Source organism: Sceloporus occidentalis, unplaced genomic scaffold (assembly GCF_023333645.1).
Source record: "Sceloporus occidentalis isolate IW3139 unplaced genomic scaffold, rSceOcc1.0.p SCAF_51, whole genome shotgun sequence".
Lineage (NCBI taxonomy): Eukaryota > Metazoa > Chordata > Lepidosauria > Squamata > Phrynosomatidae > Sceloporus > Sceloporus occidentalis.
Window position 1 is genome coordinate 6,001,934 of NW_028317031.1, and position 61,230 is coordinate 6,063,163.

At 39.7% G+C, this 61,230-nt stretch overlaps 3 protein-coding genes across 3 annotated transcripts; all 3 read right to left on the reverse strand.

Annotated features, from left to right (window-relative positions):
* Window positions 1–12,315: 12,315 nt before the first annotated feature.
* LOC149288529 (fatty-acid amide hydrolase 1-like) lies at window positions 12,316–23,196 on the reverse strand. The gene is made up of 13 exons (XM_089491686.1): window positions 23,002–23,196; window positions 21,089–21,202; window positions 20,036–20,179; window positions 18,000–18,133; window positions 17,718–17,924; window positions 17,189–17,229; window positions 16,376–16,500; window positions 16,089–16,214; window positions 15,686–15,783; window positions 14,591–14,630; window positions 13,974–14,082; window positions 12,785–12,930; window positions 12,316–12,441 (listed from the first exon to the last, which is right to left on the reverse strand). Exons 1-13 carry the CDS (start codon window positions 23,194–23,196, stop codon window positions 12,316–12,318), a joined length of 1,605 nt encoding a protein of 534 aa, XP_089347812.1.
* A 3,282-nt stretch (window positions 23,197–26,478) lies between these two features.
* Window positions 26,479–38,321, reverse strand: LOC149288530 (vitamin D3 hydroxylase-associated protein-like). Its single transcript, XM_089491688.1, has 15 exons — window positions 38,112–38,321; window positions 36,917–37,030; window positions 36,593–36,736; window positions 35,627–35,760; window positions 35,143–35,349; window positions 34,579–34,619; window positions 34,130–34,254; window positions 33,598–33,723; window positions 33,159–33,256; window positions 31,450–31,549; window positions 30,726–30,769; window positions 28,222–28,261; window positions 27,717–27,825; window positions 27,490–27,635; window positions 26,479–26,607 (listed from the first exon to the last, which is right to left on the reverse strand). The coding sequence occupies exons 1-15, from the start codon at window positions 38,319–38,321 to the stop codon at window positions 26,479–26,481; spliced, it is 1,767 nt and encodes a 588-aa protein (XP_089347814.1).
* Window positions 38,322–47,429: 9,108 nt separating this feature from the next.
* On the reverse strand, window positions 47,430–60,742 carry LOC149288531 (vitamin D3 hydroxylase-associated protein-like). The gene is made up of 16 exons (XM_089491689.1): window positions 60,662–60,742; window positions 57,976–58,200; window positions 55,315–55,428; window positions 54,598–54,741; window positions 53,906–54,039; window positions 53,380–53,586; window positions 52,956–52,996; window positions 52,490–52,614; window positions 52,010–52,135; window positions 51,315–51,412; window positions 50,482–50,581; window positions 50,205–50,248; window positions 49,042–49,081; window positions 48,484–48,592; window positions 47,877–48,022; window positions 47,430–47,555 (listed from the first exon to the last, which is right to left on the reverse strand). The coding sequence occupies exons 1-16, from the start codon at window positions 60,740–60,742 to the stop codon at window positions 47,430–47,432; spliced, it is 1,860 nt and encodes a 619-aa protein (XP_089347815.1).
* Between the last annotated feature and the right edge of the window lie 488 nt (window positions 60,743–61,230).

A 61,230-nucleotide genomic window follows, 5' to 3' on the forward strand; every position in this document is an offset into this window, starting at 1 on the left:
CCATACCATGTAATTTAAGACCTAATGTAATTAATGGCAGCACAAAAAGCTCTGAAAAGCCTTTAATTACTCCCTTCTCCTGTGGCGCCTCAAATGCTAATTTCCCTAAATCTTACTAGAGTTGATTTGATTATAACACAGTGTGTGACTTGTTTGTTGGGATGAAATAAAAACGATTAGGTCGTATCCCGCTGGGATATTACAGAACAAGAGTACACACTATAAATTCTATGTACCAGAACTGTTTGTTTAAAAGTACACATTTATACTATGGAAAATATACTGTGGATCCCACACTGGGCATAGCAACAATACTTTAAACAATACTTTAAATAAAAGTGGCTTTTTTATTTTAAAGAATTTTAAAAACAAACCCCTTCAAATATTATTTATATTCTAACCACAAAGTTATAAAATGTTATGCATGAAAGTAGCTCAGTAATCAAGATAGCAATTGTAACAGTACATAATCTACTTTTAACTGCCCCAATGTGTTTTGTCAGCAGTGCTATCAGTGACGCTTAGATTTTGTAGTTGGATATATGTTATGAAGCTCCTTTTCACAGTTGTCGTGAGACACGTTAACTCCTTTTTGTCAGAAGAGTCACTGATGATATTTTCTTAATTCTTCCTCTAAACTTTTGTGACTTCCATAAATTTAGAGCATGTGACAAAAGTTAAAACAAATTCATTTTTGTGGTGTTTTAATTGGTTTAAGTAGTGAAAATGAACACATTGTTTGCAGAACCCATCCAGAACGTGCAGCTTTGTAACGAAAGGCTGATTGGATGTATTATGTTGTTTGCTTACAGCGTGGTGGTTTCACTATGGGGGTAGTAGAAGCATTGTTAAACACTCATCTACAGACACCAGACAAGCCAGAAGGCTTGTTTTTCCCTCAGAAAAAAATCTCACGGTGCTGCCACAAGGGATTCTGGTTAGGCACATGCAAATAAGGTCTACAATTATCACCTTTTGCCTATATAAAGTGGATATAGAGGCAAGCCTCAAGTATTAAGCCAGTATCACAACCTCATGCTGATGAGTCCTATTAAGGACGAAACAGCTGTCCACGAGTGGTGATCTGGCTACTGCACTTCTTACCCGAGTTTTGTACAGCGGGCAATTACTTTCAAGGGTTCCATGTATAAAGTGGATATAATGGCAAAAGGTAATCATTGTTGACCTTATTTGCATGTGCCTACCCAGAATCCCTTGTGGTTGTGGCAGTACCATGAGATTTCTGAGAAAAAAACAAGCCTTCTGGCTTGTCTGGTGTCTGTAGATGAGTGTTTAATAATACTTCTACTACCCCCTTAATTTTAAGTGGAAGGGTTTTCCCATCAACCTTACTCACTATAACTTATGTAATGTTATTTTTCGTCCTTCCCCAAGCCTGAAGTATTACGCCAGTATCACAACCTGTGAGTGGTGATCTGGTTATTGCACGGAGCTTTGTCTAAAAGTTTTCTTGTACAGTGGGCACTTTCTTTCAAGGGCTCAATGTATAAGGCTTCTATTGTTCTCTTCGTTTTAAGTGGAAGGGTTTTCTATCACCTTTAACCATCATAATTTATGTAATGGTATTTCTTAGTTATCCCACGCCTCAAGTATTAATCTGGTATCACAGCTTCATGCTGACGAGTCCTATTAAGGATGAAACAGCTGTCCATGAGTGGTGATCTGGCTACTGCACCTCTTACCCGAGTTTTGTCTAAAGGCCGTCTTGTACAGCGGGCAATTACTTTCAAGGGATCCATGTATAAAGTGGATACAAAGGCAGAAGGTGATCATTGTTGACCTTATTTGCATGCACCTACCCAGAATCCCTTGTGGTTGTGGCAGCACCATGAGATTTCTGAGGAAAAAACAAGTTGTCTGGTGTCTGTAGATGAGTGTTTAATAATGCTTCTACTACCCCCTTAATTTTTTTAAGTGGAAGGGTTTCCATCACCTTTACTCACCATAATTATGTAATGGTATTTCTCATGCTACCCCAAGCCTCAAGTGTTAAGCCAGTGTCATGACCGCCTGTTGATGAGTCCTGTAGCCCACCATAACTTATGTAATGGCTTCACTATGGGACGGTCTCCCAGCCAAGTTGTACACAACGCTGTGGGGCCTCCTCGACCTGTACGAGGAGGAGATGGTGGTGGAGGGCAGGATGCCCCCCACGCTGAGAGAGGGAATGATCTAGATCCTGCACAAGCGGAAGGGGGAGAGATGCGACCTGAAAAATTGGCGTCCCATCTCTCTCCTGAACGTGGACTACAAGATCCTCGCCAAGGTACTAGCCACCAGGTTGAAGAAAGTCATCGGGCAGATCGTCTGCCCCGACCAGACCTGCGGCATCCCAGGACGCCGGATCGCGGACAGCCTGGCCCTCATCAGGGACACGATCTACTACATCAAGGACCGCAACGTCCGTGCCGCTCTGGTCACCCTAGACCAAGAGAAGGCATTTGATCGACTGTCTCATGGTTTTATGGGTCAGGTACTGCGGAAGTTTGGGCTGGGGGAGATGTTCTGCTCTTACGCTAACCTGATGTACCTTGATATCCGCAGCTCGGTGCTGGTGAACGGCTGGAAGACTGACCCCTTCCCGGTCCTCTCTGGGGTCAGGCAAGGCTGCCCTCTCTCACCTCTTCTTTTTGTCTGTTGTATAGAGCTCTTCGCCGAGTGCATCAGACGGAATCCAGAGATCAGAGGGATCACTGCGCCGGGCAGAGACAAGAAGGAGATAAAGTGCTCGCTCTACATGGACGACGTGACCATCTTCTGCGCGGATCGCCGGTCGGTGAGAGCGCTCGTCCAGACGTGCGAGGACTTCAGCCGAGCTTCAGGCGCAAAGGTCAACTGCGGGAAGTCGGAGACCATGCTGTTCGGGCAGCGGGACCTGACTTCTGAGCCGATCCCGTTTCCCGTCCAAACCGACTTCCTAAAGATCCTGGGAGTCTGGTTCGGCAGAGACGGCGCGGCCCTGAAAAGCTGGGAGGAGAGACTCAACAAAGTAAAGCAGAAATTTGGGCTGTGGAGCCTCAGAGACCTCACCATCGAAGGGAAAGTGCTGGTGCTGCGCAACGAGATTCTTCCCGTGCTGCAGTACGTGGCTCAGGCCTGGCCCTTGCTGGTCACCATTCACCGAGCCATCAACCGAGCAGTTTTCCACTTCATCTGGGGCTCCAAAATGGACAGAGTAAAGCGCGCAGTGATGTACAAGGAACCCGGCAAGGGAGGCAAAGGAGTGCCTGACATCCCTACCATGCTGAGGACCTTCTTTGTGTGCAACTGCGTGCGCAGGACTCTCAGAGACGTAGCGAAAGGATCTGCTGGAAACTCCATGTCTCGCTTCTTCCTGCTGCCCCTGTGGAGGCAGCTCAAGTGGGAAAAGTGGGACAGCTCCGTCCCTTACAATTGGACCATGCCCTGGTTCTACTCGGACGTGGGCAAATTGGTAAGGGAGCACCAACTGGAGGGAGTTAAACCAGACTTGTGGTTACCCTGTGTGATCCACAAGTTCATCAGAGCCAAAGACACTATCGAGAACATCCCAGGGCTCCCCGACGCCACAGCCAAGACTGTCTGGGCTAACGTGTCGTCGAGCAGGCTAACCAACAGGCATAAAGACATGGCATGGATGGCCATTCAGGGAGGCCTCCCCCTAAGGACATTTATGCATGCCAGGGGGCTGTGCAGATATAGACACTGCCCACAGTGCATTGTGGAGGAGGAGACTTCTCTTCACTTGTTCTGGCAGTGCCCGTTTGCACAGGCTTTGTTCAGAGCCCTGGAGCTGGATCTCAAGGACTCTATCGAGAGAAAGTACCTGTCTTACCATTCGGTACTTTACGGACTTTTTCCAGGAACACACACGGAGAGCGCCATTGAGGACGCTTGGCGTCTCATGTGCTGTGTAAAGGACGCTCTATGGTTTGCCAGGAACCGCCTGGTGCTGAGGAGGGAGCAGGTCACAGTCCGTGACTGCCGCAGGCTTATCCACAGCCTGCTGAGAGACTACTCTCTCAAGGACAGTCTAGAGGCTGAAGACTAGCCCCATTCTCCTCGGCCCCCTCCCCCCCCCCCCATTTCCCCAGGTTATGTTCCACCAAGTGCTAACCATATGCGCCACGTCTGGAAATGTAATTGTACACTGCTTCTACTGAGCTTTCCGTAACTGAAGTCGTACTGTAACGTGTATTGCCCTGCGCTGCGTCGCAGTACTGCTTATCGTCTACCTGTACCGATAATACCGATTTATGTACCCCTGCTAAAACAGGTTGATGTCTGTTTTATCATAATCAGTTTGTATAATAAACTTAAATACAAAAAAAAAAAAAAAAATGGCTTCACTATGGGAGATACTCTGAAACAAGTACTTTCTGTCTCAATGGCTGGCAGCCATTTTGTGTTGAGGTTGATATGGCTCAGTGCTGGATATATGAAATTATTTTCTGGTCCTGTCTTCCCTATTAATTGTTCAGTTAAAGAATGCAACATTAGATGTTTAGGAAATGTTCCAATAAGGAAAATCTACTGAACTGTGATTATATTTTTAACAATTTTTATTTTTACTATACAGAGTATCTGCCACTTTCAGCACCATGGACAGCAGGACAAACCAAGCCAATTGCTTTGACCACTGGAAGTGGCCTATTATTCTATCTATTATTCTTATATCCTGCGATACAGTATAATAGCATCTACCTCACTTTTCTTACATACAGTAAGTAGTAGAAGGCAAAAATAAACTTATGTATTTATATATTCTTTGTTTATGGTTAGATATGTGTTAAGGGGGTAGATGCAAAGGGATTTGTTAAGTAAAGAAAGAGATGGGCTAATCTCATCATGATGGGCTACCATTGGTGGGTTTCTCTGGTAAGAATGACTAAGCTGGACTTCTATAATGCATAAATCAATGGGCGAGGAGACTTTGAAACACTTGGTCCTCTGACCTCAAGACCAGGGAGGCTGTGAGGCCTGAAGTATGGTTAGAGTATCCGGTTAGGTCCACTGGTGATTGTGGGCATGCCCAATACACTCGCTGTTTTGCAGCTATGAGCATGATGGTGGAATTTCAATAGCATTTTTCTCACTGAGTGGAGCCGGATGCCTCGAAATTCGACTGGGGAGGAGTGGGCTGTGTTTTTTGGTTGCTCCCACCCATGGAACTCGGTGGGGTCCTAAAATGTTGGCTCCCCCCAAGAGGAAGGTTGGCTAGCTGGTTTCTACTGTGGACCTACAGCACTGGAGCGAGCACGATGAGGTTCTTTGTATAATGAGAAGAAGCATGAAAACCTTTGGCCTCTGGAAAAAAAAAGTCCTAAAGAACTTATTTAGGTGCCATTAAATTTTCTTATGAAGATGCTAATTTTTACTTACATTTGTAAATCTTAGGGCCATTTACAAAAGCCACATAATTCAATTTTTCCTCCCTGTAGCTGCTGTGAAAAATGATGTTGCTGTTCATATTATTTTCTGCCAGCGAGACAACAGCGCTAATGGGGTAATGTGAAATGATGTCTGTCCCTATTGACAGGTTTACGAGAATTTAATAAAGCATATCACGGATAAAATGAGATATTATATCCCAGTACAAAGCGATGAAGTCTCCCCTACATCAGCACTTTCCTACTATTAAACTGCCAGCTTCAGACAAAGTCCGTTTAGATAAGCGTGCTGTGCGGGTGAGACGTATTAAAGTGTCAGGACCCCACCGAGTTTTAAAGGGGTACTGTCGTATATGAGAAAGTTATTCCCTGACATCCAAAAAAAGCATAGTGGGGGCATTTCATGCAAATGCTCCTTCCCTCCCATGGTCGCTCGTTACAGATAGTATTTGAACCTTCCCAGGCAGGAAACTGTAACACTTTCAGGGCTCTACCTGTATTTGTTTCCTTCCTTGAAGCCCGGGTATCTCGCGCGTCCTCTCATCGTGTAAAGGGCCAGATCTTTTAGGTCCAAACTCACTGAAGAAGGGGACCATTGATCTACGCAAGTGAGAATGGGGACCAAATACCAAGTCCTCAGGGACCCAGCTCATTTCCAGTGCATAGATGTGGGTCCCTATCATGTTTACAGTTCCTCTGTTAATCTATTATGACAAATATCCTAGGGAGACGGACAAGTTAAAACCTTGATGCAGGAGCAACATGGCAGCTTTAACATCCATTACCACACAAAGTGCCAGAAATATATTTCATTTGTATTGCACAGTATTTCTTGACGTATTTTTAGAGTGTGATATTTTCTTTATTGGTTATGGTAAGAGTATAAAAACAGACACAAATGCTTCTATACTAACTATTTTGTTTTAGCAATTGCAGAACAAATAATTCCAAATGTTAATGGGATCAAATACATTTCTTAAATTGTGAATTAATTTTAAGTACTGCAGTGCCCTCTAGTGGCAGGATGGTGGAATGAATTCTAGATTAGATAAAGTTTTCTTAGGTAAATGTTTTTTTATAATGAAAATAAAGACATTAAAAATCTAAATAGAAATTTCCAGAACCCCTTGTATAAGAAAAATAATTTCACAATAATTACAGATGGCTTTTGTTGGACCTCAATGTTCACGCTTTTAATATAACAATATAAAAGTGAGACAGGGACAGAGATACACGTTTATAGAAAGCCTTTATAGAGAGAGTGTTTGCTTATTTATTTACTTAGGACTTCCTTAAGTCTAAGCCTACAAGATTTCTTGAGTTAATTTATTGTTTGCCTCTACTACTTTCACTGGAAGGCTATTCCACATATGTACTACTGTTTCCATAGTAGAATTTTCTCTACTTATGCCTCAGCCTTCCACATTCTAACATCAAATCATGCTCTCTTGTTCTTGCTCTCTTCTGTGAAACTTTGTAGTTGATGTGTGATTGCACATTTGCAGAAACTTGGTCTTCTGCTCCTGATAGAACCTCATCCGAAGTACCAACAACTCACACTATCTACAGAAGAAAAGAAAATGTTCTTTTCTTAGCCTAAAATAATGGCTTAAAGAAGCCAGACCCCAAAACATACAAAGTGCTAGGTATCACAGTCATCCTGTGAAGGGGAAAGATGGATGAAACAGATAATAAAACACATTTACACATTATACACATTTTCAAGTGATCCATTCACGAATAAAGCTATTTTGAAAATATTGGAAAAGATCAATGATAATATTTATCTTTCGGAATTGAAATATATATCTAATTTCTAATATAATTTCATGTAACGTTCCGAGGCAGCTCTGCTAACATCTGACATGCAATGAGTGACCCATCATGTGAAAATATGTATAAAAATATAAAAAATTACTATAAAAAACATCTAAAAATATTAAAAATAACTATAAAAAACAACTAATAAAATAATACGTATTATACGCAAAGCAAGGTTGTTTGTTCACCCAATAGAAGACCTCATTTATAAAATCTATTGATCAATAAAAGCTTTGATTACTAATTTTGGTTGCATTAGTTCTCCAAGTTACAAATGAGGATTGCATAAGTGTATCGGGCTTCAGGCAAAAACCAGGGAGTCCTAATGTGAATGTATTATACATTGTGTCAGCACTAAGCACTCTCGGTGGTTACTGAAAGTTCACAAATTAAAAATGCAGATAGTTATTAAGAGTGTTACCAATATAAAGGAAGGTAATTAGAACATGAAAAGCTTGATCTATCTCCTTATTATAGCGTGTTTGGCAATGGCGCTCGTATTTATCCACAAAAAGACCTAATAAATCTCTGACGACAGATCTCCGATGGTACATTTTGTCAAAGTGTGGAGCTTGTCACTTGTGATCTTATTGTTTATACCAATAACAAGTTTAAGCTGAAAAAATAGAGATCCTTATTGTATCCAGAGCTGGAAATTTTAGCTTTTGGATTTGTGAATTTTGGGTTTTTACACCCAATGACCATGATCGTTTATTGGGCACACTATATGGATCACACAATTGCAAAGGTACAAGCCTCATACTTGAGCAACAGTGCCACAAATGGAAAAGGGCAAAGACTCCTTTTCCTCACAAAGTTACTTGATTTTCGATCGGCCAGGATCTATTAGGCCTTATGCCCAATTTCTTTATATGTCTTTTTTCATTGGTTTATATTGCTTTTTATTCTGTACAATGCTACCAAATAAATATTTTTTCTGTTTTGCTGTACTGCTTCCTTGTCCCTCCCCCTCTTTTTGTTTTGTGTCCTTCCCTAAATTTAAAATAAACAACTCTGATTTACCCTAAAATGTTGGAAGCTTTTGTGGGTGTGATTTAGCATTAGTGAGATTCAGAAAGCTCCCGGCTATTATTACATTCACATTATTCAGGGTAAATTGTTTTATCTGTACTACATAGTAGCATTTACATTACTACAAATTGCAAATTTGCAGAATTTTGAAAATTCAGCGATTCATAGGAAGCCATGAAAACGAGGCCAGATCAAGCAGACAAAAATGAAGCAAAAAGCTCAACATTTTCATCTGAAATCCATGGGACCTTTCACTCACACTCTCTCATACTGTAATTTTATCTCTCTTCATCTTCTCTGTTTTATCTTATTCCGCATCTCTGTGAACATAACCTGGAGCGAACTTGGAGGATCAGGGGAGAGGACGTCACCCAAAGCACAAACATGTTGGTGGATGCTTGCACCTGGTTATGCGTGCAGAGATGCGGGCGAAGATAAAAGAGAGATGAGAGACAAAGAACAAGTAGGATGTGGAAGCAGAAGCGGGAATTGTAGACAGAGAGTGAACTAGAATAGGAGTGTAAGAGAGTGAGTGAATGTGGGCACTAGGCAACAAATGTAATTTCTGAATTAAAAATGCCCCTCGAATGGGTCAAAAACGAACTGAAAAATTAGTCAGAAACGTTTTTAGAGGCATAGCCAGGGGCAGCTCTGTGTGACGTACAGAAAAGAGCTACAAAAACACCTGCAAGAGATATGGACCTTCTGTATGGCATACATTATTTTTTTAAGAAAAGTGAATGCATGGGCTTCTCGTAAAGGGATAATTCATATGCTTATGCTACTTCTTTGATATTTCATTGTTTAGCATTAATCAGGTAATTAACTGACCCCAAGAGCTAAGTAATTTGATAGACCCTGTGCAGATCGTGATAAAATAATAATAAGAAAAATAATGAAAACTGGGTGGCGTTGTTGAAAATTGGCCATTTACCTGTGAATTCTGCTTCTTTCCCACTTAGCAATTAACATTGTTTGATTTAAGTATTAACTGAATGTCATTTACCATCTTCAGAATTCATAGAAAATAAAATGGCGGTGTAGGCATCGCGCATGTTTTCAAAAACATTGGCTTTGGCTTGTCGCAAGTAAAGAGCAGCGCCTCTTGGATGTAAATATATGCAAATATGTGTTCGGTGCACATACCTTAGACGTATGCAAGTATCTTGGAGTAATCGGAAACTGCCAGCGCTGGTAAAAGAGTCTTGCTGATGGATGCAACCAATATGAAAATAGGTTTATGTGTCATTAATTCCCTTAGCATTTAAAAATAACTTTCTATGACTGGAGATAATGCAGTAATCACTCACAATTGCCAATACAATTATCTCCATTCAGCTGTAGAAAGCAACTTGTGTCATGCTTTATTTTTTTTATTAAATTGTTTTCATCAGAGGAGTACTGGCTCCTTCTGGCCCTGAGGGCAAGAAAGGCTTAGTAGTCCTGATGGCCCCTTGCCCAAAGCCACCCACCAGTAACATAACACTAGCACAAACACTTACACACACACTCTCTTACACACACTAACACGTACATCACACTTTTACTTTGCCCAATGCCAGCAGCTGTGTTATTACCGTGGGGTCACATAACGCTGCATTACGTGACCCTACCTCAGATTGGGCTGAACCTGTTTGAAGAATTTGGACCGGCCCTGGTTTTCATTCATTCAGAGAAATTGGGCAAGAAACGGTGAAGTAATTGTAAAGTAAAAAAACTAGCAATGTGTGGATGTAGAAGTTATCACACCACAGACTGCGTGGAAGCAGAACACCAACAATAGTGTAACAAATGGGGGTTAGAGGGGTGCAGCTCCAAACAATTGCCTGGCTCTGATGCCCAGTAGGATGCACCACAGAAGGGCCTGGAGTTCCCAGTTTTAGAGGAAACTTCTGAGCGGGATAACTTGGAAAATATATTGTCAAACTCCTAAAAATGGGACATTATCCCAAGTGACATTATCGTATGTGTATTGGTCCCACAGAAAAGGATGGTGCACATACAGGGCGGCTTCTCCAAGCCAACGAGGGAATCCAGCACAGCCGATGCCAGAAAGCACCCTATAATTCCACAGACCTATAAAGGGATCTCCCCAAAATGCAGCAAGGACTCAAAGGAGGAAGTCTCACAACAGCCAGAGACAGTTGATAATAATTATAGTGTTTATCTGCTATAGAAGTGAGGCTTTTTTCTCATCCTCACCTAAATTTGTCATAAGAAATAACTGTCCATACATGTCGATTGTACGCACAGCTCATTTAGGTGGCCTTTCAAAACCCAATGCAATTTAGGCGTACATTAAAAAAAATGATATAGCGGTAACAGTAAATATGCGACTTTAGTCTTCAACAGAAGTCCACTTCCACCCGGAGAAGGTAAGACGGCTGCCAGACCGCTCAGTCTCCGGAAGTAGGGGGCACCGTGATTTGCCACCACATAGGAGGTAAGTTCCGCCATTAAATTCTGCATTATAAATTCTGTGCATTATATAAGGAATGAGCTTCTGGCCCAGGTGTTTTTAAGGGTATTAAAAAGATTGCTCTCCTTCCAGCCAACATGTATCACAGGATTTAATTATACAGTCAGGATATGTTACAATGTGTTTTCTGTAATGTTTCGGTTAAAGGGCGTAGACGTTGAATTTCTGCCTATTATTAAGTTCTTGGGTACTGCACCCACAAAATTCAGTAAGCAAAGCCTTCTTCTGCAGCTTTAACCATCCCCTTTTAACCCTTTAATGTGCTTTTTTTTTTTTAGGGAGAAATGGTCGTCGCAAGGTTCAGTAGAGATTCCGAGCTGTGTGCAAACCCTGGATAAATATAACATTTCTGAAGCACTGCTAATGGACTGTGTAACCATACAGGTACAGGCTAAATAACCCATGCACCGCAGATAAATGCTGGCTTCTTCTTGTATCTCCCTTAACCTCGCTTGTCTTTAAATTACTTCCATTGCAGGCTATCGAAGGAGTCAGTGATGTTTTGCAGCAGGATCACAAATTGAACATTGGAAATCCTAGGTAACAAGAATCATGTAAATGTGGATATCATTAGAGAGACGATATTATCGTCATTACAATATAGAGTGAAGGGGAATAGGTTTGTTTTAGGTCATAGGTGCGGAACAGTTTGGTGATTGTATCGTACGATCGAGGCACAGAAGTCATTTAAACAATTGTCAAGCGAAACAGTCTCGGTAAAGAAACGTCTTAAAAATTCCATCTCCGCTGCCCAATTCCTTCCGAAACGCATCTAATCAGATTGTGCATGTAAAGTAAAAAGTCTGAGTGATGAAATGACTGCCTAATTTTCCATATAAAAAAAAAGAGAAAGACATTCAAAATTACTTATGTTAATGTAATGTTTTTATAATAAAAAAATATAAGGTTAACTTGTTTGGAGATGACCAGCTTTTACAGATGGGATTCTGATTCCTGCAATAGTATACCTCCCATGATCCAAAATCCCCGTCTCTATTTCCTTCTCAGATGCCGATTTTGTTCTAGGAACTCAAAATGTTTTCTGTGTATGAGTGCTTTAGCGTTCTAGAGCCATAAAATCACAATGAATGTAAAATCGAAGTATATACATTAAATGCTTTAGTGTTCTAGAGCCATAAAATCACAATGAATGTAAAATCGGAGTATATACATTAAATTCTTTAGTGTTCTAGAGCCATAAAATCCCAATGTACGTAAAATAGTATATACATTAAATGAAACTGTTACTTTTTAGCCACATTGTAATAACTCGAAAATCTCTATCAATTTAAGAATGCAGATACTCTGAGACAAAATTTAGATTTGGCTGAAAAACTAAAAAGTGATGTTTCATTTGCCCAAATAAATCAGCTTACCCAACATGGAATTTGGGTAGAAAACAAAGCACATGGACACAGATATATTTAATACATCTTTTAGCACATTTCATCATTTCCCAGAGCAGATATAGATAGGAAATGTAGTCTTAGCTGTGTTCGGAAGCGAGCACTGAAGTGGAAAATCCAGAAGGACTTTTTGGTGGTCTCTCCAGAGCCGTCTTTAGATGAAGAAGTAAAAGTATAAATGGCTTCACTACTTTTTCTTGTTCTGTCTGTGGACAGTCTCTACCTCCTTCATGAAGCGCAGGCAGAGTTCATCCTGATGGGGTAAAGCCACACACTGAACAGACAGAGGGAGTCCCACAGCATCTTCTACAGCCTGCGGGGATACAGAACGGAGATGTAACCGCCATGTTGATATGGAATCACACCGGGCACATTCATAACTCCCAACTGTCCTGTTTTAAAAGGAACTATCCCCCTTTTTCAGTGTTGGTCTGCTCTTCTACCTCAAATCACAGCTTTACCATCAGAAGTGTCCAGCTTGTAAAGCCATAAGGGTTGTAGCATATGATGGAATTATGTAAATCAATACAAAAATTATAACTATGATCAAAACTGATCTTTCATGTAAAGCAAATATTACCCGAAAAGGAATCTGACGCATACACGATCACAGAAATTAGTAAGGATCTTCTAATGTGTCTCCGTGCGAAACATACCTTCTTAAAGAGTTTGTCCCAAGGATCATTATAGTATCCTTCGTAACCCTTCAGTTCCTCTTCATCTTTCTCGGAGACAGAAGACACGGTTACAGCGCCAGCTGGGAACTGTAAGACGTTGAACAGCATTGTGTAGGAAATAGTGACTAAAGTAGACAAAAAAAAGGTTGTTTAGTTTTTACCCTGATTGATTATTATTATTATTGTTATTATTTATTGTTTTATGTAGCGCCATCCAATTCCGTAGCGCTGTACAATGATTGATAATCCAAAGTGATGGTTGAATTTGTTTATTCCAGTCCTCAGGGCATCCTAGCAGATGTGGATTTTTAGTAATAAAAATATGTTCTCTTACCAACACGCGTGGGAGTGAAGACACATGTTGGAACAAACCTTATTGGCATTGACATCTTGCTTGCATTTTTTGTTCAGCTGCCAAATGTAACCATATTTACAGTATATTCAAGGGGATGCAAGATGAATCGTGAACTTCCACGCACACTTACACATTTAATATAGATATATATCATTTTAAAAACCCCAGTTTAATCCCCTACCCATCATGGAAGGCGCAGGTTTTCATTCATTAATATACGTTTGGGTCTAAGTTGCGATGCTGACAAGTCTCAGCGGTGTTCTTGCCTAAATTCTTTTTATAGGTGGGCTGCACCGGAATTTCTGCTCCAAACCTCTGGTTTATCACGATTTTTAGGGTTAGAACGTGTCATAAGAGTAAATTCCTGTTGCTTTCATGGGACTTTGGCTCACGACGCATTATAAATCACCACTTTTTACGTTGCCGTAGCCCCACATATACACATGATTGTTTTTTGATTAGCCTCTACTGTCACTGTATTCAGACATGCCATATACTGAATATCATTAAGAAAGCAGGTTAGCTAACTTAGTGGACTGGATATATCATAAATCTATGTAGCATAAGGAAGTTTTACTTTGCTGAGAGGGTGGTAGATAAATGGAACAGCTTCCCATTAGAAGTGGTAAAGGCTAATACAGCGAGGGAACTTAAACATGCATGGGATAGACATAAAACCATACAGAATCTAAGACATGGCCAAAGACTGATTAAGGTTTGAGTTTTTAATATCTGGGGAAAAATAGGCAGACTAGACGGGCCGAATGGTTCTCATCAACTGTCCATGATTCTTTGTTATTAAAGAATAAATACCTAAGAGTTTTCCAGCATAGCCTATGTTATAAGCCGGCCCCAACATTGGACACAGTAACACATCAAAATTCATCTTTCTCCACTCCGCAATGAATTCTCTCTGGTATTCCTGAAATTATAGACATGTTAGTCTCACAATGATTTAAAAGCCTCTTAAAAACAAATCAGGAGATATTCAATTGGGACATGTAAAAAAATTTTCATACGTCCTATGACCAGGTATATTATTCCCAGGTGTAACCCCTTCAAAGACACCTTTGTGCTGTATATCTAATCAACAAAAGATATAAATCACTATAGAATCGCGTTTATTTATACAATGTCATGGATGATGCCGGACTATAGAACCAAATATAATAAGTATACCAACACAATGACATGAAATAGACTGTTCTGGAGAAAAAGTGCTGTTGGCGTCAAGCGTAACATCGGGCAATGTTTTCTTACAGGTTCTAGTGCTGGGTGGGAAGTACTTGATCATTCAATTTTTTTTACAGAATATTGTATAATGTGAAGAATGTATATATTGTGTCTCTCCGATGTAAATCTATAATAAATGGCAGTCTCTTTTTGTAGTAAAATTTCTGTGAATGTAGCAATATTTGAGAGCATTGCACCTGCATTGCTGTGTGATGTTTCCAGTGCTCCTTCACCGAGCTGAACAATTAAAGAGAAGAAGTTAGTGGGACGGTAACAACAATGAAAGAAAATACAGAAATAAACCGAGATCTGATATAGCGATATAATATTAGTATCATATATTAATAATAAAATAATAATAACAATAATAATAGTAATAATTTTAGTATACTTTTTCTGTCTTGAAAGGACGCACATTCAGTAACTGCTCATATTCTGGACTCCCAAGTACAAGTATGTATCCAGGGTCCGGAACGGGAAACATTTCTATATTCTTAACATCTTGAAATGTTTTAGTAGATTGTTGAACCTTTTTACTCCATGATCATTAGGGGTTAGAGTTTATGCTCAATCCAAACAATGCCTACAGGGTTAATAGTTGGTAAAGTCCTGACTATTAGAGTAACAAAGAGTCTTCATTAGGAAGACCTAATTCAACATCTTAAAATTGGATGGCAATCAGAGCAGATTTTTTGAGACAGCTGAAAATAAGGCAAACTCTTTCTATAACAAATATCGAGACGTCACCTCTGAGCAATCGGTGATTAATTTGTGTGTGCTTCTTTGCCGTTAAATCGGTATGCAAGAGTTACTTTTTCTTTTTCCATTAAAGTGTTCTTTTTTACATGGTGCCAGACTAAATAATGTTTACCAGAGGCCTCAGAACAAAGGAGAGAATCTTCTTCCAGACTGAAGAAGTGTTGACATTCATCTTTAAGTCTTTAAGGTTTGGGTCACCGATGTTATTTTTGCTGTATAGGGGAAAAACAAACTAGAAACAGTCATAGAGTTGATTAAAAAAATCACTACCCTCTTTATCACACAGGGTGGGGATGGTTGGAGAGCCGCGAGACACTTTGCCCGTCACATGCGGTTTAATGCAAATTCTAGTTAAGGGGTCCCTTTACATTTTCTCATAGTACTTCTAGATGCTTTTCTCAACAGTTGGGCTGTCTAGGGCAGTAAACTGGCCCATTAAATACCAGACATTGACAATAAGTTGTACGTTTCTATTAATGCATATTTATAATAATATATATGAGTGTGATTTACAGATAGATTGTTCTACTTACAATTTCTCTTGTAATGTTTTTCCCCCATCACCTAACACGGCGTTGCAATAGAGTTCAAGTTTTGCATACTCTATCCGGGGAGGAGTGAACGGAACCAGCTGAAAAGTAATGGAATAATCAAATAAATCTGGTTTGGAAGGCTTAAACAAGACCCTTAAATTGAAGATATGTATATATGTATAAAACAGACACACTGATAAAAATAGAATTTTCTGCCATTTTAACCCCATGTAAAAAAAAAAATTTAAATAGTGTATTGAATGTATATCATGATTTTTCTTTTGTGATTTTGTAGTGGACCCCGGAATATCACTGGGTCCCAGCACTTAGCACCTACTACAAAAATTTTATTTTTTGGTACAGATGTATTTTGGCCAGTATTATTTCCTTTTGGTATTCTTACCGTGTGACCTGCTTTCTCAAGGAGTTTTTTGGTCTCCAGCAACGCCTTTCTCATTCCAGGGTTTGGCATTGTAAAACCATCACTTTCATAATATCCCACACGAAGAGGTTTGGAAGTTGAATATACCTGCAAATGAGGTTTATAGAGATTAGTCGACGCTAATGCAAATACTATAATACTATAATAAGAGAGGCAATATGATTCCAAATGTAGGAAGAAGTATGAACAACATGTTTAAAGGCTGCTGATAGGGTCTTAATGCAGCATGGGACCAAGTATCTCATTACCTCATCATTGAAAGGAATAGGTGGCACATTTGGGTCAAGCTTGAACATCTCATCACACAGCAGGGCCTTCATACAGAGGACCAGGCTATCCACGTCTCTTGCCATTGGTCCAACGCATAGTTGCACTGAAAAAAGAGAATAAACACCAATATGCATATCCATGGACTCTTAGACAGTTCCCATAGAGGAGCAACCCTTAGGTACACTCCTAGGCTGTCTAGTGGGAAGGCTTGGTATTGTGAGCAGCAAACAAAGTGTGTTCCTTTTTAAATGATGCCCTTAACTAGACACCAGCTCTTGGGATTACACTTTAATGTTTGATGCTTCACACGACCATTTATGAGAAAATTTGGCATAAAGGGGAACTTCTGCCATAGTATAAGCATTACTTAAACAATTTTAAAAATAGAGTTGTTTTATGTGTCAACAACCAGTTTCCACAAATTCAATGTTCGTGGTATATGCATTGTGGACATTGCATTTTTTTAGGTCTACTATCTTGGCCAATACTACAAACATGTTGAGTTCTTATCATACTGCCTTGTGGTAAGCAATAGATGAGCTCTGTTTTTATCACTCGGAGTGGCTCCTGACTTTTGAAAGTCCATTGAGAAAGGGTTGGATGAAGGCAGGCGGTGGCATCACAGGAGACAAAATAGGTCCAGGAAATCACAAAGACCTACAATGAGGGTACTAAAATGACTGTATTCATCGCATGAAGTCACCATCTTAAAATTGTATTACCAGTGTTTAGTGTTGTAAAAATGTCACAACTGGCATTTATCTCATTAACCACAAGTTACTTAAATTCACCTGATAGTAGTCCATCAATGCAGGGACGCACTCCATGAATGCTATAACAAAAATGAAAACAGCTGCTTTATTTTTAAAAAAAAGTGCCAACAACAGATAATCAAAGAAGTGGTTTATTACATATCAACACTTCAGTCTCAACAGAGACATTTATCAAGAACATGTTGATAAATGTCTCTGTTGAGACTGAAACATTATTTGGAGAAATCCCTATGAGCGCTTATGTATATAACTATTACAGACATATTTGGGAGTATAACATTTGTGAGTTTCAGGTGAGGATATGCAAGTTCACAAACTCACCACTCCACTAGACCCAAATAAAATATTTAAAGCTGCTATGTAGTTTGTAGTTGAATAGTTTAATACATGTTGGAGTCCATCTTGGAATGTTTTATGACAACTAGAATAAATATAATATAAAATAGTATCTAAAACATGCATACATCAAAAAGCGAGAGAGGCTAGAGTGCATGAGGAATATACAGAGACGGTCCCTTTAAATATAATCACATAAACCTTTGTTTACCTCAGTCTGTTTGGAGTAGGTTTGAATCCTGATATTCCACAGAAGCTGGCAGGAAGACGAATACTTCCTCCAATGTCTGTTCCAAAACCTAAAACTGAGCCTCCTCCACCAATAAGTGCTCCCTCTCCACCAGAAGAGCCAGATGCTCCTTTGGATTGATTGTGTGGATTACGAGTTAACCCATATATTGGGTTGCTGGTCTCACAGCTGTGGAAGAAGATGTTGATTTAATATATAAGCACAGTCTCCCGGTTTGCAATCCCTATATAGGATAATATTCACCATATCAAAGACTGTGGGACATTAGTTTTTGCAAACACAACAGCTCCTTGCTTCTTCAGGACTTTAACAATGACGCTGTCCTCGGTCTCAAACTCATCAAGATACTGAACGAGGCCACACGTGGAAGGATGTCCCTAAAGTCCCCAAAACAAAGCAGGCTGTTAGTACGTCGTTTCTTTCATGTTTCAGTAAAAAAAAAAAACGATTCTTCCCATTATAAAACTTTTTTTAACGTTGAAGAACCAGTTGCTAGTTGGATGTTGCAATATCATTTGTCATAATTCCAATTATTCTATTTTGAATGAAAAATAACCCCTTGATGATATAAAGGTGGTATATATATATATATATATATATATATATATATATATATATATATATATATATATATATATATTTAAGCCAAAAATATACACAATCTGCATAAACAAAATAATTTTCTTTATTAGCTGTTGAATAATGGGGATGAAGACATCCATAAAGAAATAAATTGTTTCCGATTTTAACATATCTGTCCCAAAAAACACCCCCTTTCCTAATTACAAATGCTGCACATTAAGTCTGTTAGTGGGAAAAGAAACATTTTGTCCCATGGTACAATCCCAAACAGTCACACCGGGAAATTAAATTTGCAACTAGTGAACTTGTGCTTCCAATTTCGTAACACATGTGGAAGCAGATGACCAGCATTGACCTTAAAATAATAATAATAATAATATTATAATAATAATAATATGTGGAGCCACAAAAGGGTAAATTACTTTCAACAAACTCTTTTGGGGAAGCACCAGCTTTGCATTACGTTACTGATCCTGTAACTAAAACATAATAAGCCCTGTGCAAAGATCAGAATTAAATAACACTGAACTGTGAATTCCCTGTGTAATAAATGAATTATTGGATAGACCCTGTGATAATGTCTACACATTTAAATGTTCTTATTGGCAATAGACTGCAGCTGTGCACAACCTCAAGCAGCTGTTACTAAGGCAAGCAAGATGTTGGTATGTATTAATAGGGGGATAGGTTTAAGAGAGCAAAACATAATTTTCCCTCTATAGAAGCCATTAGTAGGTCTGCATCTAGAACATGTTGTGCCGTTTTGTGCACCAGTACAAAAAGCACGACATACTGGAAATAGAATGGGTTCAAAGAAGGGCTACAGGATGATTAAAGGAATGGGATATTTCAGCTATGAATAAAGGTTGTCAAATTGGGATTGTTTTTTCTGAAGAAAAGATCTGTGTGTGGGGGTATATTCAAGGTCAATACCGTTATCTCTTTGGAGATCTCTTTTTAAATCATTCTTTCCAGACAACACGTGGGTATTTGAAGAAAGGAGCTTTTGTCTGAAACACAGACAAGGTTTATTTACTGTTAGTGCGGTTAAATTGTGGATTATTCAAAATAATCAAAACATGTTTGGATGTTTTTCTAGATATGAAATGCATACAGGGTTATCACCAGTAAATGTAGAAAAGGGAATGTTGATCCAGGGTGAGTAAGTCAGACTCACCCTGGATCAACATTCCCTTTGAAGTGAAGAAGGAATCAATGTGTCGGGCATAAAGTTGCATGGCAATGACTCAGTTAATAAATAAAATTGGCTGTGGCCTTTTCAACCCAAGTTTCTTGTGTCTGTCGTTATTGGGTTAAGGTAACTTGGGTGGGGGTCCTCGCCTGAAGATCGAGGGTAATTCAGTCATGGTTGAACTTGATGGACTAATTATGTAATATAACAAACTTTCCTCTCAAACCTTGGCCTTGCCGACCACCAAACAAATTATGGATTATCATAAGGGAATTTAAACATGCATGGGATAGCCATATGGCTCCTAAATTTGAAGATGAGACCAAGAATTTATTACATCGAAAGAAAACAGGCACCCTAGATAGGCAGATGGTTCTTATCTGCTGTCAAATTCTATGTTTTAAAGGAATTATATGGAAAATTCTGTTTATTTCAGACTCTCGTGTCTTTCCTGAAATTCAGAAATGTTAAGCAAAATATTTAATCTTGTTATTCTCAATCATACCTTGTAACCAATGTGCTCCTTTATGGAAACCGGGATACCGTACAAAACACCTTTATTTTCTTGCTTTGTATGTTCCCGGAGCTGAGCTTCACAATCAGATATAAAGACCGTCACACAATTTAGCTCCTCGTTCACTTCTAGAGCCTGTGAAGGGTGAAGTAGTTAATTCAAATGGTATTTTGAATACATGTCTAGACAAAGCACCTCTTTGTGCTTTTAAAATATGTGTTTGCTGTCCTTAACAGTTATGTACCGTAACATAAACATAGTTGTTTGGTATGTGAAATATTCGATAATTCTCATGAGTTTAGTAAGAATTTAAATGCAACCCAAGAGAGAATCTCTGAATAACAAATAATCCCAATTAGTGTTAAACTGGATGTGTTTAAGGGCAAAATTTAACAGTATTTCTCCGTAGCACTGACAAATTTAACAACATAATCATTAATCCAGCATCCCTGTGTCCTTCTTCCAGTAGCAGATGTGGCATCATTGTGGCATCACACGGCCATGCTTCATGTACCAAGATGGCAGCGCCATGAGATTTCTGAGGGAAAAACAAGCATTCTGGCTTGTCTGTAGATGAGTGTTTAATAATGCTTATATTACCCCCTTCATTTTAAGTGGAAGGGTTTTCCATCACCTTTACCCACAATAACGTATGCTAAAGTTTTTGGGCCACTGTCACAAGCTTGGACATTTGGATATCTAGAACGAACGTCTACATTTCCATCTTGATCAGGTCCTTCCTGTGTTAATTTTGCAGGTATGTATTAGAATAACTAGTTATTGTGTATATAGCAGGTAGTCTGTTTTTCAGCCACTATATTACATGGCCATGTTGTTGGGCTTGCAAGTCCTCCCCTGGACCAGCCACAAAAAAACTGTACATTAAAGTTTGCTAAGAAAGAAAGCATGTAATTTCCCTATATTCTGTTGTAATTTACCTCATTGAAAATGCCTACAACCGAAAATCTTAACTGAAATATATTAAAATGATTGAAACAGGAACAAAAAATTATACAGAACAGATAAGTTATGTGTTTGCTGCACCTTTTCAGCATAGGAGTACAGGGCGCCTTCTGGAGAAATGGATCCATCTTTGATTTTTTCACAAAGTTCTGGCAATGATAAACTTAGGATCTGTCTGCGATCTACTTCTGGATTCTGAAATATAAAACATATACATTCTAGAGATTAGACATAGTTAGAGGTTATTGTGTACATAACTGCCACAACACCACTTTCCAGCAGGCAACAAACCAGGACCTGATGATCGGGAGGATTTACAGATTTGCACCGCAAACAGACCACTTGCTGTAGATATACTGCTGATATACTTGCTGTAGGGAATATATTACATTGTTTTGTTTGTTTTTGGTGGTTAAGCAGGTAGAGCTAGTTTTGATTCTTATGCTAACAATCTATGTACTAACGTCTCATCCATTCGGAAGCTGAGGGGTGAGTCTAAAGTTTCAGTGTTACAAGGCACTGGGGTGCAGGTTTTCATCAGCACCCCCTTGTAACTAACACACACAGACATACTATCACACAAACTACTAACATGCACACACTCTCTCTTACACCATACACTAGCACCATACACTAAACACCAAAAACTATAACGCCATATGCCAACACACACAACTCTACCTTGTACTGAGCCTAACTTCAGACCAGCTCACACTCTCTGTGCGAGTTGTCCCCACTGAGCTCCTTCATTACATGTGTGCCTGAGTGTACCCAACGCACCCACCTTAGCATGCCCCTGGCAGGAATGTAGGTTACCAGATACCTAAACTCAAACAGTAGCACCTTCATTTCTATTTTCAACACTAAGATGTTTCCGTTTGGATTATTTTTTAAATCACAGAATTTGTTTCAGCGTCCAAACAGCATTTCAGAAAACTATCGTGGAACAGCAGTAGCGGTCATTAATGCCACATCTCCAAGTCATGTGGAAACATTCATCGGTCATACTAGAATTGAATTTGAGCTATGGTTAATATCAGTCTTAATGAAAGGTCCAAATGTATGGTTGCTCCTTATTTGGCATAAAAGGTTTAAACAGGCAAACAAGACCTGATATTTTTAAGAAGCGGGGAAATTATGTAAATAAAGTGTCTATTTCTTAATTAAGATGTGTTGCTTGCTAGTTTTGCTCTGAAACAATTTGAATGGAATAGAAAGACAGATGGAACACACCGTTGTTCACAATGAAACTGAATAAATACCTATTTTGAACACCTTAAAATATTGATGACTTGGCCAAATTAGAAGACCATATACTGTTTAGCTGTACTGCCTGCCGTGGAGCTGAATCAACTCTTCGTTAACTGTACACTTCAGCACTTGTTTAATACAAATGATGTGTGAGAGTTTACTTATTTTTGAATATTTTTCATCCAAATGCATAGAGAGACTTTCTATCAAGTTGTTCCTTTAAACACATCTGCTCAGCATTGTGAGCAGGATACACACTTACCTCCAACCAGCTCCAATGCTGGCTCATGCAAGATTTCCAGCGGGGCCAAATAGGCCCCCCAGCGTGCAATTGGCACTACTATCGTTTCAACAGAGATTCTCCTGAAATGTATAATCTGTGGTAGGATGGAGGCGATAACCCAGAAATAAGGTCAAACTTCATGAAACAGGATGAAAACATTATTAATAAATTGTTGGTGTTCTATGGGGGATTGATTTAAACAATGTATAGCCAGGTTGTGTCCAATGTGTTCAACAGAGATTGAACAGTATGTGTTATGTGGCAAGGCATCACCAATTGTGGTTGAATGTCCAGATAGACAAGTCCAAAAAATAGATAAAGGGTATTCAAAATTCTGGAACATAAACCGTTACTACTGACTGTATAAAATAGGTTTGTCCAAGGAGCCGCCATAAAGCTGCTTTTAATTAAGCAATCTTCAAGCACAAATCATTTTAATACTCAGTTGCTTACGCTGTACCTGTTTGATGAATTTCTCAACTGCTTCTCTCATTATCCTCACACTCTGATTCCTTCTCTTTCTCTCCTGTTGTACCTTGCTGAGCAAATGTCTCTTCTTTTTCCAATCAAGTCCATAAACCGATGCAGCCAAAAGGCATGCTGAGATAGCAACGATCTTCCGTTCACACTGATAGTCCGACAGGATCTGGTGCATTTTCTCACCAAACATATTAGAATCTTCTTCTGAGCAGCTACTTAGTAACTAACTTACTACTATGATTAATTGTAAAGGTCTGTTCAGCTTACAGAACTAGTATTTGGAATTTGAAGAGGTTGGAGAAGGCGGAGAATGTCCTTATTGACGATAGACACTCGTCTTAAGCATTGTACAATTACAGAGAGATAAAATCAGTCCCACCCATAAGAGATTTAAAAAGACAACCATTAACCCCAGATAAACCCAGATGTTTTGGCTTACATTGTAAGAATTGAGTATGTACATGTACATCTATTTCATCTTTTTGATGCTCTTGAGCATATACTCCCAGTAGTTGACCTCTTCAATGCTAGAGTGCCAAACAAGCATATGTGTATCATATCATATGTGTGTGCTTAGTTAACCATTTCATTTCTAGAGTAAGAAAAACATTTAGGTGCTTCTTTGGTACTAGAGCAAAAAAATGTGCCAAACTTAGGGGTTGGTCCATATAAACTTGGCGTTCACATATTTTACCATATTAGAATGTTCTCCCTTTCTTCTAGAGTATACATACTAAAGTTTTTGGTTTTTTTCCAAGTAGGACAATGTACCATTTTAGTTGACCACTTTTTTGTATTTTTGAAACCATGGTCTCCAGACGTGGACATCGCAGTTCAGGATCAATACGCTCAAGGGCTCCTGGACACACATGCATGTCAACACTCATACACACAATCATATACACGTGCATACAGCAGGCCTGCTTTAATATGATGCCACATCATATAATTTTAGAATGGAATACACAGAGGAAGACTGAAGGAGTATGGAGCCTTTGCAGGGTAAAACCACTTTTCTAACGTGAATATAAGGGTGCTGATGGAGGTAGTAACATCAGCCTCTGTGATGGAAGGCAGGGAAAGGAACCTATCATATGCATTAAGGTGCAATAAGGCTGAGGTGCCCTTTAAAAGCACTGCAAATAATATTTCTGAAAAACATTTCTCATGATGTAATCTAGAATTCTGTCTTTGAATGGTTATGTCCTAAATGCTTTATTTTTCATTTATCCATTTTAGACTTTCCAAAACCTAATATGCTCCTGTTGTTTCTTTAAATAATTGGTAATTTGACTTACCCCCTCCTTGAGTGCCAACAATGTTACAAATCTTGTGTCACCTGCAAGCAGCAATCCCTTCCTTTGCAGACCCCTAGTAACGCCAAATCATATATTTTACTTACCTATTGAAAAACTCAGTAAGATTGGTCTGACAACATCTCCCTACAGTAAGTCCACTTGGATCATGTAAGTCAGTCAACTTCAGATAAGCAATTCTTTTTTCTTTCAAATAAGATTTCATCAATACCCTCGGTACTCAAGTAAGACTTATATGCAGATAGTACACAGCAGGCTTCAATGTTACCCAATGCGAACATATGAGCAATTTTCCAGTCCATTAGAATTTCTTCTGAAGGTAATGACTGCTTTAAAGAAATACCCCTGCAAGCACAAAGCTAAGATATTTTAATCGCTTTAGATGCACCTCATCTGGACCCACACATGTGTCTTCTCAAGACATGTTCAGTGTATTATGTGTAAATTGCCCCGTTACATTCTACCTTATTTATTCTTATTCTTGTACTTTGGGAGCAAGAAAGAGTGTTTTTACTATATATATTTCTAGAGGTACGGATCAAGCAGACAGACTAAAAAGCAGGTCAATCTGGTCATCGGTAAGGTGGGTTTTTATAGCTTGTAAAATTTGACTCACATAACTCTTCGTCCTAACTCTTCGTAACCTTAGACATAAAACCAGATATGGCTGATTGGGAGCCGAAAAAAGTCCTGAAGAGTCAGAAATTGCATATTAGTGCATTTTAAAGGATTGGTCATATGTTCCACCATACAGATGCCTTTAGCTTGCTGAAAACAAAGATGTTTGTGTTCATTATGCGTGTGACATGATTTCATCACTTGCCAGGCTTTTATGGGACTATGGAGCAAAGGGTTTTAGTGCACAGTGTTCCAGGATCTGCGACGGCTTGCCATGTACAAGAACAGCTAAGCTGTAATATGTGACAAACACAGCGATTGTTGAGAAATCCAGGCGGCTGCTATAAGTAATAAACTTACAATGTCACCACTTTATGTTGGGAAAGTTAAAACCTTCTTTATGCTTGGGCAGCATCAGAGTTTTAAAGTTTATTTTCACCCTGCCCACTCTCGAAATAAAACTCATCATTTCTATGTAAAACAACTGTTTTTTGTGATTTGGTATGATCAAAGGGAGCATTTACAAGTTACATAATAACTGAGGGAATGTGATCATTTGTATCAAATATTCCAATTTTCCATATTTAGTAAATTATGTTGGATTTTCTGTATGACTGGAGCAAGATCACAAGGCAACACTATACCAAGATAAGCGAGTGACTGTGATGACCGTTTGAACGGGCAAGCCAATCCCTTTAAAACTATCCCTTTAAAACTATCCGCAGCATTCACTAGGAGAGCCTCTGATTTTGTGTAATTAATACGCAGTCCTGAAAACTTCTTTGTAAAAGATAGGTACTAGATAGCACAGCTGCCAACATTGTGTAGAGCCCAGGCAATGAGCCTACCTCCCAACTGTTGGTTATTCCAGATGTTGTCCAAGTTCTCCAGAATTCTGGCAGTAATAGGGGCAGTATCTGGGTGGTACACAGATGGGGCAATTGTCCCTCTACAACCTTTTGTTTCCTTCCTCTTTTAGAAGCCAATGTGATCCAAGCGAGAGATGGAACCTCTGACCCTGCCCCAGGCGCAAAGGCCTTAGTTATGGTTCTGCAAGGAAGGACATTCTCAGGTATATTTTATCTAAGTGCTTTCTTCCATTGACCTTCATGCATCAGATGGTCTTTATTGTTTATCACAATGCAGCAAAAAATGGAGTCATGGTGTTCATCTAGTAGATCGAGCTAATATAACAGAGCTAGAATTCATAAAAATGGCTATTATGCAGCAGTCTGCAACATAAGATTAAGCAAAAACTAGAACTAAAAAACAGAATACACAATATTTTAAAAACTTGGCTTTGTGTGATTTATAAAAAAAACATTTGTTGGGAGTCAGGGACACATCCATATTTTTCTTCCATTCACTATGTAATTTTTCCATAAGCACCCAAGTCAGACATTGATACAAAAAAAGAAGTTACCAAGTTCACCAGAAATGTAACCAGGACTAGAGAATATCCTAAACACTTTTACGTTGTTAGTACTTTTGTTTTTCGTTTCCAATAGAACAATATTGGCTCTTTAGGAGATGTTTTTAGGTGGTCTGCGGAGGGTCTCCACTTCCTTCATGAAGCGCAGGCAGAGTTCTTCCTGGTAGGGTAAAGCCACACACTGAACAGCCAGAGGGAGTCCCACGGCTCCTTCTACAGCCTGCAGGGGTACAAAGAGATGCAAGGGGGTAACATTTGCGCAGTCAGCTACGTATCAATCATCAGTGGTGTCTTGGGCCTGACACAGGGCAGCTCCTCCACTGCAGACGCTGTCTCAGGATATTAATGACAGGCAACGCTTGGGAAAAGTCTCAATCAGCTGGCCCATTCAGCAGGGGCTAACCATGGAGCATGATCACCAAAGAAGGACAATCTGACCCCAGTTTGGTGGCATATGGGCTGTTGCCCCACTCCCCCCGTAGCCTAGGTCAAGATATGCCTTTAGTCTAGACACCCAACACCTTATGGGGCTAATTCAATATTTTAGTATGCAGTAGACTTGTGCATTCAGATTTTTACAAATTTTAATTTGAACAAATTTTGACAATTTTGCATTTTGTTGTTTTTTGTTGGACATTCAGGGAGAGCATGAGGGAGTAAGAGAGTACATGAGGGTGAGTGACAGCAATTTTTTTTCCAAATTGAAAAAGCCCTCCAATTTTTGTCCGAATCAAAAGGACCGGAAAACAAATTTGTTGTCGAAAAAGAATGGACCAAAAACTAAAAGAAAAATTTGTCTGAATCGTTTTTGGTTCAGCCAGCAAGACTTGCTTATTTTCAGAATTAGGGACTGCATTATCCAGTGAGCACTGTATTTTTATCTCCCAATTATCGCCAATGAGTTCCAGTGCTGGCTGGACAATGTGCTGCAGCTTCAACCTTAAGTAATTTTTTCAATAATGCATAATAAATAAAATAAGTAAGAACTTACTAATTTATCATTATTCCTTGGAATAGCTCCCTGGACTTTAAACTGTCCCTTTAAAGGTATAATCTTTCAGGTCAGCTTTATAGTAGCCACCAAGGTATTATGTAAATGTACCTTTTTAAAGAGTTTGTCCCACGGATCATTGTAGTGGCCTTTGTAACGCTTCATTTCTTGTTCATCTGCCGCACTGACAGAGCTAACGGTAACAACGCCCGCTGGAAACTGTAGCACGTTGAACAACATGGTGTATGAAATAGAAGCTGAAAGTTTAAAGATTATACAGTTACATACAAACAGTGTGTATATTCCTAGTGCATCTGATTTTATTTCGAGTTCCATACCTAAGAGTTTTCCAGCATAACCTGTATTATACGCCGGTCCTAACATTGGACACAGTAATACATCTAAATTCAGCTTTCTCCACTCCGCAATGAACTCAGTCTTGTATTCCTGGAATCATAGACATGTTTTGAGAGAAACATTCCGTTAGCGTTTTTAGTATTAAAAATCACTCTGGCTGTGCAAATTCATAGCTGGGTCCCCCAAGGCTGACCACCCAGTTCCTTTATGGACAACCTCGCAAGGGATCCCAGTTGAATCACCTCAATGGGGTCCAATCACTAAAAGTCTAGTTGAAGGGTTAGCGACTGCAGGAGAGGGCTGACCTAAGCCTGACCTAAGGCTTCAGTTAGTCTTTGATGCTGTAAAAGTAAAAATCATTTATTTTTCATCCTTTATTTTTATCAGTTTCACCTTCTTGACTTATTTTGTTGTTGGCCGAAAATCTTGCTGATGGTGCGATGAGCCCTAAAAGTCGTAGCTCATATCAGTGTATATATACTGTACCTGGACATTTATCTGCTGCTTCCAATGATCCTTCACAGAGCTAAACAAAAAGAGGAAGCTTATCAGAGCAGGAAAAAAATATGTGAAAAACTACGTCTGATAATAAACCATCCAGAAAATGGATTGGGGCAAATAATCTAATTTATTTTAGACCACAAGATGCATTCATCAAATACTTTAGACTCTTACTATAATCAGATGAGTGATATGTTCCGTTCTTTTCTCTTAATTTATTAACCCCTTCATTGTACACAATGCATTGTTTTTAATGGGTTTAAGGACAACCCATTGTCCTTAACGGGTTAATATGCTTTATGCCTCTTCTGGTACTGTCTTAACTTCCCTGATGCCATCCGGACTCGCACCGGTGTGTGTTTGGGTGTCTGTCTGGCAGAGCCTATCCTGGTGTGTGTGTTTGGGTGTCGGTGTGGCAGAGCCTGTCCTGGTGTGTGTGTTTGGGTGTCGGTGTGGCAGGGCCTGTCCTGGTGTGTGTTTGTATGTGTGTCGATGTGGCAGAGCCTGTCTTGGTGTGTGTGTGTGTGTGTGTGTGTGTGTGTGTTTGGGTGTCGGTGTGGCCGAGCCTGTCCTGTGTGTATTTGGTTGTCTGTTTGGCACTTTACTTTCTGTAGGAATAAATAGAACTACCGTATTGGCTCGAATATAGGCCGCACTTTTTTCCCCCACTTTAAGTCTTTAAAGTGGGGGTGCGGCCTATATTCGGGGTCTAGCGCCCGACGCCCGGGACATGCATCCTACTCTCCGATACGCTTAGACAGCCTCCCCTGCCAGCACTTCCCACGGGGGGGACCGTCCGCACGATGCGTTTTACCTCTGCCCCCCCCGACTTACCGGAGCAGACTCCCGGGTGTCTTGCGGGGCCGGCGGGGGACATCTACGCAATACGCGTATACAACTTCCGGTGCCGGGCAGAGGAGGACAGTGGCAGCATATCTGGGGGGGGGGGGACAGTGATAGCATTTCTCGGGGGGGAGGAGGACAGTGGTAGCATATCTCGGGGGGAGGAGGACAGTGGCAGCATATCTCGGGGGGGAGGAGGACAGTGGTAGCATATCTCAGGGGGGGAGGACAGTGGTAGCATATCTCGGGGGGAGGACAGTGGTAGCATATCTCGGGGGGGAGGAGGACAGTGGTAGCATATCTCGGGGGGGAGGACAGTGGTAGCATATCTCGGGGGGAGGACAGTGGTAGCATATCTCGGGGGGGAGGACAGAGTGGCAGCATGTTTTTTTGGTGCTTTTTTAAAGAAAAAAACTTTTTCTTTAAAAAAGCACCAAACTTTTAGGGTGCGGCCTATATATGGGGGCGGCCTATATCCGAGCCAATACGGTATTTATTTTTTTAGTTATCTAGAAATAAAATGCCCTCCTGGTTTGTAGTCACTTTAGTGGACAAAACTTTCCAGGCCCAGAAATCAGTGAGATGAAAAGGAAAGGTTTTGTGTTATTTACTCTATTTCAATCTGCATATTTTATTAAAAAGCATTAGTGGCAGTAAATTGTGGCTTCAGGCATCCTGTGTATGATGACTTTTTTATTAGTGTACTGATCAATCTCATTACATTACATCAATATGTGTTAGAAAATCAGGAAAAGATGGCTATGGATGGTGGGCTGATATGGTGGCGCAATGGGCCAATTGACTAGACTAGCCCCCCTCAGGCCATAGGCTGCCAACCATCCCTTAGTTGCGCGAGAGCGATAAAAAAAAGTGTCCCTCTTCCACATTTTGAAATGTTGGGAGGTATGATCATTGTTGGGTGGACGGTCAAATTTTTCAGGCACAGTCCCACTTTTGCAGGCAGTGGAGTTCATGGGCCAGTTGGGGAGACCTTCTGATCTTCACACCTGGGAATTGTGGGCTCCCCGAAGCTACCCGAAGCCTACCCTTGTGGGATGCAGCTAGGATTGCCCATGCAATCCAGCCACTTCTGACACAAGTTCCAGCCCTTCTCACCTCTGGCCACATCCCTAACACACATTGGTCCAGGATTGAACACCTGAAATGTTACGGGGTATACCTGACCATTCTACGGCTTTCTGCCTCTAGCTCCTGGCCTGTGGGCAGATCTTTTTGCTATTACACACCGCATGTGGTTCTGAATCCACATAAAATCTGAAAGAAGCAACCAACCCAACATACAACATATAAAAAGCAGACACGGTGGGTTTTAAACTAGCATTTTCTGTGAAAGAAAGAAAGTTTGTGTGTTTTAGTCATTTGTGTTTCCTTTATTTAGTAAAGGAAAAATATTTCTACGTAGTATGTCCAGAAGCATTAGTAATAATTACATCTTTTTAAGTTTAAATTACCGTTTATCCAGAATACTATGTTTTGTTTCATAACCAACCAAAGTAATTGCAACATTTCAGGTTGACTGGGTGCTTCATTTCGGAATTGTGCTTTAGTTTTATATCTGCCCTGAGGACCACCCAAGTCTTTAAGATACATTTTTGTATTGATTTAATATCTAAATAATGTCGTACCTTGCCCCCTGCGAACAGTTCAGCGTTTTAGAAATCCTTGGAAACTAGAGTGAGAAATACAATCGTACAAATACAACACTGTCAATAAAATACAAATTGTAAACAAAATAGAAGATTCAAAATAGCTTTACGTCTATCCTATTAATGTTTAAATTTCCTCGCTGTATTAGCTTCAACTGCTTCCGCTGGGAGGCTGTTCTATTTATCTACCACCATCTCAGTTTTCCATATATCTACCACTCTCTCGTAATTATCTATACCTCTTAGCCAATTATTATTATTATTATTACTCTTATTACTTTTTATTTATAGAGCACCAGCAGATTCTTTTAAAACAAATAGAAGTAAGGCTTACAATCTATTAAATGTTCACATTTATTGCTATGTTAAATGTTCACATTTATCGCTATTTTCCATTCCCACCTGTCCTATAACAGAATAGAATTGTTTACTTACAAAGGGATTTAGGATATCCATATTTAGGATATAGGATAGCCATAAAGAATAGCGTTCAAGCCAAGGTATGAGAGAAATCAAGAGATGCAGAAATAAAAGATCTCTGGTTAAGTTGAGGTCTCGTTGGTTCCTCAGTATTTTTAAGTAGCCAAAAGACAACCTGGAGTTTTCTCTTAACCTCAGCTGTAACCAATGTGTTCCTTAATTCACATTTATCACTATTTTCCATTCCCACCTGTCCTATAACAGAATAGAATTGTTTACTTACAAAGGGATTTAGGATAAAAGACAAACATTTCTTCACTACTCTTGGGATGCTGGTGATTGAGTACAGTTCTTTAAGGTTTGAGTCAACAGTGTTACTGGAGCTATCAGAAGGGAACAAAAGTGCTTGATTTATACAAAGTTCTGTATCCCTAAAATATATATAAAAATTTACTTTGACATGTTATTCATTGTTACTTTCGCCTCCCATTATTTAAAATGATCATACCTGGGCTATTTATATGAATTTGTGATCTATTGACAGTAAGACACATTTTGTTCTCATTATTAATACATTTAAAGATTTGGAACCCTGTGATACTCCTATAACCAGCAAACACTCTGAGCTCCTAAAAACATGGATATCAGAGGACGAAAGGGGATTTGGGTGACAGGGTGGCATAAAGGGGCATTAGGTTGGTATGGGTGCTTTTCAACATTAAGTATCCCGAATCATTTCTGAAAGGGTAATCGGGAGGAACCGAGTGGACGTTAAGATTAACACAGGTTTGAACTGAACATAAAAAATATTATGAAGGCTTAACCTGGTCTTGTTTTTTTTTAGCTGTCTACCAGTATGTGAACTTTTCTATTGCAATCCCTGGTCACTGGAGGTCAGGTTTACCGTACGGATACACTAAGCAATCTGTCATGTCTCGTGACTCACGGTTTATTTTGTATATTGATTTATATGCTGTTTGCTACTGGCTATCATGTTGTTTGTCCCTGCTGGGCTCCCCTAGTCAGGTTGGATTCAGCTAGCCCCTCCCCTTTCTGGTTCATTCTGGTGCTGTCCATTAAACTGTCTGGTAGCAGCCATTTTCTGTGATTTGTTAGCAAGAACTACTGTCTTTTCACCTGCACAGCTGTACATATTTACAAGGATTGTCAGCCTGAACATTAAAACGTTACTGAGATCCTCTTGTACGTGTTAGTTTTGCTGAGTTGACACTGTCTGCTGAACTTTCATTGTGTGAGCACTGGTCAATACAGACTTAGCAGTTGGTCTCAGGAACCCATATCTCATAGCTTTGTTAGTGAGGCAGAATAAGAACATTGGAGGTGTTTTATTCATAATGCACAGAATCATCCAAGAATTCATCGTGCAGGGGATGTTGCCTTTATAAAATAATTCTTTTAAAGAAATCCCTGGAGCACAACGGCTGCATGACTATGGATCTGAACAGCCTGTAGGCAGATCACTCGGATTACGCTCTCGTCACCCATGTAAACAGTGGTGGCCATCATAGAAATGATGAAAATTTTATTTAGAGCTGCAGAACGTAAGGACAGAGGATATGTAACTGCTCAGAGCTCCTGACCAGGGCAGATTGTAACAACCAGCCACCCGCTCTCCCTAACATTAATAATCTTGGCCATTTGGGTAGGGATTATGGATGGTATTCTGCAGCGTCCATGAATGTATCTGTTATATGTGATATCTCTAATGAAGTACAGTTCCAAGACTTATATTGTTGCTCTCTCTATATACAGTACCAGATTTAAATCTCTAAATACCACTAAAGTCTACCATTTTCAATTAGTATGCAGCGCTATACAGCTTCCTACCCACAGACAAGAATCCAATGTTCCTTATATTTTATTTTTTTTTTACATGAAAATTCATATGCTAGTCTGTATTATGGGCAAACCACAAGAAATGCACATATTAAACACATAATGTCTATTTCTGGACAAAAGGATTTGACTTACAATTTTTCCCGTAAAGTTGCACCTCCGTCACCAAGTAAGGCTTTCATAAACAATTCATTTTTCACAAAATCTATACGTGGCGGAGTGAACGGAATGAGCTAAAAGGGTAAAAAAAAAAGACACATTTCAGAAGGTCTTTTTATGTTTTTCATTTTACTGATTAAAAAAAAATGCTTCATGAAAGAGCCCAAAGCAACTTCCAAATTTCAATCTCAAGGTCAGGTTTCAAAAAATAAAATAGGCAGTACTCCAAAAGCTTTAAGGCTGGAAATTGTTTGGCAGGTATCATATCTAAGCATTTTAATATGCAGTCATTGTTGGTGATGCTGTTTGGGGCCATAGACTGCGCCTTTTGTGGAACAACATTTTCCCCACTAGAGCTTCTCCAGAAAGTCGATTGCAGTGCATGAGATGTTACTTTAGTGCTTCCTACTCTTACCGTATGCCCGGCCTCCTCTAGGAGTTGTTTGGTTTCCAACAACGCTCGTCGCATGCCGGAGCTGGGTAGAGTGTATCCATCAGTTTCATAGAATCCCACACGGAGAGGCACGGATGTGGAGTAGACCTGCAGAGTAGGATTAATCAATAACAAAATAATATCAATGAATCAAATGCAAAATGAGAGGTTTTTTTTATTAGTAGCTGGATCTACGTTGGTGTGGAAAATATCTGCTTTCTAGGGTGTGAGGTATGACGAGGCCAACAATTCCTCTACCATGCCCTGCATTAGAACTTAGATCTACCACATCTAAGGGAACAATCCACACAAAAGCCACACAAAATATCTAGTACTTCAGTACCTCTATGCAAACACACTATCACTGACAACGTCAACATCAAAATAACTTCTATGATATACAAGGTAAAAAAGGCCGGGTCTCAATAACTGCTTTGGTTATGGTCAGTGAAAATGGGGACGTTGCCACAGGCCATTGGCAGCAGTCTAGTAGCTAAACCAGCTCGATGATTACCTCATCATTAAATGGAAGAGGTGGCACCGTTGGGTCAAGTTTGAACATTTCATCACACAGAAGAGCTTTCATGCAGAGGACCAGGCTGTCCACATCTCTTGCCAGTGGTCCAATGCACATAGGTACTAATATAATAAAAACATGGATACAGTCACAACCTGTCTACACGTCTTCTATGTTATACCTGAAACTGCACTAGATTTAAGGTCTTGAAAGGTCTTGACAGCTAAAATGAATTGTAAACTGTTGTAATTGCTTGGCCATCATACACCAAGCATCTTCACACTTCAACCATGCTCTCCATGGTCCCTGCCTATGAAAAAATGTATTAATGTACCAGGTCTTTTCTGCTAGGAAAAAAAAATATATATATATCTATCTAGTTCTGCTGAAGAACCTGAGAACCTTACATGTTTCACATGACTTAAGAGCTCTGGTAAGCCTTTTACCTGTAAGTAAACCATCAATGCAGTCACGTACTTCACGTATACTGAAAAATAAGAACAGTATAGATATTAATAACAAAGTCCCAAGTTGTTTTCTAAGTTTTAATGTTGTGTTTAATGTGTTTAAAAATCACACATTTATAAACTTGGTAGTAATTTCTGTATCCATAAGAACAGAAACACATTGATTGTCCAACTGACCAGATATACGTTCTCTTTTCATGCTATATAAAATGAACTACGAGTAATTGGGTGTTTGAATGACAATAACACTCGAGCTAGCTTACTTGAAACCTTATATCCACTACAACCCTGGTTTTGTTCCACGCAAAATAATTTTCTCTGGTCAGTGCAGAACACAAAAAGCCAATGTGGCTTTAGGAACGCAGCCATTTGACAGTCAATGAGAGGAAAGCAGAGGCTTTTTATCCATTCTCGTAAATAAAGACAATCATTCACTACAGAAAGGGGACCGAATCTTTGTGGACAGTTTATCACTTAAACGTTTGGGAAGAGATTCAGATTCATTTCGACTTGACATACTAATTCTGGCTATACAGTATGTACCTGAGCCTGTTTGTGGTGGGTTTAAGTCCCACTATGCCACAAAAGCTAGACGGGAGGCGAATGCTTCCACCGATGTCAGTCCCAAAACCCAGAAGTGAACCGCCGCCTCCAATCAATGCACCTTCACCACCACTAGATCCACCAGAGGACTTGGATCGGTTGTGTGGATTTAAAGTTAAGCCGTATATGGGGTTGCTGCTTTCGTAGCTGTTAGATAACATTGAAAAAAATATAATTTAAACAATATTAATTAAATAGATTTCATATCATATGAACAAATACTATGCATGGGAACAATGAATGAGGTGTAATGTATAGAGCTGCCTTTTTAACACAATACTGACATGTTGATTACAAAGATAATTATATTTATACAGGGCATACTGTATGTGCACAACATTTTTTAAGCATTCTAAAATATTATATAAACATAGTTTAAACATAATGGGAGTTGCATTGTATGTTGTGAATATCTGGTATTTACCATATTAAAGTCTGAGGCACATTCGTCTTTGCAAACACAACAGCTCCTTGTTTCTTCAACACCTTAACAATGACACTGTCGTCTTCTTCAAATTTATCAACATATTGTATTAAACCACACGTGGATGGATGTCCCTGAAAATTCAAAAGGGACACAGGCCATTGGTGATTGTAAAACTTTAGCTTCAAACCAGTCCACGGATTCTGCTGCTGAATTAAGGTCATTATAAAAAGCCAACTGGGTGTACAGTATGGTGGAAGGTTTGATAAAAACCACACAACACATCAGCAAAACCTCCATTAATAATACATGCTTTATATAGAACTAGCACAAAAGAAATAGGCACCTTACCAGTAAAGATAAACCATTCATTACCCATTTAGCAGGTCTTGACTGTGACCAAAAATAAAGTAGAGGTATTTAAAGTACTACTAATTTTTAAAAACAGCTTTGGCTTCTTTTGAAGAAACCGAAGTTATTTTTACAATCCCCTAAATCTTCTTGGAGTCTCAACCAGATCCCCTCTACTGTTTTCCATTTCACAAATTCTTACCCCTTAAAATGCTGATTTAGCATTTGTTACTTCAATATATTCTACTTGATGACGTGCCTCCAGAATATATTATTGCCTTAATTAAAAGAGCAGTTCCTAGCTTGTTGTGATCATATCAGATGATAAAACTGAGATGTGCAACATAAGGAAAGGCCAAGAGCCATAAAGAATAGCGTTCAAGCCAAGGTATGAGAGAAATCAAGAGATGCAGAAATAAAAGATCTCTGGTTAAGTTGAGGTCTCATTGGTTGCTCAGTATTTTTAAGTAGCCAAAAGACAACCTGGAGTTTTCTCTTAACCTCAACCCCAACAATTACCAACCAGCCTAGGATTGCTTGTTTTTCTAGCGCCTGTGCAGATGGCTTACACAACCTTTTCACAACATTTCTAATGTTACTTGTTTATAACCACACCTTGTAACCAATGTGTTCCTTAATGGAAACCGGGACCCCATACAAAGGACCTTTATTTTTTTGCTTTTTCAGTTCCTTGATCTGCGCTTCACAATCGGACAAGAACACGGTGACGCAGTTAAGATCTTTGTTCACTTCTAGAGCCTAGAAAAACAAAACAAAACAGAAGACATTTTTTTCAATCCATCCATTATGTCATATTAGATTTTCCCTTTGATGCAGACATGTTTAATGGGTCTGGAGTTTAACTGAGAATGGGTAACTTCTTGCACAATGTTTTTTTTTTCCTTAGCTTTATTGCAACTTCAAGATCATCATCAATACCTTTTCAGCATAGGAGTACAGGGCGCTCTCTGGAGTAATATCTCCATCTCTCAGCTTCTCCATGAGCTCTGGCAGTGACATGCTGAGAATCCATCTACGGTCTACTCCATTATTCTGAAAGCACAGATCAGAGTCAGTCAGGCTTCGGAGAGCTACTAAAAGAGACAGGTATTACAGAACAAGGTGCGACGGACACTTAGCCAAGTGAGAGCAAAGCTTGAAGGAATAGGCCATTTTCTTTTGACATCACTGTGCCCCTTGACTATATATTGAATCTCCCCCAGCCCCCCAATACCCTAATCCCTTCCAGCTGAAAGCATATTTGAAGATGGTTTGCGTATGCAGACCACCTCTTGTACATTTACTGTAGATCATATGGTGCCCCCTGTCTGGAAATCAAACACCAGTGTTTGGTCTTCACTGAAGGAAGTATATTATGTTACTAAATAGTTATTACTTCTGTAATTCCTGGAGAAGAATACAAGTCAGGCATACACGTCCCTTTAACTGCTCAATTTATGCACATTTTTGGCAATTTTTGACCATCCATCGATAAATAATCTATTCTGTTGACCTGGTCTTCTCCATGTGTTACCCCACCTTCTGAGGGCTCTTGGTTGTTAATGCCCAGCTGGGACACTGGGGATTACTCTTGAATCTGAACGTAGAGGGTACAAATATTGCATTTTGGATGATACATTTTAGCTCTGCCAGATTTCAGTAAAACTTAACTGAAGATTTCATTGGGGCGCCATGGCAAATAAAGAAAAAAGTCATTAAATGCAATAGATATACCTCTGTCAATAAAAATATAGTGTCTTTTGGTGCCCATTTCAGTTAAAGGTTTAATTGAGATATAAGTATTTGATTGGAAATAAATGTGTATTTATTGGAAAAATATACAGTTCAATAACATCCACTTCAAACCATTGAGTTGCAGTTGAAGGGATATTTCAAAACTGTAAATCATTTATTACATTCTGTTGAGTAACTGCCAGCTGGCACCAGACCAAGTGCCTAAAGTACAGAGACATTAAGCAACCTGTTTTCTTCCCGCGTATCAGATATACCTCTAGGCTCTTGAATGTATAATTGGGCATTAAAGACCTTTTACAAAATAAAATGAAAAAAAAAAAAATATATATATATAAACCCGTTCCTGGGCTTATTGCATTATTTTCTGCCCGCAGTGTACCTGTTTGATGAATTTATCTACTGCTTCTTTCATCGTCTTCACGCTCTGTTCTCTTCTCTTTCTCTCCTGCTCCACCCTGTTGAGAAAATGTCTCTTCTTTTTCCATTGAAGCCCATAAACCAGTGCAGCCAGAAGGCATCCTAACGTGGCAGTGATCTTACATTCGTACTCATGTTCCGAGAGGACGTGTCTAATCTCTTCGCCGATCATATTGCAGCTTTCTAGTCAAATGCACAAGTCTTGCCTACAAACAGATTAAGGTTATTGAAATTTGTTTTAAAGGTTGGGCGGGGTGGTGAGCAGGGGCGTAACTAGACGCCTCAGGGTGCGAGAATCTGTTAAGGGCCCTCCCACCCCCTCACCCCCCCCAAAAAAACATGATTTTTACCCAACAATTTTTTTTCAACTAATTCAACAAATTCAATTTACATATTGAATCAAAGAAAAAGGGGCGCATGTACAAAGGGCATAATCCAGGGGTGTCCAAGTTTTTTCTGCAGTGGGCCACTTCATCAGAATTGTATACGTGCGCGGGCCGCACTCATTTTTCACTGTGACAAAAAAATATGGCCTTTGATAAAATATGCAGATTAAAATAAAGTAAATAACACAAAACCTTTACTCTTCCTCTCACTGATTTCTGGGCCTTGAAAGTTTTGCGACTACAAATTCAGGATTCCCTAGATTTATTCTAGGGATGAACTAAAATGAAAATTCTGGACCAAAACATTCAGGGTTCACTTAGCCAAAACCGAAAATGACCCCCACCTTTAAAAATAATAATAAAAACTCACGTTTAATAAAAGTAGGTAACACACAATTGGACAAAATTAGCAATATGACTTGGCATGATAGGAGTGTGATTGCTAACAGCAATCACACTGCTATCATACCCAGGCAACCAGTAAATGCTGGTACCTAGGCATGATGGGACTGTGCTCACTGTGATTCCTGTTAGCAATCACACTCCTATCATGCCAAGTCAGCCAGTACATGCTGGTACAGGGTGGCTGTAAGTGATGTGCAGACCCCATACTGCTGGCAGCATCACTACACAAGGGGGGCAGCTAGCTAGGTTTCAGCATGTACTGGCTGACTTGGCATGATAGGAGTGTGATTGCTAACAGTAGTCACAGTCCCATCATGCCTAGGTTCCAGCACTTACACATCCATCCAGTAAATGCTGGAACCTAGGCATGATGGGACTGTGATTGGTGTTAGCAATCACACTCCTATCATGCCAAGTCAGCCAGTACATGCTGGTACAGGGTGGCTGTAAGTGCAGACCCCGTACTGCTGGCCAGGTTTCAGCATGTACTGGCTAACTTGGCATGATAGGAGTGTGATAGCTAACAGCAATCACAGTCCCATCATGCCTAGGTTCCAGCACTTACACATCCATCCAGTAAATGCTGGAACCTAGGCATTATGGGACTGTGATTGCTGTTAGCAATCACACTCCTATCATGCCAAGTCAGCCAGTACATGCTGGTACAGGGTGGCTGTAAGTGCAGACCCCATACTGCTGGCCAGGTTTCAGCATGTACTGGCTGACTTGGCATGATAGGAGTGTGATTGCTAACAGCAATCACAGTCCCATCATGCCTAGGTTCCAGCACTTACACATCCATGCTATCACACACACACACTCATTTATTCATATAATCATTAATTCACAGATTCATTCCCTCAATCACACACACTCATTCAAACACCCTGCCCACCCCCTTACCTGCACTGCAGCTCCTCGATGCCGCTCACAGACTTCAGCAGGGGGCGCGGCCTCCCTCTGCCTTCTCTGCTAAAGCACAGAGGAAGTAGGATGTCACGTGAACTCCGCTTCCTCTGTGCAGTCCAGAAGACCCTCCCACAAGTAAGTAGCAGGGCTTGAGGTGCGGCTCGTGTAAGATCGGTTGCCCTGGCTGCCGATCTTACGCGGGCCGCATTTGGCCCGCGGGCCGCATGTTGGACGCCCCTGCCTTATTTAAAAAAAAAAAACCCCGGTAGTTCCGCCACTGGTGGTGAGCACTGCCAACTTTTCCATAATGCGTGTTTACCTTATTGAAATTGACATTGGATTTCCAACCGATCATGTTTTTTAGGAGTATATGTACCATTTTCACGCAAAAAAAGTTACTCTTTGTGGGCAACATGAAGAAATGGCCCTGTACACTACTAAACTGTATTTTACATTTTTGCAATTTCTCAACACATTTATCATTGTTTATATACACATTACTGTCACTTTAGGACTCTAGAACACTATGATACACTCCTACCCTGCAAACGTTCCTACAAAAATGGGACATCAGGGGAGAAAAGAGGAACAGGGGAATTTAGGTCCAAAAGATGAACTGCACCTCTACACTTGGGTAAATAATGCATATTGTCTAACCTTGAATGAGAGTTCTTAACCCTATATAACCAATTTCCAGGGAATATCTGGGAGAACTCCTGTTAACTGGTCTATTCAGGGGTTTAAATGCCTTCTAGATTCTTGTGAAAGTTTTAGGAGCTCTCTAGTTAGTGTTTAGGAATATTTCCAAAGATTCTATCACTGGTGAAAGTATGAAATAAACCAAAAATAATCTTATTAGCTCCTCCTAAAGATCTCACAAGCTGCGCTGCATTGTTTTACAGTTCTTTGCTTCTGATCTTTGCTTACTAGCAATATTATTAATGTATCATTTTTTTTAATTAATATATTAAATCAGGTTTGTCTTGGAATCAACAAACAAGATCTTGACAAGAACAGGTGTTCCTGTGCGAACTTTTGTACCTTGAACTTTGCTGATTCTGCGGGTTGCATGCATAGTTTATAGATCATTGTATGGACTCGCCTGGTATGTTCCGTGAGTTTCTATGGTTGCAACATATGATATAGATCAGGGGCGTCCAACATGCGGGCCCGCGGGACCTCGAGGTGCGGCCCGCGTGAGATCGGCAGCCAGGATCACAACAGCCCTGCTGCTTACTTGTGGGAGGGTCTATTGTCCTGCACAGAGGAAGCGGGAGGCCACGCCCCCTGCTGAAGTCTGTGAGCGGCATCGAGAGCTGTAGTAGTGCAGGTAAGGGGGTGGGGGAGGGTGTTTGAATGAGTATGGGTGATTGAGGGAATGAATCTGTGAATGAATGAATTTGTGTGTGTGATAGCATGGATGTGTAAGTGCTGGAACCTAGGCATGATGGGACTGTGATTGCTGTTAGCAGCTAGCCAGGTTTCAGGTGTGATTGCTGGCAGCTAGCCAGGTTTCAGCATGTACTGGCTGACTTGGCATGATAGGAGTGTGATTACTCCTATCATGCCAAGTCAGCCAGTACATGCTGAAACCTGGCTAGCTGCCCCTTTGTGTACTGATGCTGCCAGCAGTATGGGGTCTGCACTTACAGCCACCCTGTACCAACATGTACTGGCTGACTTGGGATGATAGGAGTGTGATTGCTAACAGCAATCTGCTAACAGCAATCACAGTCCCATCATGCCTAGGTTCCAGCATTTACTGGTTGTCTGGGTATAAAAAGAGTGTGTTTGCTGTTAGCAATCACACTCCTATCATGCCAAGTCAGCCAGTACATGCTGAAACCTGGCTAGCTGCCCCCCTTGTGTATTGATGCTGCCAGCGGTATGGGGTCTGCACTTACAGCCACCCTTTACCAGCATGTACTGGCTGACTTGGGATGATAGGAGTGTGATTGCTAACAGCAGTCACAGTCCCATCATGCCTAGGTTACAGCATTTACTGGTTGCCTGGGTATAAAAACAGTGTGTTTGCTGTTAGCAATCACACTCCTATCATGCCACTTCATATTGTTGATTTTTTTTTGTCCAATTGTGGTGTGTTAACGCACTAAAATTGGACAAAAAATACAATAACTATTAATTTATATATGATTGTTGACAGCACTCCTATCATGCCCAGCCAACCAGTACATGCTGGAATCTGGGTATTGCTGTTAACAATCATAATATATAATTTGTAGTCACAAAACTTTCTAGGCCCAGAAATCAGTGAGAGGAAAAGTAAAGGTTTTGTGTCATTTACTTTATTTTAATCTGCATATCTTATTAAAGGCCATATTTTCTCATAGTGAAAAATGAGTGCGGCCCTCGCACGGATACAATTCTGATATAAGTGGCCTACTGCAGAAAAAACTTGGACACCCCTGATATAGACCAAGGGTGTCCAACCTGCGGCCCTCCAGCTGCTGCAGGACTACATCTCCCATACTCCTCTGCCAGCCATTGAGCTGAAAGAGCATTATGGGAGATGTAGTCTTGCAGCAGCTGGAGGGCCGCAGGTTGGACACCCCTGATATAGACAACGCTTGTGGAATTTTACATGATTCAATATAAACGTTCCAACTGCTCTATAATGATTTATTGAAACAGTAGGGTGCATACAATGTGTCTACTAGTTCCAGATACTCCTAGATTTTAAGGATACTCCTTAAAATCATTGCTGCCCTGCACAAGGCACTTTAAACGCTTTTTCGGTTTATGGAGCTATCTGGTGGCCTTGCCTTAACCTTTGTACACAGGTAGCGGCTTAGATTCAATGACAATAAAACACCAAACCTTTAAAACCAATTGTAAATTCACATTTTATATTTGCAGTTAAAGGTGGCACTAGAGGACAAGGCTTTAACAAGACTTTTTGTGTGACTTCCTGACCTATTGATATTGATTTTGAGTAAAGATATTAGAATGTAGTATTTTATTTATCCAATTTAATGTATGCAATACATGAGTTTCTATAGACATTACTGAGACTTTTAAGGCTGTACATTAGAAGCATTTTGTGGTTTTGCAAGTTGGTTTTTGTGGTGCTTGCAACCCTTTAACTTGACTTCTGGAACCTAGATTTACTACATTTACTGGCCTAAAGAGTTGTAGGAGTAACAAGAACTCTCTTCCCTTAATACTATATATATATCTATATATCTATCTATATATATATATATATATATATATATATATATATATATATATGCATGCCTTGTGTGAGATTCCAAATCAATATTAAAATCTCACCTGTCACAGGGTACAAAACGAGGGCACCTTATGATTGCACAATTTACAAGTTATTCATAGGGTTTGGGGGTCTTGGGGAAGTGTGCACGGTTCTTTGGTTGCTGTAGCAAATTGTGGACCCTCTCTCAGTCAAGGGGCCTAGGTTATAGCACAGAGTGGTTAATACTGTGAAAAAAATAACACAATGTTTATTAGAATAAATGTTTTTCTTTGTTGGTTTGTTGTGTGACCTTGAGGCATATGAATATGCTAAAAAGAATCCTGTTTGCATCATCATAGGTCCTTCTGCAGGGGCAAGCCTAGGGTTTAGTGGCAGCTGGGTACAGTATTTCTATGGCGCCCCCAAGCCTTAACTAACACACACACATACTAACATGCAAACTTGCACTCACTCTAATACACTTACACTCTCTTCCATCATGCTAAGGCTTACCCCTTGCTCTCCAACACAATTAGCTGACACGAACACTCCTGCTTACACATAGCCTGACACACACACACACGCTAACACCATTGTTAGGGACCAGGAACCAGACGGACACAGAACATAAAGTGAAAAACACATTTTAATGGGATAACCAAGCGAACAAAGCCAAATCATGATCCAGGAGCGTATACCAAAAGACAACCAAGGAACCAAGATGGGTGCTCAGACAAGCCAGGCTCAGGAATACGGCGATCAGCGAGGTCAGGAACAAGCCAGGAGTCAAGAGCCAGGAGCCAGTGGGGACGTCAGGGAACACCAAAATAAAATGCACAGGCCAAGAATTAAACTATAGTTAGATTAAACTCTGCTCGTTTTCAATGTGCGGAAGCTCTGGGATTACGTACTGCGAGGAGACTATGCTCTGACTTCAGAACCAAACCTGGCCCATAGCATCCAATCATTGTCGAAGAGGAGGTGAAAAATGTCACAGGGGTGAATTTGGACATTTGTTTTTCTATTATTTCCAACATCACATTTAGTCTCGTGGACTTTGTGATTAATTCGGCAAGGCAAAATCAGTACTGCGAACAAAATAGAACATTAAAGTCTACTAAAACAAATGTTTTATTTCTGTTGTGTGACCTTGAGGCATATGACAATGCTAAAAAGAATCTTGTTTGCTCATTAAAAATTATCACAAGTCCTTCTGAACATCACAGAGAATATATTTACTATGCAACGCCAAAATAAAAACACAAGGCAAGAATTAATATAGCGTTTCGTTTTCCTGATACCGGACTTTGATTGAACACAGTCGGTGGGTTACAAGCTTCTGTAAAGTTTGCATAGGTGCATAGGTACAGGTATTATGTTTATACATGCTGCCGGGAAACTAAGGAGACTATACCCTGCTTCAGAACTTAACCCCACAATAACAAAGAGCTATTTTTATTTTTTCCATATGGTCGCAAGGGGAGGGAACACCCAACCAACGCTCTAATATACAGTACCAGACTCATATCACATGTCACAAGAAGCCCAACAGGCTTGTTGTCTAAAGGCAATATAAAGATGATACAAAAGGCAACATGTAGAAAACCAGGTAATACAGCACATAGCACCAAATGGAACTGCAGCAGAAGTCTTGTAAGGGGCACAGGAACCGTTCCTTTAGAGAAAAACCAAACATCAGAGCAGCTGGCAGCCAGCTTGGCACAGCGTTATAGAGGCGGGCTGGCCAGACAAGGCAATTAGTAAGGGTGTGATAGAGTGGGTATGTTTGAGCATGATGTGTGCATGAGTTGTGAATTAATTTTGAATGGTCTGAAAAGGCCAGCGCTGGGGCTTACTGGCAGTAAGTATATCACGTGGCTGAAGACATCTCCTGCATGCCGGGTGGCAAATGCTGCTTCATTTACAGAACGGGACATTGAAATACATTAAGCATTTTGGCACTTGTGTACGAATCTAGACACCAATGAACTTTGCACATTCTGTGGGTCACATGCATAGTGTATACACCGATCAACCATAACATTATGACCACCTGCCTGATATTGTGTAGGTCCCCCTTTTGCTGCCAAAACAGCCCTGACCCGTCGAGGCATGGACTCCACTAGACCTCTGAAGGTGTGCAGTGGTATCTGCACCAGGACGTTCGCAGCAGGTCATTTAAGTCCTGTAAGCTGCAAGATGTGGCCTCCATGGATGCATCCTGGTGCCATGTGTTCTCCAGGTAACCAACGCACCCGGCCATCCGCTTGACGTAAAAGAAAATGTGATTCATCAGACGAGCCACCTTCTTCCATTGCTCTGTGGTCCAGTTCTTATGCTCATGTGCGCATTGTAGGCGCTTTCGGCAGTAGACGGGTCAGCATGGGCACCGACTGGTCTGTGGCTATGCAGCCCCATACGCAACAAACTGCAATACACTGTGTGTTCTGACACCTCTCTGACACCTTAACCGCTAATGACTCTCCCGCCTATTCGCCGCTTTTCCTTCCTTGGTTCACTTTTTGGGAACACCCCACAAGAGCTGCTGTTTTGGAGATGCACTGACCCACTACTCTAGCCATCACAGAGGAGTAGGCTGATCGGTGTATGCCAATGCATTAATATATTCCATCACCTTGTATGGTTGCAGAACCTGATATAAACATTCCTTGTTAAACATTAAACCATTCAACATAAATGTTTGAACTCTGGTACGTACAATGTGATCACAAATATCTTGTTAAAATGACCGTACCTTGTAAATCTAACCAACTCTAACAGTAACATTAGCCGACCAGAAAGTAAGAGATGTATTTTTAAAGTGTTTTTGGTTTATAGAGTTATTTGGATACACTGCCTTAACTTTATAGTGGATTAGATTCAATAACAATAAAAAACAAAACCTTTAAAATCATTCCTAAATTAACATTTCAGATTTGCAGTTAAACAGTCAATTAAAAATATCATTCGGTAAGTCATGGTTTTCATCAGGATTCACTCTGACCAAGACCCCACTGTAAATGTGTTTGATGGACTAAGGGTCAGCTGATTAAGAACGTTCAAACCTTCAAGGTATATTGATTGTCAGCTCACTTTGTATGTTTGTAGCACTTTGATATGATATGTTAGAATGGGTTCACCTACATGAAAAAAATACCATAAAACAGTGAATAAACTATTTTTTATTGAATCTGATTAACATACAAAGCATCACAAATCAAAGCATCTCATATTTGTAAAGGTATCATTGCTCCTTGCTATAGAATCCTTGAAACAGAGCCATTGTGAGGATTATGTAGGATGCTGAAAGGGAAGAAGACGCTGGTACATGCAAAAACCGAGATACTATTTCCACTTAGCATGCAGTGTATTAAAAAGACACGAAGTATAAAAAGTAATTCTCATGCAAAGTTTGGGAAAATGGCCTCATCGCCATAGCAACCAACAATTCTTGCTGACTGGACCAGGGTGATAAGACCATTAGTCAAACTTTTCCCCCACAATCACAGTCAAAATCTATAACTAGGAGGTAACCAAACACCTGGAATTCTCACTTATTCCAAACCCAACAGGGCTGGAACATGGACATTAAAAACTCCGATAGCACCTTTCCTGGATTATAGGAAAATGTTTATTACACGCCTATTTCATAATGAATGTTTCTTTTATTGATTTTGCTGCTTATTTGCGATTGTTCTTTTCTATTCCTAAATTTAAGGGACGATAGTAAGATTTTGAACATACCAACTGTTAATGAGCAGAGTTTCTTTACCCAGCGAGGAATTATGTGTTCAGGGTCTCCTGCGATGAGCCCAGGTGGGTCGTTCAGTGACTGTTTCTCAGCCCTACTTAAAGAGTCCCCTCTGGTTGTGTGAAAAAGAAAGAGAAAACTAGCACTTTTGGGCAGGAAGTGATGGCTAGAAATTAAAATATTCAACTAAAACCATTGTGAGAGCTCATATGTTGCTGGAGGTCCTCCAATGTGGGGCTGTTTGTATGTCCCAGGTGCCCCTAGGCGCAAATAGTGCAGGTGCCTAATGCTATGCTTATATTTTCTGAGTACGGCAACGTTAGCATTGAACTACAGTAAACCCCCTGCAAAATATTAGGATCTAGTGTGTCTTTTGTGGGGTGAAGTCCCTTTCTTAGGAAGTCTACTTCACGAAACGACTAGTGGTAGGAGCTTGACTAACAGCAAATTCTTTACAGGATATCAAGACAACAAAGAATGAAAGTCAAATAAAAGTCGCCATCGCGTTTCCTGATTCATGCTACTATCACACATTAATATACTGTTGATAAAAGGACATTGGGCTGTGATGTCATACAGCTGCCTCCACGGAGGCTGGCTGAAAGTAAAAGGTCTTCACTTCTTTAGGCGGCCACGAGCCACACTCTCCACCTCTTTCATCAGACGAAGACATTGCTCTTCTTGCCACTGTAAAGCCACACACTGAACAGCCACGGGGAGTCCCACGCCGCCTTCCATTCCCTACAAGTTAATAAAGATAATGATGTCATTACTCTTCGATGACATGTTTTGCAGTTCTTAATTAAAAGATGAGCGCCTTGAAACATGCTTGGGAACATATGTCATTCTTCAGCAGCTGGCCTTCAAGGACCAAGGCCACCTTTTTACTCCAGCATGTTCCTGTATACATGTATATAATTAAATATACCTTGTATAAGGAAAATTCCAATTGATTTATATACATTTATTCTTTTTTGGGTGGTGATTTTTGCTAATGAGTGTCTATTAAAAGAAAAAAAAAAAGGAAAACACTGGGCGCTGTTGACACAATGTAACTCTCACCTTAATGACCTCTTTGTCCCAGGGATCATTATAGTAACCTTTGTAATGCTTCAGCTCTTCCTCATCTTCGGGAGTAACGGTGGTCACAGGCAGAACCCCAGTAGGGAAATTCAATATGTTGAACAGCATGGTGAAGCAAAAGCCAGCTGGAAAACATCACACAACATCAGCTCCATCTTTAAAAGGAACAGGTGAGAGAGTCATTCCCAGCAGGACGCAACATAACTTCAAATTGATGTTTGTGCAAACTTTTTTTTACAAGAAAAAAACATGAAATAAATGGGAAAAAAAGGTAAAATGCATGTATGTTCTGTACTATAGCCTTTCCCGGAGCGTGGACGTGCTTTATGGCAGTGTTGTACAAAAGTCTGTGGGGCAAGGCAAAAACACTCTAATTAAAGCGGAAATCTAAACATCACAGTAATGTGAATATAAACTACATAAAACGAGCGTGTGAATTAAATTATGTAAAAAAAAAAATATTATGCCTTACTCAGTCGCATATAACAGATGCGTACTGTATGTAATGCTTAAAAAATAGCTCTCACACATTGAGGGGAGAAATAATAAAAAAAAAATAAAAAAAAATGAAACACTATGATATTACCAAAGACTTTGCCAGGACATCCAATGTTAAAGGCAGGGCCTAGCATGGGGCAGAGCAGAGCATCTAACCCAAGCTTCCTCCATTCACTAACGAACTGGCAGCGATACTCCTGTATATACCAAAGAGATGGCATAAATAACAATGAATTTACACGATGCTCTATTATCTGGTTCGTTTGTGACCTTGCATACCCTCACCTAAAACTCACAAACGTTATATCCCTCATGTTAGAGACGTCTGTAAGTAAGACTAAAACCAATGTTTTATCGTAATAGGCTGGTTGGCATAGCTATTACTAGGTGAGATTACTAATAGAATTCTGTGCTACTAAACCTCTTCCTTCAAGCAGATAACCAAGGTTCTATCCCAAAGGTTAACTCCTCTAAACTCGACTTCTTAAACATGCACGCTATAAAACAGCCTAGATCTATCATTTACCACCAGTGCTAATTAGTGAATGAAATGTACTAGATCTTGTAACACATGAAAAAAACATCAGAGCATATGTGATGAATGCACCAAAAAAGCACTTTATATGAGACAGGCTGATCATAATACCTTTATGGCAGTGTTATGTTTCCACAGTTCTTTCACAGAGCTGAAAAACAGGAACAAACACACAGTAACGAGTGAATTAAATACCACTAACAGGCAAATGAGAGATAATAACTGCTGTCATTTGTAGTTTTACATATTTCTTTTTTGAACTGCTTGCTTAAGGATTTTACTCCCCTTTTTGGTAAATATTCTCTCATTTTCCCACATCCAAGTAGGTTTTTAATCTCTTACTATCACTTTTGCCAGATATTCCTATTATTCATCAATATTGAAGCAACCTATTCATGTATATATTTCGGCATCTTTTGTTGTTACCTTGACTTAATTATAATGCAGCATTTGTCTTGAGGACTTAAGGACTTTATATGGTCTGCCGTAAAGCAACACCTCCGTGTGGTTTATTCACTAAAGGGAGAGTTGCCAGGAAAGCTTGTAGGAGACTTATGTTTTAGATCCTTTACTTCGCTACATATTACGAAGAGCCAATTCAAGTGAGCCACTGCTACAGGAAGAGTTTTGCTGGCCCTGTATAATGTATAGTTGAATCAGTTCTTCATAGTCTCCTGACAAATTGAATTATACCTTATACAGGGCCAGCTCATCCCTTATTGCTGGAAAAGCTTGCTAGTGCTGGCCTTTAATAATGAATGGTGAGTTTGAGAGAGTTAAAACCACAATGCTCCCTAGTGGATAAACCCGTGTTGGGTGTGTAAGCAGCAGTGACACCTACAAGTAACAAAAATGCAACAACGCGATGTAGAACAAAGCAAAGCAAAGAGCATGAGAAAAAAAATATATATTTTTTTTAATTGATTGAACGGCTTGAGTTAAAGCTATTTAGGACTGTTAACTAATTATTAAAAAGTACATTTGAATTGTTGTTATTTATGGAATGCGGCATGTCTATAGGCATCATTTCGAGAAGCTCTCAGCCACGGAGCGCCCTCTAGTGGAGGGATATTGATCTGGGATCAAGTCAGATCTGCTCCTTCCTAAACCACCAGGGACATCTATACATTGCGATGTAGGGTAATCAGCATGCTAAACAAAGCAACGATATTATAGGCGAATATGAAAACTGTGCAATAGGATGGGTTACAATGTAGCGTTTGAAGAACTTAATAAAGCCGGTGAGTACAAAGCTTTGAACATTAAACACTCACCCCACTCCACAGTGTGCGTTCACATGGTTTGCAATTCGTGGAAACTAGGATAGAACACAAGTTGTAATGTAAATAAATGACAATGATTCTTAAGCTTTGTAATATACCCTTTGTAATATAAGACCTTATTGCCCTCACTCCCTGCTAGAAGCAAAGGGGATTTGTCCCATCCAACGGAGGAGACGTATGTCCACTCCGGGAGATTGTACTTTTCAGTGAAACAAGGATCTCCGCTAGATCACGCGTGTCCCACTCTTTATGATCAGGTTTCACTTACCACGGGCCTCATAAAAAAGGACATAATCTTCTTAATGAAAGCCGGAATCTTATACAATAGAATCTGTTGTTTTAGGTTGGAATCCACAATATCTGCATTGCTGCAATGCAACAAAGATGCATTAAGAAAAAGACAGTAAGTTCCCCAAACCTACGTTAAGAACTTAAGGGATGGTACAATAATTGGGCGAGTAAATTATGCTAAAATAAGTTCCATTGACAATCAGAGCTAAATGGCTATACGCATAGTTTAGTTTTTGGTCTACAAGAAAAAAGTACAAGTAACCAAGACCTCTATCCATCCTCATCTCTTTGCTCCCAACTTTTAATTGCTACAGCATGGAGGGCTTTGGCTCCAAGACCTTGGAGAAGGCAGCATGAAAGCAGCTTCAGCAATTTACGGTCCTCTTGGTGGTCGGAGGAGAGAAATCTAATCTAATCTAAAAGTGGCTCAAATTCCTTAAAGTTATCATTTTAAGGTACCTTTATGTATACTTGAAATCAGGAATATTTTAGTCCTGCTCATTTATTTTTTTATCGGTAATCCTTAAGATTGGGTGCCTCTTTTATGATTAGGGGCCCAAGAAGCTTCCTATGAACATAGAAAATTCATATGGCTGTCTATTGATGAACATTTGCAAGATAACCTATGGAGTATATACATGTGCATCCCAACGAGGATGGAGGAGTGAAGGGTTAATATCTTATAGTTTTATAGTGGTAAAAAGTAGACAATGAATACAATTTGTTAACATTTTCAAAATAATTTGGAGTTACATAAAGTTTTAATTGGTAAATAAGTGGAAAAGAAAATCAGAAATGTAGCATGCTTACAATTTTTCCACTAGCGTAGTCCCTCCATCGGCAAAGAAACCACGGATGCAAAGTTCGTTTAGAGCATATTCTATACGAGGTGGCGTGAACGGAACCAACTGTTTAAGAGAGAGACAAGGAAATGTGATAGATTAGAAACCTAAGATATATTTCAATGAATAGTTTAAATCTGATCTAGAGTTTACTTGTTCCCCATCACGCAGCCTTGAAGAACACTGGATATCTACTGTTTGTTCAGCGCTACGGAATATGATGGTGCTATATAAAACAATAAATAATAATGTATCAGATATACTTATTCAAGGACAATTCTAGACGGATAAAGACTTTAGCTAGCCCTACCATAGGTCCGGAAGGGTCCATTGGACCCAGGCGCCACTTAGTGGGAAGCGGCATTAGAGGTGAGCCACTGCCTCACTCCATCAATCAGTTCCACAGTCAGCAGTAAATGCTTGGACTAGAGTAAATATGTTAGTGTGTGTAAGTATGTGAGTTTGCGTGTATGTTAGTATCTATGTACTGTGACATAATAGGTATGAGCTTTGTTTGGTTAGAGGAGTTTGGGAATGGTTTGAGTGGATTTTTTCTTTTTCTTTTTTTTTGGGGGGGGGGTATCAGTCTTGGTCCCAGGCAGCACAATATCTTGGGCCAGCCCTGCTTACTATTCTTTATATACGAATGAATATGTGACTGACCTTGTGACCAGCCTCTTCAAGCAAAGTTTTTGTTTCCTGAATAGCTCTTCTCATGGCAGGAGAGGGTAGGAAATAGCCGTCAGTATCATAAAATCCAATAGTGAGGCGCTTGGTACTGTTATAAATCTAAAATGAAATCATAGTTATTTAGGACACAAAATGAGCATTAAAATCTGTTTTGAGTAGATTTAATGCATTTTAATAGTAATGCATAATTTATTATTACCGTACATTTGCTTACAGAATGCATAAAGGTAAGAAAGTCTGAATTCAATGCAGTCATATGTCTCCATCTAGTGGCGAAACTGAAGAACTGCTTTCTGTATCACTTCTTTATACTACATATGATAACTGATTAGTGTAGCCAAAGTTTCCAGAGTTTCACAAAGTGCTGTGATGTGAGAACTATTCTTGGTAATTCAAATAGTTTGACACTTCTGACATTGATGTACAAAGATTTCCAGTTTATTGGAATCATACCTCATCTCTGAACGGAACCGGAGGGACAGTAGGGTCCAGCTGGAACATATCATCACACAAAACTGCTTTCATAAACAGAGCCAGGCTGTCCACATCACGTGCCATTGGTCCAGGCATCATCACAGCTAAAAGCATATAAAAAAGTCACATCCTTAATAATTTCTTTAAAATATCCTGTTTACACACCATTGCCGTGTACCCTTCTATCATTCATGACTATGCTCCAGGGGAAGGGTTACAAGAATTTAAAGAATCATATTATTGCACCATGATATCCAGTTAATAGGGACATGATTGTCTTTATTGTGAAGGTGTCTACTTCCTTACAATATCACATTTTAGAATATACACAGTGAGTGAAATTATCCCTAGGTCTTCTCCTTTATAGAAGTGTCTCGCTCACAATGTAGCCATCGGGAAGTCTGGAGCATTTTCTGATTATAGTTTGGGATCTTAAAAGACAAACCTGATTTCATTCCGCTGACAGGTGTAGAAAATCCAATAGGACTGAAAGAGAGAATGTGATCGTTATAAGAGAATTGTCAGACAGTACATTTTGTTTTATATGGAAAGTAAGATGGTGTCTTTGATCGAAGTAGATTTTTTGGGTAAACAAAGAAAAACATAAAATTTTAGGACCTCTGAATTCTCTTCTCCGGATGACAAACTTGAATACTGTATGCTATAAAGTGAAATAGACCTTACATAGATCGGTGTTCATCTGTCAGTTCCATGGATCTACTGTTTGAAGACTCATCCGGCAGCAAGCACTTGCCACCATCAATGGCCACGTCCAATTCATTTCTGTAATCTGCTAGGGGATGCTGCAACTTGACATCTGATAATATTTCTGAACCTGGATCTCATAACATCATGAGAATAAAACCAACCTCAGCCTGTCCCCAGATGGCTTCAGGCCACAGATCCCACAGAAACTGCAGGGCATGCGGATGCTTCCCAAGACATCAGTTCCCACACCGAGGACAGCGCCTCCTCCTGCAATAAGCGCCCCTTCCCCTCCGCTGGAACCTCCGCAGGTCTTCTTGTGATTGTGAGGATTCAAGGTCTGTCCAAAAATCGAGTTGCTGCAGTCAAAACTAAAAAAAATACCAGAAAGTCACAACATAAGAATGTAACGGCATATGTTGTGCCAAGTAGCATACATTTTAAGCTATCGGTAATTTTATATTAGCTTAATGTCCCTTTTTCAGATCTTAATCCTTGTATAGTATGTCTTTTACAGATTAGAATTGGATATTAAGAATGATTCACTATGGCATAATAAAATTTACTTTTTTTTTTAATATGAACATTCGTCTAAAATTGTGGACAGATAGTGTTCAAAAGTCAATGTAAAGTTTGGGAGGGTTTTTCAAACTCTTTGATGGTAAAAAAGAACAAACAATTAGCAGTTACTTTATCATAGACTGTGGAATGTTGGTTTTCACGAATGGAATAGCCCCCTGTTTCTTTAGGACTTGGACAACCACACAGTCTTCTTTATCTGCATTTCCAAGCATTTGTACAAGTCCACAGTGAGCGTCATGACCCTGAAAGAAAAAGAGTAAATGATGATTTACTAAGCTGAAATGTTACGGTTTTACATATATCTGTATGTATCTACAGTATCTACACCTACATCTAAGATGTTGTCTTTTTAAAACATTCTCTCCATGTTCTCCCTTCATGGAGGATGTTGGGTAATACTTGTGAAACTGTGCAATATGTTTGTAGAAGATAAGCTTTGAGTGAAGTCATGGAGACTTTCAAAACTACAAATTAAAGATGAAATCTGTATCTCTCAACAGCAATCTGCATTCTCTGCTGGGTCCATAAAGGACGTTTGGGCCTACATTCATCTACTTTCTTAGACAGAACACTGTGTGTACCTAGGGAGACAGAGGGAATAGACATTGCCCTTCTCACTGGAAGATGACCTCTAAAATCTTCCCGGCCAGTATGGGGTATGCATAAAACCAGAGTTAGTTAATAACACTAATTAATATTTCATTAAACGACCCCTTTGTAAGGTTGTCCTCCATCCATGCGTCTATTTCTAAATACATTACATGTAAAAATAACAAATGGAGTTGGGTACCCTGAGTTACCTTGTATCCAACATTGTCCTTCAGAGAGATGGGAACTCCGTAGAGTAAACCTTTCTCCGTCTGCTTCTTCACTTCCTGGAGTTGAGCCTCACACTCAGGCAGAAAGTCCGTCAAACAGTTTAACTCTTTGTTAACTTCTAAAGCCTTTCAAAAAGCAAAAACAGTAACGCTTAGAAAAAAGGACTCTCTTCCTTAGGGAAACATTGTTTGTGTTGATAAAACACAATTATTTAGTTTTTACAATGTAGCTAACATTACATTTACCATATGAACCAGACTGTTATTATAATTCCTTTTAATATCATTTGTAACAAGGTTTGTTATTCAGCAATTGATGAATAAAAAGAAAAATTGCAGTGCCAAAAAACACCTAAAAACATCTAATTCCTATCTTACCTTATCTTCTCCTCTGCTGAGTTAAAAGAGCTATATACGTTCAAAGTCTTATTACCATAGCAACCAGTGGATGGGGCTCTAACACCATAACAAGGGTTGTATCACCATAACAAATAAATAAATGAATATATGAATAGTGCAATCTTTCCTTACCTAAATTGCCAAAATTAATTAAAATAGCACGAAACTTTTGATTTTTTTAAAGCAATTACTGTCATTTTGGTGACATGGTTCTAGATGGTTCTAGATGTATTAATGCTAGTCAGTACTGAAACATGCTTAGTATTCTTTGCTCAGTGCTCTTATACATTAAATTCTTACCTTTTCGATGTAGACGTACAAGGCGCTCTCTGGAGATAAGGTTCCATTCTTAAGCTGTTCCACCAGCTCTGCCAATGACAGGGAAAGTATACGGCTAGAGTCAACACCGGGATTCTGGGGGAAAAAAAGCACAATATGGTAAAATATGTAGGGGAAGAGAACATCCCAGAAATCAGAGGCGGATTTTGTGTAATGCTGTAATGCTGACTTGGAAAAAATTAAAAAAATTCAGAAGATCAAGTTGTTTAAACAGTTCCAGTTTCAATTACCTACTGTCCCTAATTGCTGAAATCCTCTACGCATTTTTGACCAGGCCCACCTGAAAATATTTATTAAAGATATCATTTTAGAGCACTGAGGGGCACCAACGTACATTTTGCCTTGTTCTCCTGAATTGGGGAGTCGGGTTCAGCGGGCGGCTGATGGGCCATACAACTTGGTTTAATGTGTTTGGAAACCTCCTGCTTAGGTTTAAAACCCTGCAGCTGGCAGGTTGTTAACAGGTTACGGTTACATGGTTAATCTGACCTAGGGATTTCATTTCTTATCCGCAACAATAGATCCCGTGATTATTTAAGGTGTGTAAAAGAGGTTGGACCTTGTGGTTGTCACGGTCTCTAAGTCTAAACAGTCATGTAGAGGTACTATGGGAAGATAGATAATCATTAACAGAACAGAGTTCATGCATGTGAAGCGAGGTTCTAGGGCAGGGGTAGGCAACCTTCAGCACTCCTGATGTTGTGGACTACATCTCCCATAATGCTCTTACAGTCATAATGCTGGCAAAGCATCAAGGGAAATGTAGTTCACAACATCTGGAGTGTCGGAGGTTGCCTACCCTTTGTTCTAGGGTAAAAGTTACTAAAGAAATATTAAAACTACAGGTTTTATCAGGTCGCAAATTAGCCTTTAGCGAGCCCAAGTTAACCAATTAGTAAACATCAGAATAGGGATTAAGAAGGTTGTTATCCGTTTTGATGCAATCTGCTCTATAATTCAAAGGAGATATTCTACTCTTGGATAAATTTGACTTGAGCTTCATTATACGGTATAAACAATAGGAGCATCTCAACATTCCAACATTAATTATTCCTTATGCAGGTGACCAGACCCCATTCAGCCTTTCTTAGATGGGAAGCTTGGTAGTTGACCTCTTATACCAAAGATGAAACATCCAACGCTCTGATATTTCACCCTTGTGGGACTACACCTCTGTTATTTTTATGGTAGCTATTTGCTAAGATATAGAATGTCCCTACTTGGCATTTGGTAACCTCAAGCTCTTGGAGTTAGGCTTGAAAATATGCATCTTCATGGTAAAAATTTTCTGTGAATGAAGTTCTTCCTACATATAGGTCATGAGTGTCCATGAACAGTTGACACTCATCATTGCTTTAGCAGAAGTTATAGAGAAAGCCGGTTTAAAGTTCCAGTTTTCCACAGATACTCCCACTGGAGCATTTTGCAATATTTGGCCCAACTTTGTATTGCCATCACAATCGCAACAAATTGGACTTGAAGTGCGTCAACAAAAACTAGTTAGCAGAAGAGCCGCCAGGCAAGCTACTAAGGATTACTGGACAAAGAGACTAATTGCCTTCCTCTTCTTACATTCTTCAGATACGTCTAAATCTGTTGCTGAACTAAAACTCAGGAGTAATAAGTTAGGCTGGTCATCATGGGGTTCTAGTTCAAAAACAGCTACAGACTTACCCGCTGGCTAGATTGGACAGGCAACACTGAAAGGGAATAATGCGGGGGTCATACTGTCATCCAGGTGGAGTCATCTGTGTAAAAAGCTGTGTCCAAACTATGTCCCCCTAATGCTCTTGGTATTAGAGATCAGAGGGTACAAACATGGAAAATTCTTTTCATCCCTTAGGTATGTGACTATATGAACAGGAAAGTAACCTTGTAAGAACTAAACGTACCATTCATTGTATCAAGCTGACTATGTTCACCACCACCAGTGATGGTGTCAAAACCAACTCAATCTTTCTGCTACTAATACCTATAGTTATCCAAACCAGCACCCTGCTTGCATATCCTGGCACTAAATGACTTTGTCTGTCTACCTTTAAGCCCTCAGAAATAACTACTCCTAAATCCCTATCTATCTATCTATCTATCTATCTATCTATCAACAAGATGATATATTCAATAATATATTCTGCCTTATACACCGTAAATGCATTATTTTACACCAGTATGGAGGCTCACCAATCTATGAAAACTTACTGCAAGCAGAGAAACATGTTCAGTGGTTTTGCTTGCTTTAACACTTTTTTCTAGCATGATGGGGTCATATTTATTTAGTCATATATACTACTTAGTTACAGTGATATCAAGTAGCCACAGGTAGAAACATCCAATAGACCAACTAAGCCTTGAATATTTACAAAGCTGCTGAACATTTGAGAAGTGAATACCCTGGTGGTTGCGCACAAACTCTTCAAAAATACATTGTTTAAGTTTCAGACAGAAACAGTATAAATAATCAAAAAATCCATAATCTTAATAGAAATAGCATTTGGAACCCAAGCGAAAGACTACTCTGTTGCTGACCAGAGATATACGTCCCTCCTGCAGATGGTAAGCAGCGGTCACCGATCATTGTGAGAAATATGACTACCGCAATCACTTATAGATGTAGGACTATACCTGCACCTTGTACTGAGAAACCATCTTCTCCATAAGGTCCAATCCATGGGATCTCTGCATTCTCGCTCGCCTTATTTTGTGTTTAGCATTTTTCCTGTCCATCCATCGAAGTATTAGGAAAGTGGCCACCACGCAACAAAGTGCCGAAATAACCAGGTGATTTGCCACCACCTCAGGCAGAAAATGTTGAAGTGTTTTCAAAGGCATTTTGGCTTCGCTGTCCGTCTAGAGCAATAACTGAAGGTGTTTGCAATATAAGCAGCCGGGCACTACCCATCCCATCGAATAATAACTCCCACCAAATATTGTCTGTGGTCACAAGGGCATTGCATTGTCAGGCCGTCGTCCAATTGCTCTATTACAATGCTTCACTTTTTCCATTCTATTAATCCAAGGATCCTAACAAAGTATGCATTGTCCTGTTTGTTGACTATGTAGCTATCAATCAGGCAGCTGACGCTGACAAGTCTACAAAATAACAGTGGGTTTTTTTCTGCCCTGCAGCTTTTTTTCCCAACGACAAACCCTGGGGGCATTTTTTTGGGGCACTAAAAGTGGATCTGCACCTACAGTAATAAAAGTACAAAGTATACGACCTATGTAATACACTCATGTATTTGCAGTTATACTTTATCTAAACTGCGTTAATGTTGAGTGATGATTTTTTTGGTACGTTTTAGAGGTAGTTGAATTAATTACCGTATTAAAGGGTTGCAATAAGTTTATGGGGGCTGATATCATTCTAATCTTGTACCAAGTACTGGATAGGCAGCTATCTCTGGCATGCTGAGAAACAAGACAGAGGAATTTATAGAGCTCGGCAAAACATTACATTTGGTTTGCTGGGATTTATAGTGAATATCGCTCGATTTTGCCCCTTTTTTTGCAACGCAATAGCTGTAAAAGCAGCAAAACCTGAGAATATCCATTCATTAATATCCTGATGCGCATGCCAACCAGGGCCATCTTTCACACAGGGCAAACAAAGGCAACCGCCCTGGGCCCAGGTTAACCTTAGGGGCCCACAGTAGCTGCCCCTTGGATCCATTAATAGCCACCAAAGTCTGAAGGTCTGTCCAACCACCAGCACAGACTTCTTCCTTCCCAAATCTTTCCTTGCTCGTGACCTCATCACCTGCTGGTGATGACCACCGATATATGACATAATCTGGTGCCTCGCAGCAGGGGGCACGCAAACCACGACTGAGGGACTGTTTACAGAGAGGTCTGGGCAGGTGGCACACAGACACGAGAGGTTGGACTGGGAACAAGCTTGCCCTGGGCCACATAAGGGATCAAGACCACACTAGTTACCTCTTGAAGCATTGCATGTGTTGTGACATAAAGACCATAACATGTGACATAACATATAATGCACTTGTTCGCCCCACAACACATAAAGCCAGCTTCATCCTTAAGTAATGAAGAACTGCAGTTAGCATTGTGAGCATGCTCAACACGGCCATAGTTTTTTTTATCTGTACGCCAATAAATAAAATCTGATCACAAAACAAAAAAATGAAAAGTAATCTATACACTTGTTGTTGCTAGCGCAACGTATAAAGCGCCATCTGTATGCATGACACGTGGACTTTGAGAGTCAGAGATGTAAGGGTAAGACATGTGGAGCGCCATGGACGGTCATGCACAAAAAAATAATTAATTTACTAATACAAACAAGTAGGAATCAGAAGAGAAGAATCAATAGAACATGTACCCTAACATGATAACAACTTCCTCTATTACTTTTAAGAGCTTTTGTATAAAGATATCAGTATATGCTATAGATCTTAGAAACTAGATGAAAATGTTATATTACAACTTCTCTGTGCAATATATAAACACACAATTTGGAGGGTTCTCAAAAGATGTTGCAAGCACTAAAAAACAAGGGAAAACAAATTTCTGGATTATTTCCACAATGGAATAAACCAACCCAAATGAGGTTAGCTATCAGCCACGGTTACATAGTTGGCAAAGAGACAAATGTAACATCTTACATAACTCCAGTGTTGACATCCAGAGGCAGATAGCCATGGTCTATTGCTATATTTAGGAAAGCCTTCCCAATTAATTAGTTTTTAAAGTGGTCTTGTCATGTTACAATATATATATATATATAAAAAAATAAATATATATAAAAATGCATTAAGTAGCATTAAACAATATCCAGTATTTATTATATGTTAATATTATTACCGATCTCCAACATCTGGACTTTTGCACCATTTACAAACATTTAAAAAAAATGCAAAATGATTCAAATAAGGAGGCTGTTCTGCTAAATATTATATAGTAACCAAAAGAGTAGCAAAAATGTGTTATTTATGTTATTATACATGTATATGGTTAAAAGTTTTTCTGATAACATGTTTAAGTATTGGTCATAAATGTCATGGTTTTCTAGTAGTATAATAACTTTCGGTGTATTGTGCTGGGAGAAGGTTCCTTGAACCTATGGACAGTAGAAGATCACCCTCCAAAGTGCATCTGTTACCCCAGTCATTAGTCAGCATGATTGGTGGGGTATCCTCTGGTTATTCCAGAAATAAGATGGAACATACTCACCCTGTCACAGTCTGAACACTTTTTTATGTTTTTTATACCCCCATTAATAAAGAAGATACCCAGACAATTCCAAAAAGAATGGGTCCGTTGTTAGAATGACCTTCTGAACCCAACCTACCTTCTTATTAAAATCTGCAGTTGCTTTTTCCATAAGATGAAGAGCATGGTCTCTTTGCTTTTGGGCTCTGTCTATCTTCATCCTGGTACGAACGTAGTCCATACATTTTAGAGTCACGGTAGAAATAATCAGGCAACATGCAGCAGAGAGGAATAAATTGTTTAGGGCAAATTCAAGAAGAATCCAGATCATTGTGTTGTCCCCTGGCAAGGAACCACTCTTAGCTCCTTCTTGCTTTAAAGGATCTCACCACTGGCTTGTTACCCCTAAGATAGCTAAGGCACTAGTCAGTATGGCTCAAAAACTGAACTGGAATCCACATTTGAGTCTCAGTTCCTCACCAAGTATTTATCTGCAGTGTTCTTCAATCAGTGGATGGGTATCATCAATGAAATGGCACAAAAATTGATTGAATGTTTGTAATTCAAAGGTGAAAACCAGTAAAGTCGGTAGTGTAGGTTGAGATAAGTATTTAATCATAAACCATAAAAAGAGATCACAAACTCTATATGGACATATCTGCTGTGCCTGCGCCTACTGCCAAGAGATCTGATTATCTGACAGCTGAG

What these genes read in the sequence shown, in the direction of transcription:
- LOC149288529 (XM_089491686.1), bottom strand. Translation starts at nt 23,196, where the DNA reads ATGCACCAGATCCTGTCGGACTATCAGTGTGAACGGAAGATCGTTGCT. An exon ending in GTCCCACAGTCTTTGATATG is followed by an intron (nt 17,925 to 17,999) that starts GTGAATATTATC and finishes CTTCTTCCACAG; the next exon opens with CTGTGAGACCAGCAACCCAA. An exon ending in CTATTCCTTTCAATGATGAG is followed by an intron (nt 16,215 to 16,375) that starts GTAATGAGATAC and finishes CCTCATTTGCAG; the next exon opens with GTATATTCAACTTCCAAACC.
- LOC149288530 (XM_089491688.1), bottom strand. Translation starts at nt 38,321, where the DNA reads ATGATCGGCGAAGAGATTAGACACGTCCTCTCGGAACATGAGTACGAA. An exon ending in AGGAACACATTGGTTACAAG is followed by an intron (nt 35,761 to 36,592) that starts GTGTGGTTATAA and finishes TTGAATTTTCAG; the next exon opens with GGACATCCATCCACGTGTGG. An exon ending in AACTGTTCGCAGGGGGCAAG is followed by an intron (nt 28,262 to 30,725) that starts GTACGACATTAT and finishes CTTTTTGTTTAG; the next exon opens with CTCTGTGAAGGATCATTGGA.
- LOC149288531 (XM_089491689.1), bottom strand. Translation starts at nt 60,742, where the DNA reads ATGAAGATAGACAGAGCCCAAAAGCAAAGAGACCATGCTCTTCATCTT. An exon ending in TTTCTCAGTACAAGGTGCAG is followed by an intron (nt 55,429 to 57,975) that starts GTATAGTCCTAC and finishes TTTTTCCCCCAG; the next exon opens with AATCCCGGTGTTGACTCTAG. An exon ending in TGTCAGCGGAATGAAATCAG is followed by an intron (nt 52,615 to 52,955) that starts GTTTGTCTTTTA and finishes ATATGCTTTTAG; the next exon opens with CTGTGATGATGCCTGGACCA.